At 49.3% G+C, this 70994-nt stretch overlaps 3 protein-coding genes across 7 annotated transcripts in view; 2 read left to right on the plus strand and 1 right to left on the minus strand.

Moving 5' to 3' along the window:
* The first annotated feature begins 2691 nt into the window (after positions 1–2691).
* LOC119973512 (small lysine-rich protein 1) lies at positions 2692–14440 on the plus strand. 3 transcript variants are annotated; one of them, XM_038811768.1, is made up of 4 exons: positions 2694–3515; positions 11224–11286; positions 13345–13409; positions 13846–14439. In XM_038811768.1, the coding sequence occupies exons 3-4, from the start codon at positions 13407–13409 to the stop codon at positions 14101–14103; spliced, it is 261 nt and encodes an 86-aa protein (XP_038667696.1). In that variant the 5' UTR covers positions 2694–3515; positions 11224–11286; positions 13345–13406; the 3' UTR covers positions 14104–14439. The 3 variants fall into 3 exon arrangements, with proteins under 3 accessions (XP_038667698.1, XP_038667696.1, XP_038667697.1); XM_038811770.1 differs by lacking the exon at positions 11224–11286 and having other exon boundaries at positions 2692–3515; positions 13846–14440; XM_038811769.1 differs by lacking the exon at positions 2694–3515 and having other exon boundaries at positions 10964–11286.
* Positions 14441–20892: 6452 nt separating this feature from the next.
* On the minus strand, positions 20893–52614 carry LOC119973680 (carboxypeptidase A1-like). The gene is made up of 11 exons (XM_038812062.1): positions 52531–52614; positions 35783–35864; positions 34433–34567; positions 33279–33377; positions 32617–32718; positions 31732–31833; positions 30693–30803; positions 28798–28888; positions 28067–28266; positions 23258–23342; positions 20893–21290 (listed from the first exon to the last, which is right to left on the minus strand). Exons 1-11 carry the CDS (start codon positions 52593–52595, stop codon positions 21106–21108), a joined length of 1257 nt encoding a protein of 418 aa, XP_038667990.1. The 5' UTR covers positions 52596–52614; the 3' UTR covers positions 20893–21105.
* A 5621-nt stretch (positions 52615–58235) lies between these two features.
* tmem209 (transmembrane protein 209) overlaps positions 58236–70994 on the plus strand; it is a 33889-nt gene continuing 21130 nt past the window's right edge. For 2 of the 3 annotated variants that reach the window (XR_005462336.1, XM_038811771.1), the window contains exons 1-5: positions 58236–58356; positions 59127–59271; positions 59484–59542; positions 67732–67863; positions 68740–68981. Coding sequence is in view for 1 of the 3 variants with exons in the window: in XM_038811771.1 (XP_038667699.1) it covers positions 58317–58356; positions 59127–59271; positions 59484–59542; positions 67732–67863; positions 68740–68981 (618 nt within the window). In the remaining 2 variants the exon portion in view is untranslated. Of the gene's footprint in view, positions 58357–59126; positions 59272–59483; positions 59543–60167; positions 60250–67731; positions 67864–68739; positions 68982–70994 lie in introns of those variants that run through there. The other variant, XR_005462337.1, reaches the window with a different exon arrangement.

Below are 70994 nucleotides of genomic sequence, written 5' to 3' on the forward strand. Positions count from 1 at the left end.
AATCCCCTTTTTAAGTTATTATTGAATCCGCTTCCACCACCCTATTTTTAAAAAAAAATAATTTAGGGGATGTGGACATCGCTGGTTAGGCCAGCATTTATTTCCCATCCCTAATTGCCCTACAGAGGGCAGTGGCGAGCTGCCTTCTTGAACCTCTGCAGTCCCTGAGCACAGGTTAAGAGCACAAGCTGATGTTAAATGCTGGGTATTCTAAATTGCAGAAGGGAACTTTGGAATGCTTGTATTTTGCAATTTACTATAATATGAGGACAGTTGTGAAGACCAGTGAAGGATATCCCAGACTGACTATTTTAAATAAAATAAATGCTTATTATATTAAAAATACAGTTACCTACATTAATGGCTATCTACAATATCTTTAAATTTATCGTTTTCAAACCCCTCTAATTTCCTAACCTTGGAGCTGAATCTCCCCAAGCAACATCCCATAGGTTTTAAAACCCGTTGCCTGATGCCAAAATCAGGAACGACGGCGGAATCGCGGCAGGTGCCGGATTGACACCGGGTCGTGATGCTCCGCCCCCTCCAAATGTGCATCATTGAGACGCGTGTCGCTCCCTGTCCCCATTGGAATGTCATTAGCGGGCACACCCGCGATGCTCTGCCTACGATGGGCCGGGTTCCTGACGGCGCGAGCCATGTGTGGTCTCAGCGATCGTGAGCTTGGCGTGGCGGCTGCGGAGAGAGAGTGAGGGCATGCGGACCGTGTCCAGCACCGACACACTCAGCCGAGATCCGTGCTGCTGGCCAGGTGACTTCTGCCAGGGCTGGGGGGGAGTAGTGGGCTGTGGGGTCGGGGTGGGCGGGTACACGGTCCGCACAGATGGCGCCATCTTTTTTGGCGGGATTGGTGCGTGTGTGGGGGATGAAGGCGTACGCGTGGCTGCAGCTCGTCAGCCCTGCGCAAGTGCAGCGTGGACCCGCCGATTCTCAAACCGTTTTCCGCGCGCTCCGTGGGTGTTTTACGTGGCACCGGTGCTAACCCCTCACCGGTAGCAGAATCGGTGGGGGTTTCACTCCCATTTTCCCGTTGTGAAACACCATGAATCCTCCGTTGGCATCTACACTTGCCCTCAAGAATGAAGAATCCAGCCCAGGTGCCGATATTGTTTGGGGTTGCTTCCGACTTAGAATAGAGATAATTGGCTTCTCAAAACAGGCCTTCTGCAGGCACAGCTTGCTGGGAGTGGACACAGTTCCTGCTGTGGGTGCTGCGGTCCCAAACCAGCTACCTTGCATAGGGCTGACTTGTGTCTGAAACACTCTTTTCCCATTTATTTGACCTTCCCTTATCTGAACTATCCTTCTGAGAAATCCCTCTTTATTACTTTTATTACATGACCTCATCTCGAGTGTAAATGTGATATTCGCCTCCATCTTCTCTTTTGAACTTTTACCATCTCCACAATAATGTTTGACGCTCCATCTCCCATTGTTACCAACTTGTCTTAGGTAAATACTTGTTCAGTGTTGCTAGGCTGTTGCTGGGCTAATCAGCATATCAAAACCCTAATTCCATCCACCCAGCTATTCACTTTCCATTTTAAAAATAGCTTATGTCTCCTTTAAGCATACAACCACCAGCAAAATTCCCTATTATTCTGTTGCTTATTTTTTTTTATTTTACCACAATGTCCTCACACTACCAGCACTGAAATCTAGATCACCCCATCCCACTGCTTTTTTTAAAAAAAAACCCTCCTACTAATGGCTTTTTAACATTTATCTTAAATCTATGGCTCTTTTTGCCCTCAAACTCATACTGATCCCCTCCCAATAAGTGGAAATAGTTTCTCATTATTGCTCTACACCCCTGTTAAATCTACCTTCTGTCTCTGCTCCAAGGAGAATCAATCCCAACTTCTCCACAGATGTTCTTCAGCCCTGCTCCCATTCTAGTAAATCTCTACATCCTCACCTTGACATCTTTCTGTTGTGTGGCAGCCAGGAATTGACACTATTCTCCTGCTGGAGCCTAACCGGTGTGTTGTAAAGGTTTACCACGAGTGAATTATTTTGGACCAGGCAGCACAGTGGCGCAGTGGTTAGCAATGCTGCCTCACGGCACTGAGGACCCGTGTTCGATCCCAGCCCGGGGTCACTGTCCAGGTGGACTTTGCACATTCTCCCCGTGTCTGTGTGGGCCTCACCCCCACAACCCAAAAGATGTGCAGGGTAGGTGGATTGGCCATGCTAAATTGCCCCTTAATTGGGGGAAAAAATTATTTAAAAAATTCTTTTGGACTACCACATGTAAGTAGTGGAGTTTATAGTTAGAAATGTATTGATAGGGCAGCACGGTGGCCTAGTGGTTAGCACAACCGCCTCACGGCGCTGAGGTCCCAGGTTCGATCCCGGCTCTGGGTCACTGTCCGTGTGGAGTTTGCACGTTCTCCCCGTGTCTGCGTGGGTTTCGCCCCCACAACCCAAAAATGTGCAAAGTAGGTGGATTGGCCACGCTAAATTGCCCCTTAATTGGAAAAAAATAATTGGCTAATCTAAATTTAAAAAAAAAAAGAAATGTATTGATGGGGAAGAAGGGTGGCACAATGGCACAGTGGTTAGCATTGCTGCCTCACAGCGCCACGGATTCTGGTTCGATTCCAACCTTGGGTGATTGTGTGGAGTTTGTACATTCTCCCCATGTTTCCTCCGGCTGCTGCAGTTTCCTCCCACAGTCCAAAGATGTGCGTGTTGGGTGGATTGGCCATGCTAAATTGTCCCTTAGGTGGGCTTGCTGGGGAGTGGACCTAAGTAGCATGCTCTTTCAGAGGGTTGGTGCAGAATGGCCTCCTTCTGCACTGTAGGGATTCTATTCTATGAAGATAACTTTCAAATAAATGATTTTATAACATGCTGTGTGTAAAGGCACTGTACAGTCTAAAGCATTCACCCATAATCCTTAATATTATGAAAGGAATAATATGCAGTTGTACTAATAGACTTTTAGCACAGTCGTAACAGTCCATTCTGCCCAACCATCCTTGCAATTGGTTACACTGCTGTATCAGTAAGTACTTTCTATTCCTTTTTTCAACAACTGCTATTCCAGCTTTCTCTTAAATGAATCTATACTGTTCTCAACCACTCCTTGTGTTGGAGAGTTTGACATTCTCACCACATTCTGGGTAAAGACATTTCTTCTGCGCTCCTGAATGAATTTAATGGATGTCTTCGACTTTTGGCTCCATGGTTTTGGACTTACTCCGTGAGCGATAGACCATGCAGAAAATGCTTTATATCAAACCCTTTTATAATAGTTCAGATCTTTTATCAGGACAGTTGTTCTGGAGCAGTCACTGTTCGCCTTTAGAAAGCCATGTCAGTTATATTGTGTAAACCTCCCTCTGCTGTGATGACACAGGCAGTCAATGCTGCCCACAATGCACTACCCTTATTCATGATGTCACAGCAGATGATGCATTAGGTGATGATGAATTTACCTCCAATGCCCTCCTAACCAGCAATTCTAAAGCCAAAAAGCTGGTCCAGTGGTAAGTGTACAGATTATGGAGATATACAGTAATGTAAGCACATGAAAATTAGTGAAGGGGAAAATGCACATCCACATTAACTAATGTGGGTGGGGGAAAGGGGGGGGGGGTGAGAAAAAAATATTTATTTGTTTACAATCTGCAGTCAGTTTGGTGTGGGAAACAGGAAAGACTTGGAAGCACAAACATTTTGGGATTCCCAGATGTCTAGCAATGTTAGAATCACAAGATAGAGAGCAGCACGGTGGCACAGTGGGTTGGCCCTGTTGCCTCACAGCACTGAGGTCCCAGGTTCAATCCTGGCTCTGGGTCACTGTCCGTGTGGAGTTTGCACATTCTCCCCGTGTTTGCGTGGGTTTCGCCCCCACAACCCAAAGATGTGCAGGCTAGTTGGATTGGCCACACTAAATTGCCCCTTAATTGGAAAAAATGAATTGGGTACTCTGAAGTATCCAATTCTTTAAAAAATGTTAGTATCACATGACCTGATAAAGTTTACTTTATGGAAGAAAATCATATGGCCCATTGTGTTTGTACTAAAACAATGCAACACCTCTTTCATCTCATTGCTGCTTTTCTCAACCTCCTGCAAATATTTAATTTCCCCTTAATAGAAGCAGTAACCTTTCCATGTGGAATAGCATTCCTCTGTGATTCCCTTGTTTTGCTACCTTAGAAAAAAATCTTTCCCTATTCACCGTCAAAACTTCTTCGTTTTAAGAAATGTAATAAAATCTTCTCTCCTCCAATGGAAATGATCCCAGGACCTCCTACATAGGATCCTGAGTCAGCTACTCCGTCGTTCCTGCCTGTTGCATTATTCAATCAAATCCTAATTGAGCTGCCACCTTGGCTCCCTGTCTCCTGACATCCTTACCACTTGATCCCAGCCTTGCATCGATGTCACGTGACTGAGATTGGCTTCCACCAACTATAACCATCTTTGCAAGAGATCGCAGCCATCGTAGGGTTTTCCCCTGGATCACACTGACTCCCAGCTTTGCTTCTCGGTCAAATGCTGCCTTTAATATTGAGGGCAGTTCATCTCTCTGCCCTTGTTGTCATGTCTCATTCAAGGCCTTGATGGGAGCCTGACTTTGAGTGTTTCTAGCTGAATCTACAGACCACTGCAGAGACTGGGTCATGTAATGGCACTATTGATAACTCCCTGCATTACTTCATTAATGAATTGGAGAAGATGGATGAGTAGGGCAGTAATTGACTGGTTTGGATGTATCCTGTAAAACATACCTAGGCAATCTTTCACATTCTTAGGAGTCTTTTGTCTTATTCAAGCCAGCCCAGTTAATCTGGGAGGGAAGCATTTTATTGTCCAAAGACGAGAAAGAACATCACCAACACATTGATCTATCTTTATATTTCTACTGTTCAATTTTGGCTGGCGATTTGCCACACATCTCCCTTTGTTCCACAGCATAGCTTCCATTCTTTTTCATCGTGTATTTTAACATCTTGAACTATATTTACCCCTAAAACTGCTCAATATAATCCCCCCCCCCCCCCCACACTGTTGCTCGTTCTGGGTGAGTGTGCGTTACACTCAATTTGGCTCTTTCGTTCCTTAGCTGTGGAATCGCCAGGTATCGTTAAGATACCGCCACAAGTTTCAAGTTCAGATCAATAAATCCATACACCAGTTAGTAAGTTCAAACAAGACACGTTTATTATAATACAGTAATCTACTAATCATGCATATAAAACTATAAGACTAGGCTAATCCTACCACTAATAGGCCAAATACCTATCTGGATAAGGGGACTGCCGGATCAGGGAACAACGGCCTCTAGCTTTGTCCTGGGTCCGCAGGCTTCCAGTAGTTATGGACTAAAAGGGGGTCAGGAGTGTCTACCCTCGTAGCGTGCATTGTATGACACTTGCGTGATGGTGGCTGCTGTCCAGACCTCTCCTCCTCAAGGTTCTTCTGCTGGGAGGGCTGGCTGGTCAAGGAGAGGCTGGCAGAGAGAGAGAGCTGGGGTCGGGGTCTCTGTCTTATACCTCTCTCAGGGTCTCGCGCCCACATGGGCGGACCCTCTATACACTCACAATCGATTGGGTCTCTTCCCAATCGATTGATTTGAATTCCCCAATAACGGGGCAGTCCCTCGATCACTGGGCGGTTCTTGGGACTTATTGTTTTGGACTTCTCTTGGCGCCGAGAAGTCTGGCCTTCCATTCAATGTATCGATTTGAGTTAACTTGTTTCCATTGTACCTGGGAATCGCCCGGTATCGCCTCATTAGTATGCTAACTTGTTTTCTTTCACAATGCTGTCTGGTTTCTGCAACAGTCAGAACTGGTTTCTGCAGCAGTCAGAATACACAAGCGCTTTTGCAAGCTGCTTGCTTTTGCAACATGTCCATTTTCCCTGCATTCCTTGTAATCTTCCATTTTGTGTTGGGCAGTGGCCACCCCAGGTGGATCTCGAGCTATATTTACCCCTAAAACTGCTCAGTATAATCCCCCCCCCCCCCCCGCACACTCTCTCACTCACACACACACACACACACACACACATACTTGTACAGCTCATTTCATTGCCTAGCTCTGATCATTTAAGCCATCAAACCATTGCACTTGGTGTTGACAACTTCTGCCTGACATTCATTCTTATTTCCAACTTGTGGCCAAGATACTTGGATGCTAACACTGACACCTTGTCACCTATACCCATCTCCAAGAGCTTCACAGTGTTTTGGAGTGTGGAGGCCAATATGTTTGCTATTTAGCATTAGCGGCACTCCATAAATTGCATTCTGCAAATGACTCTTCTCTCCTGCTTTAAGATTTGCTTTTTTTGACCAAGCTTGTCCTAATATCTCCCTGTAGCTCAGTGTCAAATGTTGTTTGTTAATCATTCCTGTAAAGCATGTTTGACTACCTCCGAGCACTATATAATTGCAAGTTGTTAAAAGGGGTTTTCTTTGGTGTCTATTGATTGAAGACTTTTGGCTCAGGCTCAAACCCTGTTCTGAAAACTGTGCCATGGTGCAGTTCAACTGGTCCTGGGCTCTAAATGCAGGATTCTGTGTTTCTTGGAGTCTGTGCAGATGCTGCGCCAGAATTTCATCCTTCCGTGGGAGACTATAGCAAGTGGCAATTGGCCTTTGATTTTGTTGATAAAGGAATAACCGATTGTTCTGACCCTGGTTGTATGGTGCGAATGGTCCCTCATGAGTGCTTTTGTAGCGGGTTTGGTATAGGGAGAGCAGGTTTGCCATCCACACCTTTCCTCCACTGTGCGTGTTGGGAATAAATCAAAAGGATGTGAAGGTACAGGATTACAAGCCAATTTGGTCTAAATGTCATCTGAGTTTGTGGATTATATTACAGTCTCTTTCATTCTCCAATACAAACTTTTCTTCTAAATAATGCTGGCACGATAGAATCAAATTATACTAATGGCCATTCATAATAGGAATCGCTGCAGGGTACTCCTCCATTAAGTATTCATTTGTTGAGTAACTACAGAATGTTCCTTAACTGTGTAATCACTTTGAAGTAATTTGTTATTGAAGGGGTAATATTTCAATAAAGTGATGGAAAATTTACCTGGTTTGGATTCCATCAGAATCACTCTGCTTCAGGTCTCCTTGGTCCACATGTGGGCTTAGCCACTGCATTCCAGAGGTGAGGCACAATTGACATCAAGGCAGCATTTGACCAAGTTTGGCATCAAGGAGCCCAAGTAAAGTTCAAGTAATTGGGAAGTGGGAGAAAAACTCTCAACTGGCTGGAGTGATATCAAGAACAAAGGATCATTGTGGTTGTTGGAGGCCAATCATCTTGGCTCAAGCACATGTTTGCAAGAGTAGTGTAGTGTCCTCAATGTAGTGTCCTCGGCCAACTATCTTCAGGTCAGAAGTAAGACGGTTTGTTGATGACTGTACACTGTTCAGTTCCATTCATTACTCCTAATTAAGCAGGACCTACTACATGCTCAGGATTTGTATAACATTCAGGCTCTGTCTTGTGGTAAGTAGCATTATGCCCAAACAAGTGCAAGGCAATGAATGATCCTCTGCAAGAAGTGAAAGTCCAGCCATCTCCCCATTAAATTCAATCACATTACCATCACGACAACTCCTTTTCCGGAGGAAAGGGGTTATCATCAGCCAGAAAGACAAATGAACCAGCCATATGAATCTTGTAGTGTTGAGCAGGTCAGAGGCTGGATATTCTACAGCAAATAGCTCACGTCCTGACTCCCAAAGCCTGTCCAGCATTGAGAAAAGACAAATTAGGAATGTGATGGGATACTCTATTATTTCCTGGGTGAATGCAGCTTCAATAACACTTCGAGCGCAATCATCCCGGAGGAAAGCAGCCCATTTTGTTAACACTCCATCCACCACCTTAAGCATTCACTCCTTCCGTCATCAGCACATGTACATGTTGCAAGATCTCCTGCTGCAACTCACCAAGGCTCCTTCCTCAGCATCTTCCAACCCCACAACCTGTACCGCCTAGAAAACAAGTCCCCCTTTAAGTTATAATAATCTATATTGTCACCAGTAGGCTTACATTAACACTGCAATGAAGTTACAGTGAAAATCCTCTAGTCGCCACACTCTGGCGCCTGTTCAGGTACACGGCGGGAGAATTCGGAATGTCCAAATTACCTAACAACATATCTTTCGGGATTTGTGGGAGGAAACTGGAGCACCCGGAGGAAACCCACGCAGACACGGGGTGAATGTGTAGACTCCGCACAGACAGTGACCCAAGCTGGGAACCGAACCTGGGACCCTGCAGCTGTGAAGCAACTGTGCTACCGTGCTGCCCACATCATCCCAATGTGGAAATACATTAGCCGTTCTTTCAGTGTCAATATCCTGTAACTCCCCAGCACTGTGGAAGTATCAACACCACGTGAACAGCAGCAGCTCATCACCACCTCGAGCAGAATTGGATGAGCAATAAATGCCGACTTTCCCTTGAATGAACAAAGAAATTAGTGTAAGAGGACTCCATTGATTTTTGGGGCGTGAGCTTTGCTGGCTAGGTCTACGTTTGTTGCCCTTTAATTACCTTTGAGAAGGTCGTGACGATTTACTACAGTACTGAGAGGAAGGGAGTTCCTTGTTTTTGACCTAGTGACAGTGAAGGAATGGTGATATAGTTCCAAATCAAGGTGATGTATATATTTTTTTGAAAATTATAATTATTTCACAGTGAAATAGTTTGTCCTGAAGGATTGCTGCAGTGATGTCCTGGGCTGAGATGATTGGCCTCCAACAACCACCACCATCTCCATTTGGACTTGACTGCAGAGAACGCATTCATTGATAAATCATCACAGCCCAGATCTTGTTTTTGTCACATCCAAAACGTTTTCACTCTCACACTCCGAAGGCTGTGTCCACAGAGATCAAACTGTACCTTCTATTGTCTTTCATTTTTCATGGGCTTAAAGGGAGATGAATCTATTATTGGACAAATTAGAACAAAGCAAAGATTCTCTAGGGAGTAGATTTATCCTGACCTGCATTCATGTGCAATTTAGAGCAACTCAAATGTTTCACACACTTTAGATTACAATAATATATTTTAGTGTTTTCTGCAGCCCTTAGGTGGCAATGAGGGAAAAGGTCAGGCTGAGGGTTTTCCAGGGAATCTCCCTGCGCTAACTTCCTAATGACACAGTAGAAAGTCTTACAACACCAGGTTAAAGTCCAACAGGTTTGTTTCAAGCACTAGCTTTCAGAGCGCAGCTCCTTCCTCAGGTGAACGAAGGAGCTGTGTTCCGAAGGCTAGTGATTCGAAACAAACCTGTTGGACTTTAACCTGGTGTTGTCACACTTCTTACTGTGCCCACCCAACTCCAGCCCCAGCATCTCCACATCATTCCTAATGACGAGAACAGATTAGGAGGAGGTAATTGGATTGGGTGAAGTATGAACACCAGAAAACAGTTGCTCTGTTTCTGTGCTGTGAGCTTGGCTCCAATTATGTCTAAATTGCTCAGCACCCTGAACTGGGTGGGGGGGGGTCTGAATCCCAGTCTTACTGCTCAGCACCCTGAACTTGGGGGGGGGGGGGGGGGATCTGAATCCCAGTCTTATTGCTCAGCACCCTGAACTGGGGGGGGGGGGGGGGGGGGATCTGAATCCCAGTCTTATTGCTCAGCACCCTGAACTGGGGGGCGGGGGGGATCTGAATCCCAGTCTTATTGCTCAGCACCCTGAACTGGGGGGGGGGGGGTATCTGAATCCCAGTCTTATTGCTCAGCACCCTGAACTGGGGGGGGGGGGGGGGGGGAGAGGGTCGGAATCCCAGTCTTGTTGCTCAGCACCCTGAACTGGGGGGGGCGGTCTGAATCCCAGTCTTATTGCTCAGCACCCTGAACTTGGGGGGGGGGGGGGGGGGTCTGAAATCCCAGTCTTGTTGCTCAGCACCCTGAACTGGGGGGGGCGGTCTGAATCCCAGTCTTATTGCTCAGCACCCTGAACTTGGGGGGGGGGGGGGGGCTGAAATCCCAGTCTTATTGCTCAGCACCCTGAACTGGGGGGGGGGGGGGGTCTGAATCCCAGTCTTATTGCTCAGCACCCTGAACTGGGGGGGGGGGGGGGGGGGATCTGAATCCCAGTCTTATTGCTCAGCACCCTAAGCTGGGGGGGGGGGGGGGAGGGTCGGAATCCCCGTCTTGTTGCTCAGCACCCTGAACTGGGGGGGGGGCGGTCGCTCAGCACCCTGAACTGGGGGGGGGGGGGTCTGAATCCCAATCTTATTGCTCAGCACCCTGAGCTGGGGGGGGGGGGGGGGTCGGAATCCCAGTCTTATTGCTCAGCACCCTGAACGGGGGGGGGGGGGGGGGGGTCTGAATCCCAGTCTTATTGCTCAGCACCCTGAACTGGGGGGGGGGGGGGGATCTGAATCCCAGTCTTATTGCTCAGCACCCTGAACTGGGGGGGGATCTGAATCCCAATCTTATTGCTCAGCACCCTGAACTGGGGGGGGGGGGGGGGGGGGGGGGGGGGGGGATCTGAATCCCAGTCTTATTGCTAAGCACCCTGAACTGGGGGGGGATCTGAATCTCCTGATTCAATTCCCCACATTGTCGGTGGCATCCTCTCTGTAGTCACGGGGCTAATTACCCCAGGGACAGGGACCCAGGGTATTAATAATTGTTTTAACTCTGGGATTATACTCGGCTGCTGCATTTCCAGAAATCCCGACGGGGTGCATCGTTGATCTCTCAGATGCAAACAAGTAGCATTTTTAATGGGGATTTTTCCCAGAATTGTTACGGCGCAGGAGTCCATTCGGCCCGTCTTACTGCCCCCCCCCCCCCCCCCCCCGCCCGCCCTCACCCCACAGAATTCCCTCCTCCGGGGGGGGGGGGGGGGGTAATGTCTTCAGCCAATTGCCAGGCAGAATGTGTGAATGTGGCTCCTTTTTGAAAGTGTTTCCTAGGGGACGGGCTATCAACAATTCATTTTGACCCGCGTTCTGGGGAGTTTGTCACCCTGGCTCTGATGCAGACTCCAGGCAGCTCAGTAAATTCCCCAGCCAGGGACAAGCTGCCAGCTCCTTGCAAACACCCCGGCTCCCGGAGCAAACACAACCAGAAGATACAGAGAAGTTTCTGAGACCGAGACAAAAGTGTTTGCAAACTTTGGAGAAAGAAGTTCTTCCTCAGTCGTGTTTATGCTGATCCCTCCTGTGACCTGAGCTACTTGTGCTGCAGGTCGAACGCAGTTCGGTGGAAGTGGGGACCCCGGATCCACCGCCGCCCCGTGGGGCACATCCAGTAAGTGTTCCTCCCCTGGACAATCCCCAATGATCAAGGCTGTAAATGTTGCTGGTTATAGGCAGGTCAGTGAGCAAGGCTGTAAATGTTGCTGGTTATAGGCAGGTCAATGAGCAAGGCTGTAAATATTGCTGGTTATAGACAGGTCAGTGAGCAAGGCTGTAAATATTGCTGGTTATAGGCAGGTCAGTGAGCAAGGCTGTAAATGTTGCTGGTTATAGGCAGGTCAGTGAGCAAGGCTGTAAATATTGCTGGTTATAGGCAGGTCAATGAGCAAGGCTGTAAATATTGCTGGTTATAGGTAGGTCAGTGAGCAAGGCTGTAAATATTGCTGGTTATAGGCAGGTCAGTGAGCAAGGCTGTAAATATTGCTGGTTATAGGCAGGTCAGTGGGCAAGGCTGTAAATGTTGCTGGTTATAGGTAGGTCAGTGAGCAAGGCTGTAAATGTTGCTGGTTATAGGCAGGTCAGTGAGCAAGGCTGTAAATGTTGCTGGTTATAGGTATGTCAGTGAGCAAGGCTGTCATTATATGTCCCTGATGATGAGAGTGAGATGTTTCCATTTTCCAGCGGGACTTTAGGCGGGCAGAAATCTCCAAAATCCAATAGGGAATTCAGGAGGAAACTCTTTACCCAGAGAGTGCTGGGAATGTGGAACTCCACACACCGATAGCCCAGTCCCTTGGAAGGAAAGCCAGAGAAAGACGTTGGGAAGAACAGACAGACATGTTGATGGGGTTCAGATTGGGAGGCTTGGGGGAAGCATTGACATGGATTTTTAAAATTCATTCATGAGATGTGGGTGTCACTGGCTAGGCCAGCATTTATTGCCCATCCCAAATCTCCCTTGAGAAGGTGGTGGCTTCTTGAACCTCTGCAGTCCACGTGGGGCTGAGTAGTACCCAGGGTGCAATTTAAAATAACTTTATCCCCCCCCACCCCCCGTAGCCTCATCCGAGGACCCGGATTCAATCCCGGCCCTGGGTCCCTGTCCATGTGGGGTCTGTATGTTCTCCTTGTGCCTGCGTGGGTCTCACTCCCACAACCCGAAAGATGTGCAGGGTAGGTGAATTGGGCACGCTAAATTGCCCCTTAATTGGAAAAAAAAAAGAATTGGGTACTCTAAATTTAAAAAATAAATAAATAAAGAGGGCGGCACCGTGGCGCAGTGGGTTAGCCCAGCTGCCTCACGGCGCCGAGGTACCAGGTTCGATCCCGACTCTGGGTCACTGTCCGTGTGGAGTTTGCACATTCTCCCCGTGTTTGCGTGGGTTTCACCCCCACAACCTAAAGATGTGCAGGGTAGGTGAATTGGCCACGCTAAATTGCCCCTTAATTGGAAAAAATGAATTGGGTACTCTAAATTTATAATAAATAAATAAATAAAATCAAAGGAAGTTTCATGGTTTAGACCCAGTGACAGTGAAGGGACGATTATATAGTTGCAAGTCAGGATGGTGAGTGACTTGGAGGGTAACGTGCAGATGGTATTCAGAAGAACCTGTTCCCCCTGTCCTTCTGAGTGGTAATGGTTGGGGTTGTGGAATGTGCACTCAAAAGGATCCTTGGTGATTGCTATAGTGCACCATGTAGATGGTGCACATGTTGCCACTGTGTCCTGATGGTGGAGGGAGTGAATTGGGAAGGCGCCCCCTCAAACCAATTGCTTTGTCCTGGGTGGTGTTGAGTCTTGGGTGTTGGTGCCCTCATCCAGGCAAATGGAGAGTATTCCATCACAATTTAAAATTTGAGGTTGTGGGAGATCAGCTGTAGACCAGTGAGGTCAGCATGAAGGGCAAACATGAATTTTTATGTGGAATAAGGTTTGATGATTAGCCTTTTGAATGAGCTGAAACGTATGGTGGGTGGGGATGTGATTACCACCCTGGAGACAACTGAAGTAATAGAGTCTAAAGTTGATAGAGAGGGGTGTTTCTGCACTAGATGGGCTGAGGTATAGAGGTGTGACTGGCAAAATACTGTTGTGATGATGCCACTGATGCATTTATTGGATTTTGGCTGTGTCAATGGTTACTGTCCAATTGCTCTTTTCCTCTAGGAAATGGTTGCCTTTGAACATCTTTAGGAAGGTTCGCCCCCTACGATCCGTTCAATTTCACAATGGTACAGTATTGATTCACCTTCTCTGTTTTAAGGGTGTTTACATATTGATAGGGGGAAGCTTTGCCCAGCAGTTCCCTATCATATCACTAGGTTCTGTGCCTCTGCTGGGATTAAAAGGGATGGCTCTTCCAATCTCTGCCACCTTTACTTTTTATTTGACCAGAGGGGGGGGGGGGGGGGGGGTCTATGACACTGATTAATTGAGAACCTCCTCCCCCATCTCTTTCTTCCAATTTCCAAGCAGCACAAAGCCACAGACTCCCAAGGCATCGCACACTGCCCACTCCTCAGTTGTGCAACAGGGTAGGAGGTTGGCAGAGTGCCCTCGGCCAGCAGTTTTGGTGGCGGGGGTGTTGGGACATTTGCCATTAGGCACCTTCCGCGGTGAGTGACCATTTGGTTGGAACAAAACTAAGTTTGTCTGCTTCTATTGCAGCCCGCTAAAAGCGGCAAGGCAAAGGGAAAGGCCAAAAGTGGTGGCAGTAAGAAGGGTGCGGGTGGCAAGAAAGGTGGAGGCGGCAAGAAGAAGAAGAAGGGCAAGAAGGAGAAAGGTTCCAAATCCGAAACTGAATTGGACATTATGAGCCCGGCAGCCATGTTCAACCTGTACTACATCTCGCACAATGTCGCCGACAGCTTAGCCTTTCGAGGCTTTCACTGGCCAGGCGCCCCAAAGAAGAAAGGGCGGAAGTGAATTGGTTAAAGAAATAAAGAAAGAAAAAAAAAGACGTATGCAGAGAAATAAATACTTAATATTTTAACACATCGCGACCGGGAGCAAAGATTTTCCCCTAGGTCTGGGCTGAATCTTGAGGGTTCATTTCACTCGGTAACGTACCATCAGGATGGGTGCCATCTGACATTTTGGCACTGGGCGGGTAAGGGTGTAAAAAAGAAAAATGGATTGTATTTTATCAGTAAACCAATGGGAGCAATGTATATCAGGGATGTGCTATACTGTAGCTGTAGTGTTAACCAGCTCACATCAAAATAGGACACAGACTGTCCATATAGCTGAAAGATAGCAGTGTCTTACTCCAGGCAACTACAGTAAATAATAATCTTTATTAGTGTCACAAGTAGGCTTACATTAACACTGCAATGAAGTTACTGTGAAAAGCCCCTAGTCGCCACACTCCGGTGCCTGTTCGGTACACAGAGGGAGAATTCAGAATGCCCAATTCACCTAACAAGCACGTCTTTCAGGACTTGTGGGAGGAAACCCACGCAGACACGGGGAGAACGTGCAGACTCGGCACAGACACTGACCCAAGCGGGAATCGAACCTGGGACCCTGGCGCTGTGAAGCAACAGTACCACCCACTGTGCTACCGTGCAACCCATAAAATAACCAGGTGGATATAAAGGAAACAAGGCACTAGTCAAAAAACGAAGGAATTCTCCTGATGTCCTGGCCAACATTCCTCCCTCAGCGCGCAGCACCAAGAAAGATTAGCAGTCATTTATCTAATTTGTTCATGATGTTTAGATTGTTTGCCAAATTTCCCTATGAAACAACAGTGACTACACTTCACTCGTCATTCAAAGCTTGTGGGGCAGTGTGATATTCCTGAGAATGCCCTCCCACAAATCCTGACACGGTTCTTCACAAGCACGGCTTCCATTTTTTTTTCTCTTTATTCTATTTTAAATGGTTGATGCGATGTTAGAAGCTGAGGGAGGAAATCTGGAACTTTCTCTCCCAACAGTCAAAAGATAATTTTCAAACCTTGATATCAGTAGATTTTTGTTCAGAAGGGGAGCAACAGAAGTGGATCAATGGCAGGTCAGTGGAGTTGAGATACAGATCAGTTATGGTCTAATCGAATTGCAGAAAAGACTCGAGGGGCTGAATGGCCTCCGATCCTCTTATGACGTTATACGGCCCTCATACTAAATGCGATGTACTGTATTTATACATGATGTTAACTGCTCAGTGCCTTTGACTGGGAACAAGTCATCGACTGCTCCTTTCACCAGAATGGCAGTGACTTAGAGAGAAACAAAGAGGAAAGTAACCAGGAAGCAATGAAAATCAACTCACAAGGTCTGGTAATTTCAGTAAAGGAATCCTAACGCTGTAATTAGGGCGTTCCCAGTCCCAAGCCCAGTGGTAGTTATTAGATATTCTTGGATCAAGTTGAAGATCCTGTGTTTCCGTAACATAATCTCTGATTCAGGAAATATTTTATTCTCCCTGCCTGCCCCCACAGCCAGCTTTTAATTGAATTCTGTCTTTCTTCCGTCATGGAGTTTTTGCGGAAGGAGGCCCTTTGGCCCATCCTGTCCACGCTGGCCATCGAGCACCTATCTATTCTAATCCGCTTTTTCCAGCACTTGGTCCGTAGCCTTGTATGCAATGGCACTTCAAGTCTAAATACCTCTCAAATGTTGTGAAGGTTCCCCCTTTATCCATTTTCAGACAGTGAGTTCCAGATTCCAACACCCTCTGGGTGAAAATGTTTCGCTCGCATCCCCTCTAAACCTCCTGATTCTTGCCGTAAATCTATGCCTCCGGTTATTAACCTCTCTACCACAAGAGGAAAGGTTCCTTCCTATCTATTCCTCTCATAATTTTATACCTCAATCAGGTCCCTCCTTAGCCTTCTCTGCTCTAAGGAAAACAATCTCAGCCGAACCAGCCTCTCTTCATAACAAAAACGATCCAGACCAGGCAACACCCTGGTGAATCTCCTCTGCACCCTCTCCAGTGCAATCACTTCCTTTCTATAGTGTGGTGACCAGATCTGCACACAGTACTCCAGCTGGGGCCTAACCAACATTTTATAGTCATGGCATTGATTCCCTCCTATGGACCTTCCACTGGCACCACTGATGATTCAACACCTCATGCAAGCTTTGCTCAGACATTGAACGTCCATGGGCTATTTTACTATGGTCTCATCACAGCTGTGCCCAAACCTTCCCTCCCCTAACGACTGTGCACATAAATTACTGAGAGTGGGGGTGGTGACCACTGAATAGTTATCAGAGCCAAGAATTCTGACCTGTCTTCTCAAGTCCATCTGCACCTAACTTCAACCCAACAGAGACCTCAGCATAGACCAGAGGCTGAAACTAACGCCTTGTTCCCATCTGTATGGCTCATTGTTTTCACAATTCTTTCATGGATATGGGCTTCGCTGGCTAGTCCAGCATTTATTGCCCATCCCCGATCGCAGTTGAGAATATAGTGGTGAGCTGCCTTCTTGAACCGCCACAGTCAATGTACTATAAGTACACCCACAGTGCTGCTAGGGAGGGAGTTCCAGGATTTTGACCCAACAACAGTGAAGGCATGGTGATATAGGGCGTGATTCTCCCAAAAGGGAACAAAAGCGTTTGCGGTGCTGAGAAACATATGGCTATTCACCCCTTCTCGTGTTGTATTAGGGGCCTGAATGGGGAATGCGCGGCCAAGGTTGTACATAACCCTCTTTTTGTACAATGGGGGAGCTCTGCTCGCCAGCACTCCCCAGTGCAGCAAGAGATTTAGGCTTCCCAAACTCCAAGGCTCCCGAAGCAATCCCCGCCCTTCTCTCTCTCGCTCTCGCTCTCTCTTCTCCTCCCCCCCCCCCCCCCCCCCCCAGCCCGAACACACACTAGGGAGGATCCCCAGCCCAATTACCCACATGTAGAAAATGCCAGCTTGGTACCTTGGCAGTGCCAGGTGGCACCAGCAGTGCGAGGGCACCACACTGCCCAAAGAGCATGCAGCTGGGGGCCTCCGATCCACTGGGAGACCCTCACACGTGCCGTTCCATCTGGTCCCCCTTTCTGGGGACCAGTGCTGAATGGATCTCGCCCGAGGTCTCCAAGGTGAAGAGGAGGAATCGCAAAGCCTCAGGTACCTCGGGAATCTGCATATTTGAGTGAGGCTTACTGCCTCACTCTTATATGTAGATTTGCTAAAATGTGATCCTGCCCACAATGGGCAGGATTTACATCACAACATGTCACAAGATCACATTGGATCTCATGAGGGGTTGCGAGCTGGGCAGATCCCAGGAGGGGGGCCTCCCGGCTTTTATCGGCCACGCTGTGCCATGGCGAGGGGCTTTTCTGGCGAGGCGTGGCCATTGGATCACGCCCATAGTTTCAAGTCAGTCTGGGAAGGGAACTTGCAGATAGTGGTGTTCCCATGTGTCTGCTGCCCTTGTCCTTCTAGATGTTAAAGTTTAAGGGTTTGGAAGGTACTAACAAAATATACCTGATGTAACAGAAGGGCAATCAATGTCTTGCCTAATTTAAGGACAATCATTTAGCCAAAATGTTGCAGTCTGCTACAATCAACAGCAACATCAACTTGCATTTAGATCATCCCTTTAATGTAGAAATATCTCAAGTCTCTACACAGGAGTGTAATCTGACCAATGTGAGGTTCGAGACAAAGAACGAGATTAGGAAAGGGATCAATAGCTTGGTGAAAGAGATGGATTTTAAGGAAGACCTTAAGGGACAAGAGGGAGTTTGAGAAACACAGAGGTTGAGATACATTTAGGCATCCATATTGATGTCGAGGAAGTGTAGTATTTTCAGAGCTTTCCAATTAAATGTTGAAGTGGCACCTTGACTCAGTGTTTGCCTCTGTGTTAAGACAAGGCTTTGTCCAGCTGTTTAGCTGAATGTAAAAGATCCCATTGCATTGTTTGAAGCACAGGGCAGCTCCCCCAGAGTCCTGACCAACATTCCTCCCACAAAACAATACCCAGGGGAACGCATTAACTGCCTTTTACCTCATGATAGCAGTCGGGCTTTGCTGTATTCAAACGCACACTTCATAAGAAAGAAATGACTTGCATTTATAGAGCGCCTTCCACAATCTCAGAATATCCCAAAGTATTTCATAGCCAATGAAGTACTCTGGAAATGTAATACCTGGTCTAATGTAGGAAAACACAGTTGCCAAGTTACAAATATCACGGAACAAATAACCTGTTTGGATGATGGTTGAGAGATAAATATTGACCAGGTCACCAGGAAAATTCAAATATTCTTCTCTGGATAGAGCTACTGGATCTTATACATCCACCTGAGAGGGCGGGCAAAGCTGTGGTTTTATCCTAATGATGGCACCTTAGACAGTCTGGGACTCCTTAAGTACTGCACTGGAATATCGGTCTGCTCTATACCCAGATCGCTGGACTGCAGTTTGCTCAGTTCTTCATTGGCCGTGTTTTTGCCTTGGGGTTGTCTGAGAGTGTGAGAGGTGCTACAAAAATGCACGTTAATTATTTTTTCAACAGTTGGAGGGGGGTTATCCGTGACCTGGGGGAGAGGCTTTAACAATTAGTTTACTGGTGATAAGGTTTACTATTAGAACATAGAACATCTGGCGGGCAGGGTGCAGTCCGTCAAGGTGACGGTGCTCCCGAGGTTTTTGTTCCTGTTCCAGTGCCTCCCCATCCTTATCCCGAAGGCCTTTTTTAGGATCGTCAATAGGAGTATTACGGGATTTGTATGGGCGCATGGGACTCCAAGGGTGAGAAGGGTGTTTTTGGAGCGGGGCAGGTATAGGGGGGTGCTGGCATTGCCCAACCTCTGTGGGTACTATTGGGCTGCCAATGCAGCGATGGTGCGTAAGTGGCTAATGGACGGGGCAGGGGCAGCATGGAAGAGGATGGAGATGGCGTCATGTGTGGGCACGAGCCTGGAGACGCTGGTAACGGCGCCGTTGCCGCTCCCTCCAACGAGGTATACCACGAGCCCGGTGGTGGCAGCTACCCTCAAATTTTGGGGGAAATGGAGACGGCATAGGGGGGAGGTGGGGGGCTCAGCGGAGTCCCCGATACGGGGGAACCACCGGTTTGTTCCAGGGAGCATCGATGGTGGGTTTGTTGGCTGGCATAGGGTAGGTATTAGGAGGTTGAGGGACCTGTTTGTGGAGGGGAGGTTTGTGAGCCTGGGCGAGTTAGAGGGGAAGTTTGGGCTCCCCCCCCGGGGAACATGTTTCGGTACATGCAGGTTAGGGCGTTTGCCAGGCGGCAGGAGGAGGGGTTCCCTCTGCTACCCCCACGGGGGCTACGGGAAAGGGTGCTCCCAGGGGTGTGGGTTGGAGGAGGGAGGATTTTGGAAATATACCGGGTAATGCAGGAGGTAGACGAGGCCTCGGTGGAGGAACTGAAGAGTAAATGGGAAGAGAAGCTGAGTGAGGAGATTGAGGAGGAGACGTGGGCGGATGCCCTGGAGAGAGTGAATTCCTCCTCTTCCTGTGCGAGGCTTAGCCTCATACAGTTCAAGGTGCTGCATAGGGCCCACATGACCGGGACGAGGATGAGCAGGTTTTTCGGGGGCAAAGACAGGTGTGCTAGGTGCTCGGGGAGCCCAGCGAACCACGGCCATATGTTCTGGGCATGCCCAGTGCTGGGGGAGTTCTGGAAGGGGGTAGCAAGGACGGTGTCGAGGGTGGTGGGATCCAGGGCCAAGCCAGGCTGGGGACTCGCAATTTTTGGGGTTGCAGTGGAGCCGGGAGTGCAGGAGGCGAAAGAGGCCGGTGTTCTGGCCTTTGTGTCCCTAGTAGCCCGGCGGAGGATTTTGCTTCAATGGAAGGATGCGGGGCCCCCAAGCGTGGAGGCCTGGATCAATGATATGGCGGGGTTTATCAAATTGGAAAGGGTGAAATTTGCCCTGAGGGGATCAGTACTGGGGTTCTTTAGGCGGTGGCAGCCTTTCCTGGACTTCCTGGCAGAACGGTAGGAAAATAGGCCGGCGCCAGCAGCAGCAACCGGGGGATAGTTACTGGGGGGGGGGGTTTGGTTTTGGGGGTTATTGTGTTTTTTCTTTTTGTTGTTAATACGGTTTTCTTGCTGTTATTTTATGTTTTTGATATGTTTTTGAAAATCTAAATAAAAATTATTTTAAAAAAAACATAGAACATATAGTGCAGAAGGAGGCCATTCGGCCCATCGAGTCCACACCGACCTACATTAAACCGTCGCTTCCACCCTATCCCCGTAACCCAATAACCCCATCTAACCTATTTGGACGATAAGGGCAATTTAGCATAGCCAATCCACCTAACCTGCAGGTCTTTGGATTGTGGGAGGAAACCGGAACACCCGGAGGAAACACACACAGACACGGGGAGAACGTGCAGACTCCGCACAGACAGTGACCCAACGGGGAATCGAACCCGGGACCCTGGCGCTGTGAAGCCACAGTGCTATCCACTTGTGCTACCTTGCTGCCCACAGGACCGGCGAGGAGCATTCATGAGTGACATGGGGGCGGTTTGCTAACAATCATTATTGGTGGGAAGGGTTCATTCGTGTTGCAGAATATTCATTGAGGGTGATATCCTATGATCCTCACAGTTTCTCTTTTCAAAAAAAAACTTCCTTACACAACTGCTGCCAATAATACGAGGTAAATGCAGCACCAGCTTCATCAGCCAATCAGGATAGTTTTACTTCTACTTGTCCCTGTTTCCAGTAAGAAACCCTTTAGCTGAATCTAAAAAGATTGAATTTCGGATATCAGCCAACATTGTCCCTTTCTGATCTTTATTTTTGTTTGAGGAAGGGGTGCAGAGTGGGGTGTTGCTCATTCATTTACATGACACCACATTGATAGAAATACAAGTAAAATAGAAGCAGCTCAGTGGGATTTGTCGCGTTACGTCTGACATAATGAATGATCATCAAAGGACAAGTTTAGCCATGACTCAGGCTCTGTGTAGCTCCAGTTGGTATTTGTTTCATGAGCGATTGCTAACGTGCTCCATGATTGTCTTCATTGCCAGCCAAGTCTCCTGAGCAGTGGGGAGAATCAGCCTGGTGGGTAGCATGAACCCATAACGACCAGTGTCGCGGAGTTCAAAGGCAAAGGAGTACTTGATGCCCTGGTTGTATGTCCAGTCAATGCTGCCTCCACTGGCCTGGTCTAAAATGGAAAAGGAGAGTGTAAGACAAACAATTCAACCGCAAGAGCGTTTTGTCATCGTAGCCTGTGCATTTCCTCACTTGAAAGATAGTTTTTCATTTACATAGCACCTTTCACAACCTCAGGACATCCCAAAGCATTTTACGACCAATTAAATGATTTTTTTTTTAATTGCCGGGGGGGCTGGACAGGGGCTTTGGGAGGTGGCAGCGGACAGGGTTCGAGAGATTTGGAGATCCTTTCATTGAGGATGGTTACCCGAGATTGGAGGAGCTAGAGGAGGAGTTTGAGCTGCCGGGGGGGAATGGGTTCCAGTACTTGCAGGTGCGGGATTTTGTTTAGAGGCAGGTCCCGGGCATCCCTCACCTCCCACTAAGGGGGCTAGAGGATAAGGTGATGTCAAAAACAAGGGTTGGGGAGGGGAGGGTCTCAGAAATATATAAGGAACTGATGGAGTGGGAAGGGATTCCAATAGGGGAGGTGAAGAGGAAGTGGGTTGGAAGAGTTGGGAGGGAGCAGGAAGTCGGGTTATGGGACGAGGCCCTGAGAAGAGTGAATGCGCCCTCGTCGTGTGCCAGGCTTAGCCTGATCCAGTTCAAGGTGGTCCACAGGGTTCGTATGACTGTGGCCCGGATGAGCAGGTTTTTGAGGAGGTGGAGGCCAGCTTGGGGGGGGGGGGGGGGTCCTGTGAACCGTGTACATAGGTTTTGGGCCTGTCCGAGGCTGAGGGGATTTTGGCAGGGATTTGAGGATGTCGTGTCAGAGGTTCTGCAAGGGAGGGTGACTCAGAGTCCAGAGGTGGCAATATTTGGAGTGTCAGAAGATCCGGGAGCCCATTTGGGGGGGGGGGGGGGGGGGGGGTGAGAGGCCGACGTTTTGGCCTTTGCCTCCCTGGTGGCCCGGAGACGGATTCTGTTGGGATGGAGGGACTCGGAGCCTGCGAAGTCGGGGGTTTGGGTCAGCAACATGGCAGGGTTTCTTAGGCTAGAGAAAATCAAGTTTGCTTTAAAGGGTTCACTACAGGGATTCGCTCGGAGGTGGCCGCCTTTCATCGACTTCTTCAAGGAAAACTGACCGTCAAAAGGGGGGGGGGGGGGGGAGCATGGAAGTGACGAATAAGGGTAGGAATTCTAATGAAGGGGAGAACCGTGAGCTGGAGTAGTTACATGGACCATGATCATTAGGGTTTATGCTTGGGGGAGATGGGGAGATGGGTATGTTATTGTGGGTCTTTTGTGTTTGTTGGATCTCTTAGTTTAAAATGTTTAAATTATAAATGCCTTAATAAAATATTTTCTAAAACCAAAATGTCACATTTAACGTGGCCAATCCTGCTATCCTGCGCATCTTTGTGTTGTGGGGGTGAGACCCACACAGACACGGGGAGAATGTGCAAACTCCACACGGACAGTAACCCGGGGCCGGGATCGAACCCAGGATTTCAGCGCCACAAGGCAGCAGTGCTAACCACTGTGCCACCGATTTCAGCGCCGTGAGGCAGCAGTGCTAACCACTGTGCCACCTAAATGAAGTGTTTTCCGAAGTGTAGTCACATTTGCAATGCAGGAAATGTATAGCTAATTAGTCCACAATCAGCTCCCACATATGGTAATGATCAATGTTGTTGGTTGAGGGATAAATATTGGATCAGGACAGCAGGGAGAATCCTCCTCCTCCCCCCCCCCCCCCCCCTACCCCCCTACCCCCCCCCCCAAAGGCTTCTTGAAAATAGTGCCATGAAATCTTTTCATGTCCACCCCGAGAGGGCATCATTTTCCAACACTGCAACGTTCCTTCAGTACTGCACTGGAGTGTCAGCCTGGACTGCTCAGTACCCTGGGACTTGAACCCATGACCTTCTGACTGAGGAGAAAGCGTGTTTGCAGTTTCAGCCAAGGATGACTCAGACAGAAAGAAAGCTTTGACCCGGTCTGTGTGCCTGTTGCTCGCACAGTTACTGTACTTACAGATTGCTTCACAGATAGACCCAATCTTATACCGTGTTCCGTACAGTGTGGTCAAAGAGCTGACAGCGGATTTAGCGAGCGCCTCCTGCGGGGAGAAAACAGAATCAGCACACTTCACCGATCATGTTACTTACTTCCCGTGGTCCAGTCTGCAGCACCAATCATAGAAAATAAGAGCAGAATTAGAAAAGGTCATGGATCTACCCAACCATTAATCTCTTCCCACGATCTACCCCTTGTGTATTGGGAAGTATTTTAAAATTATTAATTGTTCACAGGATGTGAAGGTCACCGGCAAGGCCAGCACTTATTGCCCATCCTTACTACAACTGAGCCTTACATTTCAGAATGTAATTAAGAGTTAACCATGTTGCTGTGTGCCTGAAGTCACATTTGGCCAATCGATTTCTTTTCCTCGAAGGGTGTTAGTGAGGCAGGTGGGTTTTTACAACAATCTGGTAGTTTTATGGCCACCATTACTGATACTAGCTTTTCTTTTGTTCCAGATGTAACCAGTTTGGTGATTGTGTATCAGTGTAGATGCAATACAACTGAGCGAGCACTAGAGGGAGCACGGGAGAGCTATAAATACACAGGGACAAGAAGTGAGGGCACACTTCACGGAAGGGAGAAGTGGTAGCAAGACACAGACACACAGGCAGGCAGGCAGCATTTGAGGTAGCCGTAAGTTAAGCTCTGAAGACAGAACAAATTCACAATAAAGCATCTTCTCCAACTTTGAGACTACGAGCTTTATTAAGACACAAGGAACAACACATGGTACCAGGTGTGGCTTCAGACGCTTACTACAAGACAACTCAGCTGCAGACACAGAAAGACCAAAATGGCAAGAAGAACTCCTATTGGACATTCGACTTGGGAAGACCTCGCTTATTCGAAGATGTGGGTTGGACGCCCACCTCAGCTGGACACAACCGGCAATGTAAGAAATGACTGGAAAATATTTAAACAAATGTTCGATTTTTATATCATAACTAATGATTTAGCAGCAGCCTCAGACAAAATTAAAATAGCAATGCTCATCGCAGGACATGAAGCTAGGAAAGTATATAATGGACTTAAATACTCAAAAGCTGAAGACAGCAACAACTTACAAATAATACTAAAAAAATTTGAAGAGTACTGTATGGAATTTGAACAGCACAGTATGCTCAGAGGCCAAACTGCACAGAGACTGAGTGATGCAAAACTCAAACAATCACTAAAAGAACAGAAAGGGTTCAGTCAAGAAATCGCGAGTGAAAAGTACAGATCAAAAAGAAGAATAAATTTTTCACAAAGCCAAAACGCTGAAATCCAGTCCAGATCGAAAGGAAAAGGTAACTTACAACTTTCAGAAAGAAAAAATGCTGAAATCCGCGATAAAATGGCGTCGGAGCACATTTTACAGTCTCTGGGAGACAAAGAACTAAAATCTGCGTCTACGAATGCGCAGGAAACAGAAGCCGCGCATGCGCATGTACAAGCACCCATTTTGTGTTGTTCTTGTTGCTGACCGTTATGCGCATGCGCAAACCACGCATGCGCAATGGACACAAAACCGCACAGTAAAGGAAGGCCGATTTGCGCATGCGCGATTGATTCCTATGCATGACATCATGAGCGTCATGACGTCTGAGGATCCGGACCACGCCTACTTAAAAGGGAAATGCCCGAAAATTGAAAGCAAGATATTTAAAGCTGTAAAAGGAAGTGAGGACACACTTCACGGAAGGGAGAACTGGTAGCAAGACACAGACACACAGAGAGCACAGAAAGACTCCACAGAAAGAGCGATGACAGGCTCCACAGTGAAAGTGATGAAAGACTCCAAAAGGGAAGCAAGCAAACACTCCCTGGCGAACACCATGCATGAACAAGACCATGAAGGTCAACCCGCCTTATCTGAGCAACCGCAAGCAGACTATGAAAGTCTACCAAGCTCACATAATCAAGAAGAAGGCAATGTACATCTACCCACTGCATGCGAAAACAGTGACAAGGTGATCACACTCGACATACAGGAGGTACAGGATCACAGCGAGACTGACAGTTCTCAGCTTGTCTGCACAGAAGCACAGAGTAGGGCCACCCAAGAGTCCAAAGAGATCACGCCAATAGAAACTATGCAGATTTTGACTCCAGAAGAGGAGCACCAAGAAAGCAAAGACGACGAATCAAATCCACCACAAATGACTGATGTCAACAGCATCAATGCAACATCAGATCATTCTCACCATTCTCGAGACGAAACATTCAATGTAACAGATTCCACAAAGGACACTCGCACCAATAACTGTGACAATTACTCAAATTATCCACACGGGACACTCATTGAGCATAACAAGAAAAACAAAAGCCACAAGAAGCACAGCAGAAATGAGAACAACAACAGCAAGAACAAAAGCAACATGAAGCGCGACAAGAACAACAAAACTCGCAAGAAGCACTGCAGAAACAAGAACAACAACAGCACCAACAAAAACTACAAGCACAATGACAAAAACTACAAGAAGAACAAAACCAACATGAAGCATAACAAAGATAGTGACAAAATCAAAGACAGTAACGACAAAAACAGCAACAAGAACGGCAATGAAAACAACAAAGACAGGAACAACAGAAACAACAGCAATGAAACAACGACTTGTACAAAATGGTACAACTCTGCACATGAAGGACAATGCCACAGCACACTGCAAAGCAATGACAAGACTACAAACATGCCATGGGATGACAACGAATCGCACAAACTCACATCTGCTCCAGAACAAGCAAGCACACCAGCTTTCAAGGCAGATGACATACTAAATCGATACCACAAGCACAGAAAAAAGTCAGTCAACATCAGTGGTTCGACCATGCAAACACCATGGGATGACGTATTGGTTATTTACAATAACAAGAACACTGACAACATTCACAACGGAGTTGCAATATCAATATCACCACGTCAACAACAACAAAAGAAAAAAACTCAGTGAACAAATTTATTAAGATTGGACTCATAAATATGAATTGGCTTTGTAAAATATGCAATAGCACCATCACTTGTATAGATACAAATATCATAAGTAACTGTTTTGTACAATTTTCTTTAACAATGTACAGAAAATATGTAAAGAAAAAAGGGGGGATGTGGTGATTGTGTATCAGTGTAGATGCAATACAACTGAGCAAGCACTAGAGGGAGCACGGGAGAGCTATAATTACACAGGGACAGGAAGTGAGGACACACTTCACGGAAGGGAGAACTGGTAGCAAGACACAGACACACAGGCAGGCAGCATTTGAGGTAGCCGTAAGTTAAGCTCTGAAGACAGAACGAATTCACAATAAAGCATCGTCACCAACTTTGAGACTACGAGCATTATTAAGACACAAGGAACAACACAACCAGTTCTGATATTAGTCCAATAACATCACCACCATGCTACCCAAATTCCTCCATGGCCCACATAAAGCCCACTGTATCATGGGATCCACCGAGCCATTGTGGGTGGGTTATGTATAAATAGACCCTGTTGCTAAAGTGTAAGGAAGGAATGTGAAATGAGAAACTAAAGAATTGAATTCATTTAGCACCTTTGATGATCCCAGGACATCCCAAAGCACTTTACAAACTCTGAAGCACATTTTGAAGGGCAGTCGCTCTTAAGTTGTAAAACCAAGAGACCTCCTCACTCTCCTTTAAAACGCCCCAGAGGATATTGCACATCCTCCTGAGAGAGAAGGCAGGATCTCAACATCCCGGATGAAGGATGACATCTCCAACAGTGTAGCTATCAGTCCAGATCGGACCTGAACCCACAGCCTTCTAACTCCGAGAGAGGAGAGCTACCAACTGAGCCATTGCTGATGCCTGGATTAGAGGGCCCAAGAAAAAGATCCTTCACAACACTTCAATAATCTGACAGATTAACAGAGTCTTTCCCTGCACTTAAGAGGATGCATTCAAACTCGACGAAACACATAGATAAAAGCAAAAAGCTGGAAATCTGAAATCATGAGAAAAAAGAGTCCTGTTTTGAGCTGAGCCATTTGTAAATGCTGCCCTGAACTCTCAACCTCCCTTGGACTCCCCACCGCAGGCCTCCAAAGCCTCCCCGCACCCCCCAATGCCCCTACTTATCTATTAGGGGGTCCTGGAGCCCCCCCCCCTTACCCCACCTCATTAGGACCCTGATCCCTGACTCGGGCAACCTGGCACCTTGGCACATCCAGCCTAGCATCTGGCATCCTGGCAGTGCCCCACCAGCCTGACTGCTGCCCACAGCACCATGGCAGTGCCAAGGTGCCTGGGCAGCAGCAGGAGTACCAGGGTACCACCCTGTCCAGAGCTTGACCCCCTGGGGAGTCCGATAGCCTGGGAGACACCCCCGAGTCCGTTTGGCCTGATACACGTTTGTGTGGACCAGTGCTGAACAACGCCATGGTGAGGTCTCCCAGTTCCATTTTTGGTCAGTGTTGAATGTCAAGTGGTCTCAACGGGGATTGAACCCGAGACATTCAACTCGGCGGCGGTGGCTCTGGACTGGGGAGGAAAATATCATCAGTGATTCCTCCCGACAGGCCAGGGAGCAGGACACCACTGGGTCTGCTGGGGATGGTGAATAGACTGAGGAATTAATGGAGAAGAACTCAGTTTCGGTGAAAGTGTCCCCTCACCCCATCGAGATGCCCAGCCTGTCCAGGAAATATTCACAGGAGATGGAGGAGGAGGAGGAGGGGCCGGGGGGGGGGGGGGGGGGGGGGGGGAAACGCTGTAAACAAATCGACAATAAAGAATGTAAAGAAGGTTTGACCTACCAGTTCCTGGTAATCAGCAGGGGGCACACACTTGTAACCAAAAGGAAACATGAGGAGCTGAGAGTAACTGTGGATGGTGATGAAGCTCTTGATGTTTCTGTGACTCTGCACAAAGTTCACAATGGCTGCGACCTCAGGTTCAGAGTTGGGGTAGGGCCCGCGGTATGTCTCCATGCACGGATTGTTACTGGTTCCAGGACCTGTCACATGGCAGCAGCAGTCATTAAACTTTACACAAAGCCCTGTGTTCCTCCCTATTGCTCTCAGCCCATCGTCCTCCTCTGGTGCTAATTCCCAGGCACCGGCCACCACCTTGTCCAAAATGGCAGCGACCAGCTGTTCAACCACAGTGGCATCGTAACCAAGTTTGACCCTGTGCATCCCTGAAGCCCGCACCCTCTTACTTCCAGCCGTGGTCCTGACTTGACATTTTGGAATTCTCTTGTCTTCAGTTAACCCAATCCTAGTCTCTGTATTCCTGGGAAGAGGAAGCTTCAGCCAGGATTCTGACACCTGGTGGCTTAGTCAGTGAAAACCACAACTCCCTCAGCCCACCTTCCCTACAACCTCTGTGTGAAGATGCCAGGTAGAGTAAGACTAGACACAGCGGCGATGCCTACAGTGGTCAAATAGCTCTCGGGAACTCATTACCTGATGCCCTTAGGCCCAGCCTTGAGGGTAATTATTCTCATGAAGCTAAAGGAAGAAGAAGAAAAGAAAATCTCACACACCTCCAAACCCAGCATCAAAGTTCCTGTTGGCATCGACCCCAACACATTTCTTTCCAGGGATCAGGGACCTAGTCTTCCGCCACATTCGGTTCTAGAAAAAGATCATGTGATCAGAACACCAGCTTTACACCAGATCCGACTACTCCGATACATTCCTGATGGTCCCCCACAGTCTATGCTCTGTAACCCTGAGGTCATCCAACACTCTGCTGCCCGTGTCATAATTCGCTGTGGTTCGCACTGCTGCCTCACAGCACCAGGGACCCGGGTTCGATGCCGACCTTGGGTAACTGTGGGGAGTTTGCACATTCTCTCCGTGTCTGTGTGGGTTTCCTCCGGGTGCTCCAGTTTCCTCCCACAGTCCAAAGATGTGCAGGGGTAGGTGAATTGACCATGATAAATTGCCCCTTAGTGTCCAAAGGTTACAGGGATAAGATGGGGATTGGGTCTGTGTGGGATCTTTGAATGGTTGGTGCAGACCCAATGGGCCGAATGGCCTCCTTCTGCACTGTAGGGATTCTATGATTCTATGAACTCGCAAAAAGTCCCATTTCCCCTCTCACCCCCTGTGCTCACTGATCAGCCACCCCCTGTGCTCACTGACCTGCCACCCCCTGTGCTCACTGACCTGCCACCCCCTGTGCTCACTGACCTGCCACCCCCTGTGCTCACTGACCTGCCACCCCCTCTGCTCACTGACCTGCCACCCCCTGTGCTCACTGACCTGCCACCCCCTGTGCTCACTGATCAGCCACCCCCTGTGCTCACTGACCTGCCACCCCCTGTGCTCACTGATCAGCCACCCCCTGTGCTCACTGACCTGCCACCCCCTGTGCTCACTGACCTGCCACCCCCTCTGCTCACTGACCTGCCACCCCCTGTGCTCACTGATCAGCCACCCCCTGTGCTCACTGACCTGCCACCCCCTGTGCTCACTGACCTGCCACCCCCTGTGCTCACTGACCTGCCACCCCCTGTGCTCACTGACCTGCCACCCCCTGTGCTCACTGACCTGCCACCCCCTGTGCTCACTGACCTGCCACCCCCTGTGCTCACTGATCAGCCACCCCCTGTGCTCACTGACCTGCCACCCCCTGTGCTCACTGACCTGCCACCCCCTGTGCTCACTGATCAGCGTTGTCTCCTGGTCAAAGCAGCAGCTTAATTTTCGAAATCTCATCCATGTTTTGAAATCCTTCCAGGACCCTTTCTCTGTAATCTTCTCCAGCCCGAGAACCCCGATATCTACGTTCCTCTAATTCTGGCCTCCTGAACATCCCTGACGGTAATCGCGTCCACCATGGATGGCCACACCTTCACCTGGCTACACCCAAAGCTCTGGAATACCCTCCCGAAATATCTCCACCTCGCTTCCTTTAAGACCCTTGACCAAACTTTTGGCCATGTGACATAATAGCTCCCTCAGTATCAATATCAATGTTGTTTTATGCTGCTCCCTATGAAGCGCTTTGGGACATTAAAACAGAAGCTGTTGCTAGTGTTCTCATTTGCTCAGAGCGCAAGGATTTGCAACATCCTCATGGGGGTCAGAGGAAAAAGAAGGAACTTGCATTTATATGGCGCCTTTCATGATCTCAGGACGTTTCCAAGTGTTTTCCAACCAATGAAGTACTTTCTTAAAATGCGGCTATGATGTAAAGGAAATGCACAGCAAGCTCCCACAAACGGCACTGTGATGAGTGACCAGACCACAGGCGTTTACTGAACTGTCAGTTTGTGCACATCACATAATGTATTGCTCAAGTCATAAGCAGGCTGTCTCCTTCACATTGGGGATCGAAGGAAGGTGTTTGTGGTGAATATTGACAGAGACTAATCCAAGTTTGGAGGTGTCGGATTTGCTCAATCAAGCTGGAAGCCCCTGGGGTACTGACCTTGGTGTGGGTGTAAACATAACCATCTGGGTTCACCAGAATCTCCATGTAAATGTCCATCTTCCTCAGCAGTGCGGTGATGAAGGGATCCCGGCCATAGTCACCGGTGATCTGGAAAATGAAAATGAAAATTGCTTATTGTCACAAGTAGGCTTCAATGAAGTTACTGTGAAAAGCCCCTAGTCGCCACATTCCGGCGCCTGTCCAGGGAGGCTGGGACGGGAATCGAACCGTGCTGCTGGCCTGCTTGGTCTGCTTTAAAAGCCAGCGATTTAGCCCAGTGAGCTAAACCAGCTCACAAGTTTGATCCCCGCTCTTTTCCTCAGTGTTGCTCAGGACTGGGTTCACGTTTGGCAGATTTGAGCAGCCGTGCATCATTCAGGGATCAAACCCGGCGAGTTCAGGTTGGCACATCTCAGTAACACCCCCCCAGGAACCTACACTGCCATCCAGCACAGTGCTCACAAACCCTGTTTGCCTCCTGATAGTGGATGAAACAAAAGAGAAATAAAAGCAAGTGAGAGAAGAGAAAAACAAAGTGAGAGAAACCAATAGAGAGAGGTAGACTGAGGGAGATAAAGAGTAGAGAGGGAGACGGGGAATGAGATAGAACAGGTCACACATAGCAAGATAGTGAACGAGCAAGCTGGATGAGAGAGCCAGAACAAGCCACAAATAAAGAGGTAGAATGAGTGAGACAGAGTAAAATGAAGAGAAAGAAAATTAAATGGGGGTAAAAACCGATAAAGAGAGTGAGACAGAATAGGAAACAGTTAAACCCAGGGGGTGGAATCAGCTACCCTGCCACCAAGGTCTGTCAATCGCTGAGGCTGACTCTACTGCCTCCCTGCTACCTCCCTTCCCCAGGGTCCTGAGGCCAACCGTCCCTCCCCGTCCACCTCATGACTCCTCCCACCTCCAAGTATTGAGGTCAGCGAACCGAGCACAGAGCAGGAATGGACTCCAGACCTGGCTCAGTTTGATCGAGGATTGGCTGTTAACCACGTCTAACACGTCCACTGAGTGTGTGTTTGTTTACCTTCTTCGCCATCCAGATCGCGCTGGCGGGGGAGACCCACTCACGGGCATGGATCCCGCTGTCAATCCAGATCGCTGGGCGCCCAGTTCCACCGGTGCTGAACTGTCAAAGTGAATGGGATATGGTTACGAGGAGGAACACGGCCCTGAACAAAAGGGCAGATTTCCCTCCTTGGAACTTAGGAGGCTTAAAGCTTCGTCTGGGCAAAGCAGAGAGGAAACTGAGAGCATAACTCCAACAGAATCTGCCTGATTTTCCATCAAAGGGACCAAATACCAGGGGGCCAGGCTCTGTGACTGGATCGAGTCAAATTTCCCCACCGTACCCAAGCAATAATTTCTACCACAAAAGCTAATGAGGAAAGTTAGTCCTCATGGAAACACATCCTTCAATCATAGTGCATTTACCAGCTGATTCCCAGTGTGCCACATATAATATTGGTGAAGGATTAACAAAAGTTGGTTTAACTGGACGAGGTGGTAAAATCTCCAGGAATTTGTCCAGCGTTGCCAACCCTACAGCCCGTGTCTGATCCACTCAAATTGTTTTGTCTGCTTTGGTGTTGAGTTAAATCCCACCAACGGGAGAAGATTCTTCTTCTTTCTGTGAGGACTGAACAAGCTTGTTTTGGGCTTTGGGGACTCTACTGACTAAGCCAGGACCTGGAACAAAGGCCCAGGTTTGGGCCTGGGATGACAACCAAGCCAGTGATGGCTCCACATGGCCAGCTGGGCCCAAGCCCCCTGGTGGGGTTAGAACTGCCCAATGATCCTCACAGCTCGGAGAAAGATTCAACTTTCAACCCCTCCTTTCCGACTGGCTGTAAAGAACTCAGTGGTAAGAGGCCTATGAATAATTAGTCCCTAATTACAATCTTTTCCATACCTTTAACACATAGAGTGGGCGGCCTTCAAACGATGTCCCAATCTGTTGCTTCTCTACCAGTCCTGGAAACTCAACAGCAAGACTGTCCATCCAACTGTAGATCTGGGGCAAAGGTTAAAGATAAATCAAAACATTGCAGGCGAACATTTCTGTGAAGAGGGACAGGAGGGGAACGGGTGCATGAAAGGAAGTTGGTGATTGTAAAAACTCCAGCAATGGTTATATACACTAACCACTCGAGCTAGCCCTGGTCATACTCACTAACAGTCCAACTAATAATTGACAATTCAGATCTGTCATAACAGCTAAGGTAAGTGGTTGGGCATGTCTAATGAGATTAAGGTTTGATGAGATGTCTCCACTCTGTGGAGGAGAGTGAGTGAAAGGTCTGTGGTGGGAGGGAGTCTGAGGGTCCACTGTTCTTTCCTTCTGCTTGTCCCTGTCCCACCCTCGCTTATACTTTCATCGACCGTACCTGGATGGCCTTCACACAGTGACCAAGAGCATCAAGAGCTGGTTGATGCCAGGTTTATATCCACCTGGATGTGTGACCCCCCCCCCCCCCCCCCCCCCCATCCCCACACACAAGCCCCCAACCTTACATCACAGTGTTGTCAGAACAAGTGGAGAAATGTGATGTAACACCTTCCCCGAGTGCATACCTCGTCTAGAGTGTGGTAGGTGCCGTAGTTGAAGGAGGAGGTGGTACGTTCCATCATGGTCACTTGCTCCATTTTGGCTTTCTCATCATCAACTAGCACCTAAAGGTAAGACGTGGCTTTGTAAAGAACTTATCGCTCTCTCGGCTCATCCCAAAGTGCTTCACATAGATATTTGTCAGCTGTTGTCACTTTTGTAATGCAGGGAAATACAACAGGCTGTTAGTGCTCAGCGAGATCCCATAACCAGCAAATAGGTAAATGACCAGTTAATCTGTTTTAGTGATGTTGGGTGGGAAGACTGGTATCGTTAATAGTCGTTTTTGTTTCCATTTATTTCTCCCTTCCCCTCCCCCCTCAGCAGGTTACCTAATGCTGCAGCCATCACAAACCAACTGTTCTTGTCTAATTTTGTTCTTATCTGGCACTTCCGACATCCTCTCAGGCACATCTACACACATACACCCCTCTAGTCACATAAATACATACCCCATATACCCCAAACAAATACCCCCCAATCATATATACTCACATACAACCCCAAGCACATCATACACACACACCCCTCCACTGATGTAATCAAGTATCCTAAATACCTCCAAACACACAACCCTACTCACATACACAACCAAACATGCATTCCATCCACACACAAATATGCCACCACGATGGATCCCTTTCATACTCACCCAAACAAACACAAATCTGCTCACATTTTTAAAAATGTTATTCCATTCTCAGCGTTACAAACCAACACGCAGAATGGACAGGACGCACCCCTACATACCTCCAACTGTCCACCCATTCACGTATGCATACGCCAACAAGCACACACAACCCCGTGCACTCTCCAGTTTGCATACCTTCATACACATGGTCATACTCACATATGGGTCGTAGGCATACCTTACGCTCTACACTCACACACGAGTGCAGACAGTCACACACACACCACCAACACATTCATAGGCCCTCACACACAGCCCATATCCACAGCCACTTGCACAGACTCCTACACATCCCATTCATTTACATGCCCAGCAAGGACTCCTAGAATAAAATTAAGAATGGGAAACCAGGCCAAATATCTCCCTCGCCGGTCCAAGAAACCGGGCCCAATTGTCGCCCCTCCAACTGGATTAGTTTGGTGTCTTTACCTGCAGGTCTTCGATCATCACTGAATACTGAATACCATTGTGCTCCAGAAACACTTTGAAAGACTGAAGACTGTTCTCTGGGACATGGACATCTATAATGAGGTCAGACTTGACTGGACGGCGCCATATATCAAGCTGGAGAGAGAGGGAGAGGAAAATTATGGTTAAATTTAACATATAGAATATATTCTGCACTACATTATATAATATAGGCTGCATTTCCAGGTAAAAACCTGCCGACTAGTGTACAGCATAATACAGCATCTGGTGTTCTCATTGGAAGCAGGATTTTTCCCAAAAACCAGATGTTCCCGCACAATGTTTCTGGTCACTGTGTGTAATATGTTGGCTCCCTCTCAATGGTAAGCTGCTGAATATACTGTGGGAGCCTTCACACTGTACGTTGTCTGAACCCAGTTTTATTTTACTTCAGATGGCAGGAAATATAACAGGAAGGAAAATCAATGAGTTACTGATCAAACCCATCACATACCTTGACAGGGTTTGCCAGCTCCTCCCCCGCACAGCATGTTTTGCGACAGTGGAGGCGCCGCAACAGTGGGATCTTCTGGCCCAGCTGCTACCAATGGTTTTCCCATTGTTCCCATCCTCCGCCCCCAGGGAATCCACAGCGAGGGGGGGGGGGGGGGGGGGGGGGGTGCCTTCGGCTGGACTGGAAGATCCCACCCGCGGGAACAGCTGGAAAATGAGTTTTCACATCCCTCCATGGTCCTGGCCGCCCTACCCGTGTAATCCCCTCTAACCCCACAGCCCTCTGCACTCCTCTCATTCTGGCCTCTTTTGCTCCACCAATGATGGCTGTGCCTTCAAGTTGCCTTGGTCCTAAGCTCTGGAATTTCCTTCCTACACCTCTCCGCCTCTCTCACTCGCTCCCCTCCTTTAAGACACTCCTTAAAATCTTCCTCTCTGACCAAGCCATTGGTCAGTTGACCTAATATCTCCTTGTTTGGCTTGGTGCTGTACTTTGTTTGATAATGCACCTGTGAAGGTTATTTCATCACGGTAAAGGCACTACAGGCAAACTAAATTTTTAAAAAAGGGGAGAAAGTCATTTATTGGCCCAGAGCCTGAGCTTTACAGGCGGTTAGATCTGCTCTGTGCTCCCGGCAGTCTGTTAGTAGCTACAAAACCTCATTGCTGTTGAGCCCAGTGTGAGTGGCAGTCTTAAAGGGACAGGACAAATTAACATGGCAACATTCCAATGATGATGCAGACTTTGGTCCATCTTTGAGCAATGCCATGGGCTCTCCACTGATAGAAGGGTTCCCATGTGTTTGGAGCTCCCTCTGTAGCCTATGGTGAGAGGTGCAATTTTACAATTTGACTCACCTGGAGATGCTCCTGATCCTCCAAGGACATCACTAGGCTCATCTGTTCTTCATCTCTGGGCGTAATCCGGAAGACCTGATCCCTGTAAGAAGACCAGTATTAGTACCGGTGTTATATTTTGGGGTTTTTGGTTAATTATTAAGAGAGAAAAAAACTTGCATATTTATAGCATCCTTTCCTGGCCTCGGGATGACCCACAGCAAGGTACTTTACGGTGTAGTCACTGTTGAAATGTAGCAAACTGCAGTCAATTTGCCAGCAAAGTTCCACAAACAGCAATGAGGTAAATGACCAGATAATCTGTTGCAATAATGTTGGCTGTGGGATAAAGCACCTATCTATTTTCATCCCATTTTCCAGACTTGGTCTGCAGCCTGTGGTGTCTCAAAGTCAGGCGTGAGATCTAACAGACATTACCAGTTCATGGGAAGAGATATGAAGCGGGAAGGGTATAGAGGCCGATAATCAGGTTGCCAGAGACCGCAGGCCATTAAATAAGTGACATTGTATCAGGCAATCGGTGCATTTTCAGGGAAAGGTTCAGACTATTTCCATCCATATTACGAAGATACCTATGAACATATGAATTAGGAGCAGGAGTAGCCACTCGGCCCCTCGAGACTGTTCAGCCATTCAGTAACATCATGGCTGATCTGATTGTAACTTCGACCCCACATTACTGCCTATGCCCAATAACCTTTCACCCTTTGTGAATCGAGAATCTATTCCTGCCTTAAAAAGATTCAAAGACTCTGGGCCCGATTCTCCGCTCCCATGCCGGGTGGGAGAATCGCGGGAGGGCTGCTCTGGCACCCCCCACGATTCTCCCACCCCCCCCAAAATGGCGTGTCGCAAAACGCGACACGCTGCTCGGAGAATCGCGGGCCGCCGTTTTTCATGGCGGCCCGCGATTCTCCGACCCGGATGGGCCGAGCGGCCTGCCGTTCCCAACTGGTTCACGCCGGCGGCAACCACACCTGGCCGCTGCCGGCGTGAACATGGCGCCGACAGCTGTTTTGTGGCTTGTGGGGGGCGGAGAGGGGAATGAGCACCACGACCGTGCTTGGGAGGGGACTGGCCCGCGATCGGTGCCCACCAATCGTCGGGCCGGCGTCTCAAAGGGACGCATTCTTTCCCCTCCGCCGCCCCACAAGATCAAGCCGCCATGTCTTGCGGGGCAGCGGAGGGGAAGACTGTTGGAACCAACAATTCTACGGACACGTGTTTGTAGGATTAGAAAAGCAGTTTTAATATACTCACAACAGAGCCAGCCTATTAGCCATTGAACGTTCGGTGAACTGGCTGGCTGACCATGTGGCACTGATCTTTATACAGCAGCTTCCGGGGGAGGAGTCCTGGGCAGAGCCAAGGGAGAAGCCCCATACAACTCGAGCATTCCCAGAGCTACTCCCCCTGGAGGACAGGTAGTGCAACTGCACTTACAATATAGACACATGTATATACAGATTATAATCCGGTGTGAATCACATTCACCATATTCACCCCCTGTGAAAAAAATCGAGTCCAGAGGGGATGGTGGCTCACAGAGTTAGTCTGTCCGGTGGATGAATTGTTCTTTTCGATCTGCGGAGCACCGGGGTTGCAGCCTCTTGCGGTGGCTGGGTGGGTGTTGAGAGCTGGGGTACGATGGCAGACTCCGGGGCGGGTCTCGTCCGAACTTTATACACCTCTGGTTCGACCGGAGACTGGGGGCGCTGGGGGCGGGCTGGTTCTGGCGCGTGGAACCGGTGGGGTGAGCTTGCGGAATCGGGGGCGCGAGGGGGCGGCAGCATAGGGAACGGGGTAAGGGGTTCCTCAGCGGGGGTAGGGGTGGGGCTGGATCCAGCGGGTGCCAGGTCCCGAAGGGATACTGTGTCCTGGCGACCGTCCGGGAACTCCACGAATGCGTACTGGGGGTTGGAATGGAGGAAGTGCACCTTTTCAACAAGTGGGTCATTTTTGTGCCCCCTGACGTGCTTCCTCAGGAGGACCGGGCCTGGTGTCCTCAGCCACGCCGGAAGTGAGACTCCCGTGGTAGTGCCCCTAGAAAAAATGAAGAGTCGCTCGTGAGGGGTTTGATTTGTAACTGTACAGAGGAGGGATCTGATTGCGTGGAACGCGTCTGGGAGGACTTCTTGCCATTGGGAGACTTGGAGTTTTCTAGACCGGAGGGTCAGTAGGATGGTCTTCCAGACCGTCGCGTTCTCCCTCTCCACCTGCCCGTTCCCCCTGGGGTTGTAGCTGGTAGTCCTGCTCGAGGCGATGCCTTTGTCAAGCAGGTACTGACGCAGCTCGTCGCTCATAAAGGACGAACCCCGGTCGCTGCGCACGTAGCTGGGGAAACCGAACAGGGTGAAGACATTATGCAGGGCCCTAATGACTGTGTGGGAGGTCATATCAGGGCATGGAATGGCAAAAGGGAATCGGGAGAACTCGTCGATGATGTTGAGGAAATAAATGTTCTTGTTAGTGGAGGGGAGTGGCCCTTTGAAATCGATCGCAAGGCATTCAAAGGGCCTAGAAGCCTTGACCAGGTGAGCCCTGTCTGGTCTATAGAAGTGCGGTTTGCACTCCGCACAGATCGGGCAGTCCCTGGTGACCGCTTTTACCTCCTCGTTGGAGAAAGGCAGGTTTCGGGCTCTGGTGTAGTGGGCAAGCCGGGTGACCCCTGGATGGCAGAGGTCCATGTGGATGGCTTTCAGACAGCTGATCTGTGCGCTGGCGCATGTCCCGCGGAATAGGGCATCCGAGGGCTCGTTGAGCTTCCCCGGTCGATATTTAATATCGTAACTATAGGTGGAGAGTTCGATCCTCCACCGAAGGATATTATCATTTTTTATTTTGCCCCTTTGTGAGTTGTCAAACATAAAGGCAACCGATCGTTGGTCGGTGATGAGGGTGAACCTCCTACCTGCGAGGTAGTGCCTCCAGTGACGAACAGCCTCCACGATGGCTTGTGCTTCCTTCTCGACTGAGGAGTGTCAGAGTTCTGAAGCGGATAGGGTACGGGAGAAAAATGCAACGGGCCTCCCTGCCTGATTTAAAGTGGCTGCTAGAACTACCTCTGAGGCGTCGCTCTCAACCTGAAAGGGAGTGGATTCATCCACCGCCCGCATGACTGCTTTGGCGATGTCCTCCTTGATGCAGCTGAAGGCCTGGCGCGCCTCAGCAGACAGGGGAAATCGTGTGGCCTTAAAGAGTGGGTGGGCTTTGTCCGCATATTGAGGGACCCACTGGGCGTAGTATGAGAAGAACCCCAAGCACCGTTTGAGGGCCTTGGGGCAATGAGGGAGGGGGAGTTCTAAGAGGGGGCATGCGGTCTGGGTCTGGGCCCAGGACTCCATTCTCCACGACGTAGCCGAGGATGGCCAGTCTATTTGTGCGGAAAACGCATTTCTCCTTGTTATAAGTGAGATTTAATTTCTTTTCTTTTTAATGGACAATTTTATTGAGGTAGTTTTTGGCTTTGTAAGCATTTACAGACACCAACAGAAAGAAAGCAAAAAAGGCAAAAATGTGCAAACATCCATGTACTTTCAATACTTCAATTGTAACATACTGCACAAGCCCACTCCTCTCCCACCGGTACTACCCGCCATACTTTCCCTCCTACTCTACTCTACTCTACCCCGCCCCCCCTACCCCCCACCCCCTGCTGACGCTCACTCTCCCGCAAAGATGTCAATAAATGGTTGCCACCTCCGGGCGAACCCCTGTACAGATCCCCTCAAGGCGAACTTAATTTTTTCCATACCCAGGAAACTCGACATGTCCGCAAGCCACAACTCAGTCTTCGGGGGCTTTGAGTCCCTCCACGCCAATAGTATTCGTCGCCGGGCTATCAGGGAAGCAAAGGCCAAAACATCGGCCTCTTTCTCCTCCTGGACTCCCGGGTCTTCCGAAACCCCAAAAATTGCCACCCCTGGACCCATCGCCACCCTTGTTTTTAGCACCCGGGACATGATCCCCGCAAATCCCTCCCAGTGCCCCCTAAGCTTAGGGCATGCCCAAAATATGTGAACGTGGTTCGCTGGTCCTCCCGCGCACCTAGCGCATTTGTCCTCTATCCCAAAGAATTTGCTCATCCGACCCACCGTCACATGGGCCCGGTGAATGACCTTAAATTGGATCAGCCCGAGCCTGGCACATGTCGCGGTCGAATTTACCCTACTCAGGGCCTCTGCCCACAGCCCGTCCTCCATTTCCCCGCCTAGCTCTTCCTCCCGTTTAAGTTTCAGTTCCTCCGTCTGGGACCCTTCCTCCCTCATGAGCACCTTATAAATACCCGAGACTCTACCCTCCCCTTCTTCCCCCCTAGAGACTATTCTGTCTAGGATCCCCATTGGCGGGAGGCGTGGGAAAGATGGGACCTGTCTACGAACAAAGTCCCGCAACTGTAGGTACCTAAAATCATTTCCCCTTACCAGCCCAAATTTCTCCTCCAAGCTCCTCAAACTCGCAAAGCTCCCTTCCAGGAACATATCGCCCACCCTTCCCACCCCCGCCCGCCGCCATGCTCGAAACCCCCCATCCATACTCCCGGGGGCAAACCGATGGTTGTCACAGATTGGCGCCCAAACCGACGCCCCCGTCTCCCCTACATGCCTCCTCCACTCGCCCAGACAAAGCTCATGATCATCCTGTTAACTCTTTTGAAGAAGGACTGTGGAACAAAGATCGGGAGGCACTGAAAAACAAACAGAAATCTAGGGAGGATTGTCATCTTTACAGTCTGCACCCTCCCTGCCAGCGACAGCGGGAGTGCATCCCATCTCCGAAACTCTCCCTTCATTTGCTCCACCACCCTGGCCAAATTTAACTTGTGCAGCCTGCCCCAGTCTCGTGCCACCTGGATTCCCAAATACCGGAAATTTTCCTCAACCAGCCTAAACGGTAGCCCTCTCAATCTGTTCTCCTGGCCCCTTGCCTGGACCACAAACATTTCACTCTTGGCCGTATTTAATTTGTATCCTGAAAACTGGCCGAACTTCCTCAGCATTCCCAGTATACTTCCCATCCCGGCCACTGGGTCCGACATGTACAGGAGCAGGTCGTCTGCGTAAAGAGAGACCCTATGTTCTACCCCTCACTATCCCCTTCCATCCCTCTGCGGCTCTCAGCGCAATCGCCAGCGGCTCTATGGCCAGCGCAAACAGCAGCAGGGAGAGCGGGCAGCCCTGTCTGGTCCCTCGGTACAATCTAAAGTACTCCGACACTTCTCTGTTAGTCCTGACGCTGGCCCTCGGGGCCTGATATCCTCTCCCTGAGTAAAACCTCCCCCGGGGACTCCGCGTGCTCTTCATCTATCTGACCCATTTCCCTGACCAATCTATCCATCTCTGTCCTGTCTGCCTTGGCTCTGTGGGCCCCAATTGAAATCAGATCCCCCCCACACTACTGCCTTTAGCGCCTCCCACAGGGTCGCCGCTGAGACCTCCCCCGTGTCATTCACCTGCAAGTAATTTTGCATACGCCTCCGAAGCCTCTCACAGATCCCCTCCTCCGACAGCAGTCCCACGTCTAGCCTCCATTGCGGGCGTTGGTAGCTCGCTCCCCCAATCTGCAGGTCTACCCAATGCGGGGCATGGTCTGAGATAGTAATTGCCGAATACTCCGTGTTCTTTACCTCCCCTATACAATCCCTGCTTAGTACGAAGAAATCTATCCTAGAATATACTTTATGGACGTGCGAGTAAAACGAGTAGCCTCTTCCTGTCGGCTGTCTATCTCTCCAGGGGTCCACTGCCCCCATTTGCTCCATAAACCCTTTCAGCTCCCTTGCCATTGCTGGGAGTCTACCCGTTCTGGGACACGACCGATCCAAAGTCGGGTCAAGGACCATGTTAAAGTCCTCCCCCCCCATTATTAGCCTGCGAGAGTCCGGGATCTTCCCCAGCACTCTTTTAATGAAGTCCACGTCATCCCAGTTCGGGGCATATATATTCACCAGCACCACTCTTCTCCCCTCCAGTCTGCCCCATACCATCAGGTATCTGCCCCCCCTGTCTGCGGATATGCCCTCCGCCTCAAATTGCACCCGCTTGTTGATCATGATTGCCACCCCCCTGGACTTCGAGTCCAAGTCCGAGTGGAAGACCTGGCTAGTCCAGCCCTTCCTTAGCCTGGTCTGGTCTGACACTTTCAGCTGTGTCTCCTGCAACATAATTATGTCCGCCCTCAGAGCCCGCAAGTGCGCGAGCACCCGCGCCCTCTTAACCGGCCCATTCAGTCCCTTGACATTCCAGGTGATCAGTCTGGTCGGGGGCACAACCCACCCCCCCCCACTACGCCGGTCAGCCGTAGCCTTTCTCGGGCCGGCCCCCGGCCCGTGCGTCGCGCCATTCCTGGCCCGCCCTATAGCTGCCTCCACCCTCAGCCTCCTTTCCAGTGCCTATTTCAAGTCCCTCCCACGTCAGCAGAACAACCCCCCCCCCTAACCACATCCCCTAATACCCCCACCCCTGCCATCCACTGGCTGTGATCTCCCCCCCCCACCTGACTCCCTTGACTAGCCAATCTGCTAGCCCGGTGACTCAACACTCGGGAGCGACACCCCATTGTTTCCCCGTCCTCCTCCCCACTCCCCGGCGCCCCATCCCCCTCTCCAACCCACTGGAGCAAACTCACTGGCACAGGAAGGCATGAACATCATCAAACCAAAAAAAAACCCCACCCCCCAACCCACGTCCTTGGCCCCCCCTTGCTGACCGGCCCCACTTCGTTACCGTGCCGGCTCCAGTGTCCTCCGCGAGCTGCACAAAAAGTACAAATCCTCCCAAAAAGGAAAAAACAGAAAAATGAGGAAAAAACAAAAACATGAGAAAAAAAAACCCCAAACCAATGTCCACAAACAAAGGAAAGAGTCCCAAATGTTCCGCTTGGCCCCTTTGACCCAGCAAACCGTTGAACAGCAGTCCAGGCCCATTCGGCGTACCTTCCCACGGTAATCCTCGGGCCCTAATTCGCGTCCGTGGGGCCTCTTTTCGGGACCGGCCCCTGATCCCTCGCAAAGTCCATCGCTTTTTCAGGCTCGGAGAAGTAATGGTGTTGACCCTGGTGCGTGACCCATAAACGAGCCGGGAACAGCAGACCAAACTTCACGTGCTTCTTGAACAGCACCTCCTTGACATTCTTAAAGGCTGCTCGCCGCCGAGCCACCTCCTGGCTTAGGTCCTGGTAAATGTGGAGAACACTGTTGTTCCACGTGCTGCTCCTGGCGCTCTTTGCCCACCGCAGCACCCGCTCCTTGTCCACGAACCTGTGGAACCTAATCACCATCGGGGGGGGGGGGGGGGGGGGGGGGGGCACCCGGCCGCCCCTGCCTCTCCTGCACTCTGTGTGCCCCCTCCAGCTCCGGCGGTCGTGGAAAGGCTTCGGCCCCCATCAGCTGCATCAATAGGTCTGCTACAAATGCTGCGGCATCAGCTCCCTCAGCCCCCTCCGGGAGGCCGACCATCCTCAGGTTGTTCCTGCGGACTCTATTCTCCAGCTCCTCCACTCTGTCCAGCAGTCTTCTCTGCCGCTCTTTCAGCCCGTCAACCTCTAGCGCCACAACCGTCTGCGCATCCGCCTGCTCCTCCACCCCCTCTCCCAGCTCCTTAACTTTAACATCTTGCGCATCCAGCCTCTGGTTCAGCTGATCCACCACTTTCTGGATTGGGTCCAAGTTGTCCCGCTTCAGCGCTTCAAAACTGGACTTCATTACCTGGAGCATGTTATCCAGCGCTTGCTGGATTGCTGAGTCCGGGGTCCGTGTGTCCGCCATCTTCAGTCCCAGGTAATTTTCTTCAGGTCCTTGCCTCTGTCCCTTTTTCTCTCTTTCCTTCTGCCTCCTGGACTCCCGCTGTTCCATGTGCCGCAGCCCGCTCCTCAGCACTTTCGCTGCCGCCTTCCTTCAGGTCCATGGTCCCACTATCGCTGGGAATCAGTCCCTAAACGCCCACCGGAGTGAGAGCCCGGCCGAATGTGCGGCTCACTCGGGCATCGCCACCACCGGAAGTCCCCATCCCGTCAACTTCTAGCGCCGCAATCATCTGCGCATCCGCCTGCTCCTCCACTGCCTCTCCCAGCTCCTTACCTTTTACATCTTGAGCATCCAGCCTCTGATTCAGCTGATCCACTGCCTTCTGAAGTGGGTCCAAGTTGTCCCGCTTCAGCGACTCAAAACTGTTTTTCATCTCCTGGAGCATGAAAGGTCCGTGTGTCCGCCATCTTAAGTTCCAGGTCTGCTTCCTCTGCTCCCTGCCTCTGTCCCTTTCTCTCTCTCTTCCTCTGCTTCCTGGACTCCCACGGTTCCATCGATTGCAGCCCGCTCTCCAGGACTTTCGCGGCCGCCTTTTTGCCGCTCCGTTGTCCCGCTATCGCGGGGAATCAGCCCTCAAGCCCCGCTGGAGTGAGAGCCCGCCGAATGTGCGGCTCACTCAAACATCGCCGCCACCGGAAGTCGTGAGATTTAATTTCTGTGCCGTTTGGAGAAAACGGTGGAGGTTGGCGTCGTGGTCCTGCTGGTCATAGCCGCAGATGGTAACATTGTCCAGATACGGAAACGTGGCCCGCAGCCCGTACTGGTCTACCATTCGGTCCATTGCTCGTTGGAACACCAAAACCCCGTTAGTGACGCCGAAGGGAACCCAGAGGAAATGGAAGAGGCGGCCATCGGCCTCGAATGCCGTGTAGTGGCGGTCCTCCGGGCGGATTGGGAGCTGGTGGCATGCAGACTTCAGATCCACCGTGGAAAATACCCGATATTGGGCGATCTGGTTTGCCATGTCTGCAATTCTGGGGAGGGGATATGCGTCTAGGAGCGTAAAGCGATTTATGGTCTGGTTATAGTCGACGACCATGCAAAATTTTTCCCCGGTCTTGACGACCACCACCTGAGCTCTCCAGGGACTATTACTGGCCTCTATGATCCCCTCACTGAGCAGCCGTCGGACCTCCGATCGGATAAAGACCCTATCCTGTAGGCTGTATCGCCTGCTGCGAGTAGCTACTGGCTTGCAATCTGGAGTGAGATTGGCGAAGAGAGGACGGGGGGAGATGCGCAGTGTGGTTAGGCTGCAGATAGTGAGTGGGGGCAGGGTCCGCCGAAGCTGAGGGTGAGGCTCTTGAGGTTGCACTGGAAATCCAGGCCTAATAAGAGTGGCGCGCAGAGGTCGGGCAGGACATAAAGTTTAAATTTAGAATAACTAGCGCCTCGAATTGTGAGCGTAGTGAGTGGGACTCACGTGAGTGGGACTCACGGACTGAGTGGGAGCCCGAAGCAAGGGCGATAGTTTGGCTCACCAGAAAAATAGAAAGCGAACAGCATCTTACCAGCTCTGGATGTATAAAGCTCTCGGTGCTCCCGGAGTCAAAGAGGCATGGCGTGCTGTACCCGTTGATCTGGACCTCTGCCATCGAACTTCGTAGGTGCTTGGGGCGGGATTGATCCAGGGTGACTGCGCTGAGTTGCGGGTAGTCGGTGGCTCGATCAGCTGTGCTGGAGTGGCCCCGTGATGACTGCCGTCTGAGTTCGTAGTCGTCGAGGTGAGTTTCAGAGTTTGAAGTTGATGGATCCCAAGATGGCCGCCCCCATGAGTCGCACATGGCCGGCCGCATGGAGGAGGATTGCCAAGATGGCCGCCCCCATGAGTCGCACATGTCGGGTGGGGGCGGAGTCGGCATACAGGCTGCAGCATTTCGGGGCCTGCAGGCCTGTGAATTCAGGGAATGTAGCGCTAACAATTATACTCAAAGCCAAGAGACTAGTACAATAGAGGCTTTATTGTTGTACGATGCTGTCCCTCCATCTGCAACTGTAGACTAAAGGTCTGAGTGGCTCACATGCATATTTATACACAAGCTCCCTGTGGGCGGAGCTATCCGGCAGGGGCTTACCGGAGGAACCTGTATTACAGGTACAGGCATACATCCCTCCTACTGCAAGTACACATATCTACAGTGGTTATATCACCACATTTACCCCCTGTAAAAAAAATGAGTCTGGCGGGGGTGACATGTAACTCTAATACAAAGGATGCTATTTACAAGAGGGTCCAAACAAGGAAAATCAAGAGTCCATCCGGTTAGCAGGTCACAGGTTGAGCCGAATCGGTGGTCGAACGTTCCGCTGTGATCGGCGTAGCTGTGGTGGTGACATCGGCACAGGCAGTGATGGCAACGATGGTGCAGGTGTTGGCGGTGTTGGTGCTGGCTGCTGGCGGGATGACTCCGAGAGCAAGCCGAAATCTTCCGTGTCTTCCAGGGTGGGCAGGGGGATGAGGGATGGACCTGGTGGGGACGAATAGGGGGGCGCCGGGGTTGGCGCGGGGGGAGAAAGGGGCGTGGGCATAGGCTCGGGACCTGAGGGAGCCAGGTCCCGGAGCGAGACTGTGTCCTGGCGGCCGTCGGGGAACTCCATGTAGGCATACTGAGGGTTGGCGTGGAGGAGGCGTACTTTGTCCATCAGGGGTTCCGCCTTGTGGTGCCGTACATGCCTACGGAGAAGGACTGGGCCCGGAGTCGTGAGCCACGTCGGGAGCGACACCCCGGATGTAGACTTCCGAGGGAAGGCAAAAACACGTTCATGGGGTGTACTGTTAGTTGTGGTGCACAGTAGCGACCGAATGGAATGGAGCGCATCAGGGAGGACCTACTGCCAGCGAGTGGCTGGGAGGTTCCTGGACCGTAGGGCCAGCTGGATGGCCCTCCATACCGTCCCGTTCTCCATCTCTACCTGCCCGTTTCCCCGGGGGTTGTAGCTGGTCGACCTGCTGGAGGCGATACCTCTGCTGAGCAGGAAATGACGCAGCTCATCGCTCATGAACGAGGATCCCCTGTCACTGTGGATGTAGTTGGGGAAACCGAACAGGGCGAAAATGGAATCCAGGGCCTTGATAACGGTGGCAAACTTCATCTCCGGGCATGGGATGGCGAATGGGAACCTAGTAAATTAATCGACCACACTAAGGATGTAGGTGTTGCGGTCGGTGGAGGGGAGGGGCCCATTGAAGTCCACGCTGAGGCGTTCAAAGGGGCGGGATACTTTCACCAGGCGTGCGCGATCTGGCCGGTAGAAGTACGGCTTGCACTCGGCACAGACCTGGCAGTCTCTGGTGACTGTCCGTACTTCCTCGACGGAGTAGGGCAGATTGCGGGCTTTGATCAGATGGTACAAGCGAGTGACCCCTGGATGGCAAAGGCTCTCGTGCAAGGCACGGAGCTGGTTCACTTGTGCACTGGCACATGTACCTCGGGAGAGGGCGTCTGGGGGCTCGTTGAGCTTGCCGGGGCGATACAAGATCTCGTAGTTAAAGGTGGAGAGTTCGATTCTCCACCGCAAGATTTTGTCATTCTTGATCTTGCCCCGCTGTGTGTTGTTGAACATGAAGGCTACCGACCGTTGGTCAGTGAGGAGAGTGAATCTCCTGCCAGCCAGGTAATGCCTCCAGTGCCGCACAGCTTCAACGATTGCCTGGGCCTCCTTTTCAACAGAGGAATGCTGAATTTCGGAGGCGTGGAGGGTGCGTGAAAAGAATGCCACGGGTCTGCCTGCCTGATTCAGCGTGGTGACAAGGGCGACATCTGAAGCGTCACTTTCTACTTGGAAAGGCAGAGTCTCGTCTACGGCGTGCATCCCCGCCCTGGCTATGTCAGATCGAATGCGGGCGAAGGCCTGTTGTGCCTCGGCCGAGAGGGGAAAATGTGTGGACTGGATAAGTGGGCGGGCCTTGGGGCAGTGGGGGAGGGGGAGCTCCATGAGGGGGCACATGCGGTCGGGGTCGGGCCCCAGTAGTCCGTTTTGGACTATGTAGCCGAGGATGGCTAAGCGGTCTGTGCGGTACACGCATTTCTCCTTGTTGTACGTGAGATTAAGGAGAGATGCGGTGTGGAGGAATTTATAAAGGTTGGCGTCATGGTCCTGCTGGTCATAACGCAGATGGTGACATTGTCGAGGTACAGGAAGGTGGCCTGCAGTCCATACCGGTCAACCATTCGGTCCATTTCTCGCAGAAATACCGAGACTCCATTCGTGACGCCGAAGGGAACCCTATGAAATTGGTACAGACGACCGTCCGCCTCAAAGGCAGTGTATGGACGGTCCGATTTACGGATGGGGAGCTGGTGGTAGGCGGATTTCAGGTCAATAGTAGAGTAGACCCGGTACTGTGCAATCTGAGTGACCATCTCAGAAATGCGTGGGAGGGGGTACGCGTCGAGCTGCGTGTACCAGTTGATGGTCTGGCTGTAGATCACGACCATCCTGTGCTTCTCCCCGGTCTTAACCACTACCACCTGGGCTCTCCAAGGGCTGTTGCTGGCCTCGATGATACCCTCCCGAAGCAGTCGCTGGACTTTGGACCTGATGAAGGCCTTGTCCTGGGTGCTGTACCGTCTGCTCCTGGTGGCGACGGGCTTGCAATCTGTTGTCAGATTGGCAAAGAGTGAGGGAGGCTCGACCTTGAGGGTCGCGAGGCCGCAAGCGGTGAAGGGAGGTAGGGGTCCGCCGAATTTGAAGATGAGGCTCTGGAGATTGCACTGGAAATCCAGGCCTAGTAAGAGTGACGCGTAGAGGTTGGGGAGAATGTACAGACGGAAACAGTCGAATTCCACGCCCTGTACAGTAAGTTTAACCAGGCAGAAACCCCGGATCGGGACAGAGTGGGACCCGGAGGCGAGAGAGATCTGCCGGTTGGCGGGATGGACCGCAAGGGAATAGCGCCTTATCGTGTCCGGGTTGACGAACTCTCGGTGCTCCCGGAGTCAATGAGTCAGGAGGTCACGTGGCCATTGACCAGCACCGATGTGGAAGAGGGTGCCAGGTTGCGAGGACAGGACTGGTCGAGCGTAACGGAGGCGAGCAGCGGTCGATCGGCGGTTGAGTCGGTTGAGTCCGACGAGGAGCGGTAGCGACCCGTGTCCCGTGGCCCCGTCCCGGGGAGAGGACAAAATGGCGACACCTGGAGACAAGATGGCGGCATCTGCAGTACCTGTGGGTAAAATGGCGGCGCCCATGGAGCGCACGTTGTGGGGTCGGAACATAATGGTGGCACCCATGGAACACACATGGCGGTGGTGGATGAAGATGGCGGCGCCCATGGAGCGCACGTGGCGGGGGCGGCGAAAGATGGCGGCGCCCACTGATCGCACGTGGGGTCGGGGGGAGCGGATGGCGGGGCCCATTGAGCGAGTGGCTGAGGCGAGGGGGCGCGATAGCAGCGACCGTCCGGGACTGACACACCGCTGCAAAGTGGCCTTTCTTGCCACAAGCTTTGCAGGTCGCGGTGTGGGCCGGGCAGCGTTGGCGGGGGTGCTTCTGCTAACCGCAGAAGTAACAGTGGGGACCCCCAGGGGGTGCGGTGCGGCGGGCAGCGCAGGCATAGTGCGCGGGGGCGGCTGCTGGGGTGGCCGTTTGCGGGGTCCACGAGGGGTAGGACAGGTGGGCCTGGGGGGCCGTTTGCGGGGTCCACGAGGGGTAGGATGGGTGGGCCGAGTGGCTAGTGGAGTAAATTCGCACACTACGGGAGGCGGCCGTCATGGAAAGCGCCAGGGCCTTTGCGGCTGCGAGGTCAGGGGAGGCCCCTTCCAGCAGTCGTTGCCGGATGGGGTCCGATGCAATGCCTGTAACAAAGGCATCGCGCATGAGTAAGTCAGAGTGTTCCGTGGCTGTGAGGGCCCGGCAGTCGCAGTCTCGTACCAGAGGTATAAGGGCCCTCCAGAAGTCCTCAATCGACTCACCCGGCTGCTGGACGCGAGTAGAGAGTTGATGCCTCGCAAACAGGGTGTTCGCCGATGGTGCATAGTTCTCCTTGAGCAGTTCCATAGCTGTGGTGTAGTCAGTCGCATCTCGAATTAGTGGAAAGACACTGGAGCTAAGTCTGGAGTACAGGAGTTGCTTTTTCTGAGCCTCCGTCGGGGGAGGGTCCGCTGAAGAGATGTAGGCCTCGAAGACTGCGAGCCAGTGAACAAAGTCTTTTCTGGCGTCAGGCGACTGCGGATCCAGCTGCAGACGGTCAGGCTTGATTCTGATGTCCGTGGTGAACGGAAAATCGCACAGCAATAAATTGTAGCGCTAACAATTATACTCAAAGCCGAGAGACTAGTACAATAGAGGCTTTATTGTTGTACGATGCTGTCCCTCCATCTGCAACTGTAGACTAGGGTCTGAGTGACTCACACGCATATTTATACACAAGCTCCCTGTGGGCGGAGCTAGCCGGCAGGGGCTTACCGGAGGAACCTGTATTACAGGTACAGCCATACATCCCCCTACTGCAAGTACGCATAACTACAGTGGTTATATCACCACAGGGAACGAGTGCTTTGAGCCGTGGGAGGGTTAGAGGCTGGGCCTTTCTTCGCCAGACACACTCTGGCATAGTGTCCTTTTCGCCCGCAGCTGCTGCAGGTCGCGTTCCGGGCCGGGCAGTGCTGCCGCGGGTGCTGGCTTTGGCCACAGAAATGGCAGGCTGGAGCAGCCGAGTAGCTGGCTGGGGCAGCAGAGTAACTGGCTGGGGCTGCAGAGTAACTGGCTTTGGCAGCGCGGTAGCTGGGGGGCCGTGCGGCACAGGCTTGGGGGGTCTGTTGGTCGGGGGTCCAGCAGCTTCCGGGGGAGGAGTCCTGGGCAGAGCCAAGGGAGAAGCCCCGTACAACTCGAGCGTTCCCAGAGCTACTCCCCCTGGAGGACAGGTAGTGCAACTGCACTTACAATATAGACACATGTATATACAGATTATAATCCGGTGTGAATCATATTCACCACAAAGACGTCATCCGTCGTGATGTCAGCCGCACATGCGCGGGTTGGAGCCGGCCAACCTGCGCATGCGCGGCTGACGTCATTAGGCGCGTCGGCCGCGTCATTCTCAGCGCACCGGGCCTTGACGCCAGCGACAAGGCCCAGCGGCCGAGAATCACGGCACGGCCTCCTAGCCCCCTGGCGGGGGGCGAATAGGGGGCCAGGAGCGGCCTCCAACGCCGTTGTGAACCTCTCCGGGTTTCACGGCGGCGTCATGCCTGGCAGAGAATTCCGCCCTCTGCTTCTACTGTTTTGTTTTAAATTTAGAGTACCCAATTCATTTTTTCCAATTAAGGGGCAATTTAGCGTGGTCGATCCACCTAGCCTGCACATTATTGGGTTGTGGGGGCAAAACCCACGCAAACACGGGGAGAATGTGCAAACTCCACGCGGACAGTGACCCAGAGCCGGGATCGAACTTGGGACCTCGGTGCCGTGAGGCAGCAGTGCTAACCACTGCGCCACTGTGCTGCCCTCTTTGACTGTCTTTTGAGGAAGAGGGTTCTCTGGCTGAAATTCAGAACTGTCCAATAGATGAAGCTGCTATCCCTGCTAATATTTCGGGGACCCCATGGAAGCAGCCAGCAGCACTCTCTTTGTTAGTCTTTGTTAGCTCAAGTCGATCTCTTCCTTCTGACCTTCCAACACTTTAATCCTTTGATTCCCCCAGCTTGATAGATTCAGATACAGAATGGGCAAATGATCACTATACAGCTCTCTCTACTCAGCCCCAGTCACGTCCCTCAGAACCATCCAGAACCACCCACATCAACTCCAAGATGACAATTCTCCCCTTTCCATGCTTTTCCTTGATTGCCAATTCAGTGCCAATTATGGACTGTTTTGCCTTATTGATCCTCACCCACGAGGAGTTGGAATAAAGAACTTCTCAATGTCATTTTGTAGACAACCCCTAGAGAAGAGCCACAGAAGCCACCTTCAGCCCATCAGTTTGGACAATGTTTGAAGCCAAAGTTGTAAGATCAATACTAATCACTACATCACTCGTTCCCCCATCTTTAGTCTCTATTAGGTTCCAAGTTAAGGTTCCATTTGCTAAGGATGTGTGATTTCAGTCACTAAGAGTGCTGCTCCTTAAACCTCAGCAACTAGATCACAGCTAACACTCTGGTGTTGAACAGAACACTTGATTGTTCTCACTATGTTTATCCCTGGAACCGATGGTGCAGCTACTTTGGCATCAACCCGGGGTTTGTTAGCACACGACAGGCTTCTGATTAACGTTTAAGAGTGCCTCCTTCCCATTTACATTCCAAGGTTAATCATAGAATGTACAGTGCAGAAGGAGGCCATTCGGCCCATTGAGTCTGCACCGGCTCCTGGAAAGAGCACCCTACCCAAGGTTAACACCTCCACCCTATCCCCATAACCCCACCCAACACTAAGGGCAATTTTGGACACTAAGGGCAATTTATCATGGCCAATCCACCTAACCTGCACATCTTTGGACTATGGGAGGAAACCAGAGCACCCGGAGGAAACCCACGCACACACGGGGAGGATGTGCAGACTCCGCACAGACAGTGACCCAAGCCGGAATTGAACCTGGGACCCTGGAGCTGTGAAGCGATTGTGCTAACCACAATGCTACCATGGTGCCCTGGTTCTGAGATGCCTGGATCATTGGAATACCTCAACATGATGTCCATGTGGGAATCTCGGCAGATAGTATTGGCCGCCTATTTTGGCAAGGGAGGCATCACAACCAAACCTCTTTGCACGCTGACACATCTTTTAGAAGGAGGTTCCCTAGATGAGTAACCTCTTCCCCAGCCCAACTTCCAGCTCAGGGAGTCTCACTCCCTCCACTTTGTATCAGCAAACTCGACAAATGACAAGGGTTGAATCTGGGAGCTTTGTAATTCAACACCAAGAGGTAAGGGCCGAACACCCATGTGCGTGATTGAGAAAATAACATTGAGGAACTAGGTCACAAACAGCAACTCACCCCTCGAACCCTCTCTGAGCATTAATGGCCACCAGCAGAGCCACGAAAACCAAAGGTGTTCTCATGGTGAAGCCTTGTGGAAAGATAGTGTGTCGGGTCATATATAAAGGGTGAGAGGTGCCAAGGCAGTGGCTTGGGCCAAAGATTAATGACCACCATTAATCTGTATAAAGGTGGAATAGTTCCCACGCGAATTGAAGCTGTTTATATCAAAACCTTGTTTGTTTTTCCAGTAAACTCTTGCTGCTTGTGAATAGAAATATGTGTCTCTTCATAACTCAACAATGAGAAAACAAATTCAGAATGGGAATGCTGGGCACTGGTGACTTCCAATTCAACCAAATCATTCAACTCTGTTTCTCCTTGTGATCTTTATACTTTTGTGGTTCACGGTGGGAGAAATTGCACAGGCTGTTTTGTAAGTTGGTATGTTACTGACCCCTTCACATCATAGAACATAGTGCAGAAGGAGGCCATTCGGCCCATCGAGTCTGCACCGACCCACTCAAGCCCTCACTTCCCCCCTATCCCCGTAATCCAATAACGGCTCCTAACCTTTTTGGTCACTAAGGGCAATTTATCATGGCCAATCCACCTAACCTGCACGTCCTCGGACCATGGGAGGAAACTGGAGCACCCGGAGGAAACCCACGCAGACACAGGGAGAACGTGCAGACTCTGTACAGACCTGCGACCCAGCGGGGAATTGAACCTGGGACCCCAGCGCTGCGACGCCACAGCACTACCCACTTGTGCTACCATGCTGCCCCAAGGGGGACACAGTTTCAAAGCTTCTTCCATATTGAGTTATCTAATCTAATCTCATCTGGAGCAGTTGTTGGGGAGTGGAGGAAAAAAGATTTTCAGTATCAGCTCCACCTCGATGAGATCACCCCACAAACTCCTATACTTTATAATGGACAAATCAAGTTTCTACTGTCCTTGAAATGTAACCCCTTTACAGCCCGATATCATTCGGGTGAATTTGCACTGCACTCCCTCCAACGCCAATCCATCCTTCCCGATGTGCGGTGCCCAAAACTGAATGCAGTTACTCCAGACGGTGGCTCTGTACAACTGATGCATCCCTTTCTCACTCTTGCATTCCAACCAATGGCAAGTTATGTAGATGGCAGCAAAAAGTTAGAAAAGGGCATGGACAGATTTATGCACAAAACTTCGGCAGGTGGAGTTCAAGAAGGACATTGTGGAGCCATTTGCTTTGGATCTAAGAAAGACAAATCACAAGATTTTCTTAATTTGAGACACTGTGGACGATCAGAGGTCAATGTAGGTGTCCATGGACATGAATCACTAGAATCTAATGAAGTTGAGGCACTGATGAGTTCTGACTGGATTGAAGAGCAGCACAAGCTGAAATGAATAACTCCCTCCTGTTCACAGTGTTCCTTTGGTTAACCCGAGATGATCGTGATCATCTCCCTATGTGGCATTTTTGACCCTTGAGGGTTCATCTCTTAAGCTCCATTGGCCTCATTTTTCTGAGGACTGTTTGATGTTGTCCATGGTCAAATCTCCCTCAGGTGGTTAATCTAATTTCTCCTCTATTGTTGGGTTCTTGCATCCGTCGCTGGATCAAGCCTGTGATGATGTCTGAGTTGAGAACAAAGGGCTGAAATCCAACAGATCCCCAAGCACCTGCTGGCCTACACAAGATTCTAACAAATATAGCTGCAGAGACAGTGGCTGCACTAGCTATGATTTTTCAAAGTTCCTGGGATTCTGGAATCATAGAGTCCCTACAGTGCAGAAGGAGACCATTCAGTCCATCAAGTCTGTACCAAATCTCTAAAAGAGCACCCTACCCTCGTCCACTCCCCGTCCACCCCACCCTATCCCCTAATTTGGACATTAAGAGGTAATATCATGGCCAATTCACCCAACCTGCACATCTTTGGACTGTGGGAAGAAACTGGAGCACCCGGAGGAAACCCACGCAGACACGAGGAGAATGTGCAGACTCTGCACAGACAGTGACCCAAGCCAGGAATTGAACCTGGGACTCTGGCACTGTGAAGCAACAGTGCTAACCACTGTGCTAGCGTGCCGCCCATATTTCATATTTCAAACATTCCGGTAGCACATAATACTCATTCATCCTTGAGGAGAGTGAGAGCCTTGTTCTCGATGTTCCATAACAACGTATTATCAGTGAAATGTGCAGCTGTAAGTTGTTGTTCAACTCATTCTCATGAAAGTCATTCTGCTGAGAAGCAATTTTTTTCAGACAGACAAGTCGGTTGACACCTTTACCATCATGCTTCAAGTTCAGTATTAGCCATTGTCCTCTTTTACCATCATGCCTCATGGGTTGGCAATTGTCCCACTCAGCAGGATGGAGGGGCAGTTAAGGTGAGATCCAGAAGCCCCTTTATCCTCTGGCTAACTATCCTTTGTATATCATTTAAAATTTATTTATAGGATGTGGTCATCGCTGGTTAGGCCAGCATTTATTGGCAATCCCTAGTTGACCTTCCGAAGGTGGTGGTGAGTTGCCTTCTTAAACCGCTGCAGTTCGTGAGGTGCAGTTAGGGAGGGAGTTTCAAGGTTTTGCCCCAGCGACAGTGAAGGAACGGCGATATATTTCCAAGTCAGGGTGGCGAGTGACTTGGAGGGGAACCTCCAGGTAGTGGAATTCCCAGGTATCTGCTGCATACGTGTATTCTGTAAATGCTGCATATGTATATGCTGTATGCTGTATATGTGTATGCTTTATGCTGTAAATGCTGTATATGTATATGCTTTATGCTGTAAATGCTGTATATGTATATGCTTTATGCTGTAAATGCTGTATATGTATATGCTTTATGCTGTAAATGTTGTATATGTATATGCTGTAAATGTTGAATATGTATATGCTGTATATGCACATGTTGTATAAGCTGCGTATGCTATATGCTGTAAATTGTATATGTACATGTTGTATACGCTGTATATGCTGTATGCTGTAAATGTGGTATATGTATATGCTATATATGTACATGTTGTATATGCTGTGTATGCTATGTGCTGTAAATTGTATATGTACATGTTGTATATGCTGTATATGCTGTATGCTGTAAATGTGGTATATGTAAATGTTATATAGGCTGTATGCAGTAAATGCTGTACATGTATATGCTGTATGCAGTAAATGCTGTATATGTATATGCTGTATGCAGCAAATGATGTATATGTATATGCTGTATATGATGCATGCAGTAAATGCTGTATATGTATATGCTGTAAATGCTGTATATGTATATGCTGTATATGATGTATGAAGTAAATGCTGTACATGTATATGCTGTATGCAGTAAATGATGTATATGTATATGCTGTATATGATGTATGCAGTAAATGCTGTATATGTATATGCTGTAAATGTTGTATATGTATATGCTGTATATGATGTATGCAGTAAATGCTGTACATGTATATGCTGTATGCAGTAAATGCTGTATATGTATATGCTGTTGCAGTAAATGATGTATATGTACATGCTGTATATGCTGTACATGTATATGCTGTATGCAGTAAATGCTGTATATGCTGTATGCAGTAAATGCTGTATATGTATATGCTGTATGCAGTAAATGTGGTATATGTAAATGTTATATAGGCTGTATGCAGTAAATGCTGTACATGTATATGCTGTGTATGCTATATGCTGTAAATTGTATATGTACATGTTGTATATGCTGTATATGCTATATGCTGTAAATGTGGTATATGTAAATGTTATATAGGCTGAATGCAGTAAATGCTGTACATGTATATGCTGCATGCAGTAAACGCTGTATATGTATATGCTGTATGAAGTAAATGCTGTATATGTATATGCTGTATGCATTAAATGATGTATATGCTGTATATGCTGTACATGTATATGCTGTGTGAAGTAAATGCTGTATATGTATATGCTGTATGCAGTAAATGATGTATATGCTGTACATGTATATGCTGTATGCAGTAAATGCTGTATATGTATATGCTGTATGCAGTAAATGCTGTATATGTATATGCTGTATGCAGTAAACGCTGTATATGTATATGCTGTATATGATGTATGCAGTAAATGCTGTATATGTATGTGCTGTAAATGCTGTATATGTATGTGCTGTATATGATGTATGCGGTAAATGCTGTATATGTATATGCTGTGAATGCTGCATATGCATATGCTGTATATGATGTATGCAGTAAATGCTGTATATGTATATGCTGTATATGCTGTATGCAGTATATGCTGTATATTTATATGATGTATGCAGTAAATGCTGTATATGCATATGCTGTATATGATGTATGCAGTAAATGCTGTATATGTATCTGCTGTGTGCTGTAAATGCTGTACATATGTGATGTATAGACTGAATGCAGTAAATGCTGTATATGTATATGCTGTATATGCTGTATGCTGTAAATGCTGTAAATGCTGTATATGTATATGCTGTAAATGCTGTATATGTATCTGCTGTATGCTGTATTTGTATATGCTGTATATGCTGAATGCAGTTAATACTGTATATGCTGTATATGTATATGCTGTAAATGCTGTATCTGTATATGCTGAATAGTTAATACTGTATACGTATATGCTGTATATGTATATGCTGTATACGCTGTGTATGTATATGCTGTAAATGCTGTGTGCTGTAAATGCTGTGTATGTTGTAAATGCTGTATGCAGTATATGTATATGCTGTATATGCTGTACATGTATATGCTGTATACGCTGTAAATGCTGTATATGTACATGCTGTATATGCTGTGTATGTATATGCTGTATGTGCTGCGTGCTGTAAATGCTGTGTATGTTGTAAATGCTGTATGCAGTAAATGCAGTATATGTATATGCTGTATACGCTGTAAATGCTGTATATGTATATGCTGTATGCAGTAAATGCTGCATATGTTCCTTGAAGTCAAACAAGGATCTGATAACTTTTTACTTTACCAATTTGTCAATGAAGGATGGTTGTTTTTTATTTTAATTTTAAATCTATAGCTGATTTGCTATTTATTATTAGCAAAAATGAAATATCATGGTATTTTATAAAACAGTTATTGGAGTTAAAATAATGATCTAATAATGGGGTGGATGTTGCCAGACTGGGATGTCCAGTCAGTGGGTGTTCTGACCACAGTCTGGCCATTGACGCAGGGTCAGGCTCCTGTGAACCGGGGCGTGACCCACACTTCCTGGGCGTGTCACGGGGACAACGGGCGTGTCCTGGGGACAATGGGCGTGTCACGGGGACAATGGGCGCGTCCAGTAGACAATGGGCGTGTCCTGGGGACAATGGTCGTGTCACGGGGACAATGGGCGCGTCCAGTAGACAATGGGCGTGTCCTAGGGACAATGGGCGTGTCACGGGGACAATGGGCGCGTCCAGTAGACAATGGGCGTGTCCCGGAGACAATGGACGTGTCTGGGCGCATCCAGGGGACAATGGGCGTGTCTAGTGGACAATGGGCGTTTCCCGGGGACAATGGGCGTGTCTAGTGGACAATAGGCGTGTCTAGTGGTCAATGGGCGTGTCCAGTGGACAATAGGCGTGTTTAGTGGACACTGGACGTGCCCCGGAGACAATGGGCGTGTCCCGGGGACAATGGGCGTGTCCGGAGGACAATGAGCGTCTCCAGGGGACAATGGGCGTCTCCCGGGGATAATGGGTGTGTCCCGGAAACAATGGTCATGTCCAGTGGCTCACGTGTCATATTTCCCGCGTCCGTTCAAAAGGTTTTGACTGACGTCAGATCTGACGTTACCGAGCGGAAAAATGTCATTCTACTTCCGGTGGCGCGGCTGCGGAGCGGGAGGTGAGTGAATGAGGGTGGGAGAAACGAGCGAAAGAGAGAGAGAGAGAGAGAGGGTGGGTGGGTGAATGGAGGGTGAGAATGAGGGGGACGAGGGTGAAAGGAGCTCCGAGAGAGTGGGGGCAGGAGAGCCTGTGGGGGGTGAGTGGAGAGCCATGGGGCTTGCAGATGGCGGTGTGCACAGCGGGGGCGCGGAAATCCTGGGGCATCGCCCAACTGTGCTGTCCATAGGGCAGCATGGTGGCCAAGTGGTTAGCACAACCGCCTCACGACGCTGAGGTCCCAGGTTCGATCCCGGCTCTGGGTCACTGTCCGTGTGGAGTTTGCACATTCTCCCCGTGTCTGCGTGGGTTTCGCCCCCACAACACAAAAATGTGCAGAGTAGGTGGATTGGCCACGCTAAATTGCCCCTTAATTGGAAAAAATAATTGGATAATCTAAATTTTAAAAGAGAAAAAAAAAACTGTGCTGTCCATGAGGAGTTTGCATATTCTCACCCCCACAACCCAAAAAATGTGCAGGGTAGGTGGACTGGTCACGCTAAATTGCCCTTTAATTGGGAAAAACAAATTGGGTACTGTAAATTCATTAAAAAAAAGAAACGTAAGCCTACTTGTGACATTAATAAAGATTATTATTATCCAGGGCACCTTTAATTCCCAAACACTACCATGTTTCTTTATGCTGCTTGTTAGAATATTGAAAGCTTCACTAAACCGGTTTATTGTTTACCAAAATTCGGTGACTCTGAATCTATTGATTTGTGTCCACAGAAATGAACCCAGTGGGGAATGGGGCCCCTGGCACTGCCCTCATTGACCGGACCATACAGATGAGGAAAGAAGCGCAAGCCAGGAAGGTTATGCTGGTCTGGGGCTTGCTCAACGTCGGACTCGCTGGGATGATCTATATGGAAATGTCAGTGGCTTTTCCTGGATTTCTATTTTGCTTTGTTGTCGAATAAAATTTTATACATTGCTGTAGGGAAAGAACTTGCATTTCCTATTTAGCTATGTTGAAGTCCCCCTGTCTGAATTCAGACATTTGATTTGTAGCTGATCATATAACTTTTTTTATTTTCAAGTGAAGATTTGTGCATTTTTCATTTTTTTTAAAATATCATCCTGCAGGACAGGCAAATTGCTGAGCAGATTCTACAACATCAGCTACTGGCCCCTGTGGTATATCGGTGAGTAAGTCTATTGTATCTGCCACTTGTATCCTTTCCCACAAGTTACTTGTAAGCGGGTGGCTGCTCTGGGATGACCACTATGGGGGAAAGAGAATAGCAGGTTATTTGGACAGAGCAGATGGGGTATTTTCTGCATGTGGCAGGTTGCTACCACTGCCACCTCTCTGGGATGCTTCGGACATCTGATGCCCCAGCTGCTTGTTGGTCCACTCTTCCACCTTCGGCCTAATCTCCGTGTATGTCTTTTGTTTCCGTATTGTAGAACTTGGTGAAGGAAAGAGGCGTTTGGTCCATTGTGTGTGCCATTTCTCTGAAATCGCTAACCACACAGTCTCATTCCTCACCCTTTAAGTATTTATTCTTCAAGTGTTTGTTTACTTCCCTTTAAAAGTTCCGCCCCACCATTTCTGCACAGACATTCAATGTATTAACCTTTGTCTCCAAAGTGGAAGGTGAGATAAAGAAACAAGAGCTAGCAGCAAATAGGGACATAGTACAAACAATAGTGTATAAAATGTTAAAAAGAATAGTCTACAGGCACTGTATCTGAATGCATGGAGCTTTCACAATAAGGTGGACGAATCAACAGCACAAATACATGTGAATGATATTGCGATTACAGGGTCAAAGCTGCATGGTGACCAAGGATTGGAACTGAATAGCCAAGAGTTTATGATATTTAGAAAGGACAATCAAAAAAGGAGGTGGGTGGTGTTAGATAAGGATGAAATCAGTGCAATAATGCTAGAGGATATTGGCTCAAAATCTAGGTGTAGAATCAGTCTGATGTGGAGATGCTGGCGTTGGACTGGGGTGAGCACAGTAAGAAGTCTTACAACACCAGGTTAAAGTCCAACATGTTTGTTTCAAACACTAGCTTTCGGAGCACTGCTCCTTCCTCAGGTGAATCAGTCTGGGTGGAGTTAAGAAGCAACAAGGGGCAGGGCAGCACGGTGGCTCAGTGGGTTAGCACTGCAGTCTCACGGCGCTGAGGTCCCAGGTTCGATCCCGGCTCTGGGTCACTGTCCGTGTGGAGTTTGCACATTCTCCCCGTGTTTGCGTGGGTTTCGCCCCCACAACCCAAAGATGTGCAGGCTAGGTGGATTGAACACGCTAAATTGCCCCTTAATTGGTAAAAATTGATTGGGTACTCTAAATTTAAAAAAAAAAGAAACAACAAGGGGCAGAAGACTGGGAGTTATTTAAGGCCCCCAAACAGTTGTGGTAAGGTAGGGGATGGCATTAACCAGAAAATTTGCGATGCAAGTAACAAGGTTGCTACAATAATCATGGATGACTTTAATCTACTTTTAAACTGTGCAAATCAAAGTGGCAATGAATTCCTGGAGGGTGTACAAGCTTTTCTTTTTAGACCAGTATATTTAGGAACCAACTAGAGAACATGCTATCCTAGATTTGGCATTATGCAATGTGAAGGGAGTATTGGATGATCTTATGCAGGGTCTTTTAGGGATCAGTGACCATAAACATGATAATTAGGTTGGAAAGTGAAGAAGTCCAATCTGAAACTAGTGTCTTCCATCTAAACAAAGGAAACTACCAAGGTATGAGGTGCGAATTGGCCAAGATAGATTGGGGAGCTTCAATAAAAGGCATGATGGTGGCTACGTAATGGCTAATATTTAAGGAACGAATGTATGCATTGTGACAGTTAAACATTCTTTTCTGGTGCAAACACAAAACAAGAAAATCAGCCCAAATATGGCTTACAAAAGAAATTAAGGATAATGTTAGATTCAAAGAGGAGTCCTATAATGTTGGTTGAAAAAGTAGCAAGCCTGAGGTTTGAGAGTACAGCATTAAGCAAAGGAGGCCAAAGAGATTGAGAGGGGAAAATAGAGTATGAGAGTAAACTTGCAATTAACGTAAAAGCTTCTATAAGTATATTTTTTCAAAAAAATTAGTGAAGATAAATGTAGGTGTCTTGCAGTCCAAAACAGAGTTTCTAAGGGACAAGGAAATAGCAGAGAAATTAAACAACTACTTTCTTATTCATGGAGGGAAAACATGAATAACTTTCCAGAAATGCTAAGGAATCAAGGATCTAGAGAGAAGGAGGAATTGAAGGAAATTAGTATTGTTAAAGGAATAGCGTTGGAGAAATTAATGGGGTTGAAAGTGGGTAAATCCCCATGGCCTGACAACCTATATCCCAGAATACTAAAGGAGCTGGCCATGGAAATAGTGGATACAATGGTTGTCATCTTCCAAAGTTCTGTACATTGTGGAATAGCTCCAGGAGATTGGAGGGTGGCAAAACCCACTATTTAAAAAAGGAGGGAGGGAGATAGCGGGAAACTACAACCTAACATCAGGCGTAGGAAAAATAGAATCTTACAGTGCAGAAGGAGGCCGTTCGGCCAATCGAGTCTGCACTGACCCTTTGAAAGATCACCCTACCTGGGCCCAATCCCCCGACCTATTTCTGCAACCCCACCTTAAGGGACAATTTAGTGGTTAGCACAACCGCCTCACGGCGCTGAGGTCCCAGGTTCGATCCCGGCTCTGGGTCACTGTCCGTGTGGAGTTTGCACGTTCTCCCCGTGTCTGCGTGGGTTTCGCCTCCACAACCCAAAAATGTGCAGAGTAGGTGGATTGGCCACGCTAAATTGCCCCTTAATTGGAAAAAATAATTGGCTAATCTAAATTTATTTTTAAAAAGGGACAATTTAGCGTGGCCAATCCACCTAACCTGCACATCTTCAAACTGTGGGAGGAAACTGGGGCACCCGGAGGAAACCCACGCAGACACGGGGAGAAGTGCAAACTCCACACAGTCACCCGAGGCTAGAATTGAACTCGGTGCTGTGAGGCAGCAGTGCTAACCATTGTGCCACCGTGCTGCCCCTGATGCCAGAGTCTGTTGGAAAGGATGCAACAGAAGTACACTTAGAAAATATCGACTGGATTAGTCAAAGTAAACATGGATTTATGGAAGAGAAATCCTGTTTGACAAACCACCTGGAGTTTTCTGAGGATGTACAGTAGAATAGATAAGAGTGAACCAGTAGATGTGCTGTATTTGGATTTTCAGAAAGCTTTTGATAAAGTCCCACATAGGAGGTTAGTGTGAAAAATTAAAGGCATGGAATTGGGGGTAATATATTGGCCTGGATTGAAAATTGGTTAGCAGCCAGGAAATGAGCAGGAATAAATGGATCTTTTTCGAAGTGGCAGGCAGTGTGTAATTGAGCCCTGCAGGGATCAGTGCTTGGGGTCCCATCTATTCACAAAATACATCAATGATTTGAATAAAGGAACCAAAAATATTATCTCAAACTTTGCTGATGACATGAAGCTTGGTGGGAAGGTGTGTGATGAGAAGGATGTTAAGAGGCTTCAAGGTGATTCTGATAAGTTGACTGAGTGGGCAAATACATGGCCGATACAGTATGATGATGATAAATGTGAAGTTATCCAGTGCAGGTGGAAAAACAGAATGGCAGAGAAGTATTGAAATGGTGATGGATTGGGAAATGTTGATGTACAAAAGGGACCTGGGTGTCCCAGCACACCAGTCACTGAACGCAAGCCTGCAGGTACAGCAAGCAGCTAGGAAGGCAAATGGTATGTTGGCTTTCATTGCATGGGGACTGCAGTTTTCATCTCCTTATCTCAGAATAGAGATATTGCCATTTAGGGAGTGCTAATTCATGAGATGGCAGGATTGTTTGATGAGAAGAGATTGGGTCAACTGGTTTTACATTCAGAGGAATGAGAGGGGATGGAATTAAAACTTATAAAATTTTGACTGAACTGGGCCGACTGGATGCAGTGATGTTGTTTCTTCTGGCTGGGGTGGGTCTAGAACAAAGGGTCACAGTTTCAGGAGACACTGTAGGCCATAGAGGACTGAGATGAGAAATGTATTCACTCAGAGGGTGGCAAACCTGTAGAATTCTCTACCACAGGCTGTGGTGGTCAATCACTGAATATATTTAAGAAGGAAATGGATAAGCTGGGGGCCCCGATTAGAGTAGAGGAGGTATTGGGGGGCCTAAAGGCCATGCAGTCGGGGAAGTCCCCGGGGCCGGATGGATACCCAGTAGAGTTTTATAGGAAGTTCTCGGAGCTGGTGGGCCCGGTCTTGGCGAGGGTTTTCAATGAGGCAAGGGACAGAGGGACCCTGCCGCCGACGATGTCTCAAGCCACCATATCTCTGATATTAAAGCGGGGTAAAGACCCGGAGGTGTGCGGGTCCTACAGGCCAATCTCCCTGATTAATGTAGATGCCAAGCTCCTGGCAAAGGTACTGGCGGGTAGAATGGAGGACTGTATTCCGGAGGTGATTGGGGAGGATCAAACGGGGTTCGTGAAAGGTAGGCAGCTGGCGGCCAATCTGAGGAGATTGCTCAATGTGATAATGATGCCCCCGGCGGGTAGAGAGGTGGAGGTAGTGGTGGCTATGGACGCCGAGAAGGCCTTTGACCGGGTGGAGTGGGAATATCTATGGGAGGTGCTCGGACGGTTTGGGTTCGGGGAGGGATTGGTGGATTGGATCAAATTATTATATCAGGCCCTGAAGGCCAGCGTCAGGACCAACAGAGAAGTGTCGGAGTACTTTAGGTTGTACCGAGGGACCAGGCAGGGCTGCCCCCTCTCCCCGCTGCTGTTTGCGCTGGCCATAGAGCCGCTGGCGATTGCGCTGAGAGCCGCAGAGGGTTGGAAGGGGATGGTGAGGGGCGGGGTTGAACATAGGGTTTCTCTTTATGCAGACGACCTGCTCCTGTACGTGTCGGACCCAGTGGCCGGGATGGGAACTATACTGGGAATGCTGAGGGAGTTCGGCCAGTTCTCAGGATACAAATTAAATACGGTCAAGAGTGAAATGTTTGTGGTACAGGCAAGGGGCCAGGAGAACAGATTGAGAGGGCTACCGTTTAGGTTAGTTGAGGAAAATTTCCGGTATTTGGGAATCCAGGTGGCACGAGACTGGGGCAGGCTGCATAAGTTAAATTTGGCCAGGGTGGTGGAGCAAATGAAGGGAGAGTTTCGGAGATGGGATGCACTCCCGCTGTCGCTGGCAGGGAGGGTGCAGACTGTAAAGATGACAATCCTCCCTCGATTTTTGTTTATTTTTCAGTGCCTCCCGATCTTTATCCCACAGTCCTTCTTCAAAAGAGTTAACGGGCTGATCATGAGCTTTGTCTGGGCGGGAAAGTCTCCGCGGGTGAAGAAGGCAATGTTGGAGAGGAACCGTAGCGAGGGGGGGCTGGCGTTGCCGAGTCTGGTCAATTATTACTGGGCGGCCAACATCGCTATGATAAGGAAGTGGATGGTGGGTACGGGGTCTATTTGGGAGCGGGTGGAGGCGGCTTCGTGCAGGGGCTCCAGTTTGGAAGCCCTGGTCACGGCTCCTCTACCGCTGCCGCCGGCCAAGTACACCACCAGCCCGGTAGTGGTGGCGACCCTGCGGATATGGGGCCAGTGGAGGAGGCATGTGGGGGAGATGGGGGCGTCTGTCTGGGCGCCAATCTGCGACAACCATCGGTTTGCCCCCGGCAGTATGGATGGGGGGTTCCGAGTATGGCGGCGAGCAGGGGCGGGAAGGGTGGGTGATATGTTCCTGGAAGGGAGCTTCGCGAGTTTGAGGAGCTTGGAGGAGAAATTTGGGTTGGTAAGGGGAAATGATTTTAGATACCTACAGCTGCGGGACTTTGTTCGTAGACAGGTCCCATCTTTCCCGCGTCTCCCGCCAATGGGGATCCTAGACAGAATAGTCTCTGGGAGGGACGAAGGGGAGGGTAGAGTCTCGGGTATTTATAAGGTGCTCATGAGGGAGGAAGGGTCCCAGACAGAGGAACTGAAACTTAAATGGGAGGAGGAGCTAGGCGGGGAAATGGAGGAAGGGCTGTGGGCAGAGGCCCTGAGTAGGGTAAACTCGACCGCGACATGTGCAAGGCTCGGGCTGATCCAATTTAAGGTCGTTCACCGGGCCCATATGACGGTGGCTCGGATGAGCAAATTTTTCGGGATAGAGGACAAATGCGCTAGGTGCGCGGGAGGACCAGCGAACCATGTGCACATGTTTTGGGCATGCCCCGAGCTGAGGGGGTACTGGGAGGGATTTGCGGGGGTCATGTCCCAGGTGCTAAAAACAAGGGTGGTGATGAGTCCAGGGGTGGCAATTTTTGGGGTTTCGGAAGACCCGGGCGTCCAGGGGGAGAAAGCGGCCGATGTGCTGGCCTTTGCTTCCCTGATAGCCCGGCGACGAATATTATTGGCGTGGAGGGACTCAAAGCCCCGAAGACTGAGTGGTGGCTTGCGGACATGTCAAGTTTCCTGGGGATGGAAAAAATTAAGTTCGCCTTGAGGGGATCTGTGCAGGGGTTCACCCGGAGGTGGCAACCATTTATTGACTTCTTTGCGGGAGAGTGAGCGTCAGCAGGGGGGTGGGGGGAGGGGGGGTAGAGTAGAGTAGGAGGGAAAATATGGCGGGTAGTACGGGTGGGAGGGGAGCGGGCTTGTGCAATACGGTACGATGGAAGTATTGAAAGTACGTGGATGTTTGCACATTTTTGCCTTTTTTTGCTTCCTTTCTGATGATGTCTGTAACTGTTTATAAAGCCAAAAACGACCTCAATAAAATTGTTTATTAAAAAAAAAAGAAGGAAATGGATAGATTTCTAGACTCTGAAGGTGTTTAGGGGCATAGGGGGAGCACAGGAGCACGTTGTTGCAATAGAGGATTGGCCATGATCATGTTGAATGTTGGAGCAGATTCAAAGGGCCGAATGGCCTCTGTTGTGCTTTCTTTTACTTTGTCTTTTCTGTGGCTCTGTTCCAATTATGGCAATCAGTGAGTTTGCCCTTCTTTCTGGGTTATCTATGTCCTAATGCTTAGAGTCGCCAGGTATCGAATGATACCACCACATGTTTCAACCGGCTATCGATCAAAGAGCCAAACACCAGTTAGTTAGTTCAAGGTCAAGGGTACTTTATTTACACACAATTAGTCATGCAACATAAACACTACTAGTTAAGTAAGAAGTCTTACAATAGGTTAAAGTCCAACATGTTTCAAACACTAGCTTTCGGAGCACTGCTCCTTCCTCTAGAACAAGTGCTCCGAAAGCTAGTGTTTGAAACAAACATGTTGGACTTTAACCTGGTGTTGTAAGACTTCTTGCTGTGCTCACCCCAGTCCAATGCCGGCAACTCCACATCATGACGACTAGTTAACTACACCTATCGACTAAGACAACCTGTACTTTACTTCGGGCACCCGGCTTAGGTCAGAAAACAGTGGCCGCTGTTCGATTCTGGATCTATCGGGTTTGAAGGAGTAACTGCTGCTCAGCTGGGCTCATCCGTCTGGTAGTGGACGTTGAACTTGTACTTGCTTTTGGTGTTGCTACACTTGGAGATGGCCGTGACCAGGGTACCAGGACCAAGAGAGAGCGAACATATGGCAAACTCTTCTTATACTTGGGGTTTTCACGCTCTTTTGGATGGTACTTTGATTTGGGCCTTACTAATTGGGTGATCCCTGATCACTCTGTTCGATTCTTTAGCCAATAAGTGGGTGGGGATCTGGATGGCTGGGTGTGTCCCAAGCGGTCACTGATCCCGTTATTTGCGTTTCCCTTGAACAGGGAGTGGCGCCGAAATGTCTGGGACTGTCCCGGTTGCTTGAGCACCAGCCCTTTGTTTTGGTGAAGATGGGCCATCAAATGCTAATCGGCCCCATTAAAATGCTAATTGGACGGAGTTTCGATACCGTCTGGACTTCTTGCTTACGAATATGCATTTCAGGCTCTGAGCCTGCCTGAGCCTTGGCTTGTCCATTTTACCCGCCAGGCTTTGGGAGTTTTCCTGTATCTAGTTGGAAGTGGCCATCCCAGTTGGCTACACCTCCTATTTTCTAACTTTCTATGTCCCCTTGCTAACAGATGGCCTCTGGTTGCAGACTTACTGAATGGAAATACCACCTATCTCCCTGAAACTGCTGTCAGCTTTCCACTGAGGCCAGACGCTGCTGAGAGCAGCCAACGCTACATTGAACAGGGAGTTAAATCCTCCTGTTTTGTGTATTTCAGCTTAAGAAACTGAATAGCTAAGGAGCCAACAGTGTAACAGGAATCCTGTGCAAACGCTGCCTGGATTTAGTTTGGTCTCTTCCATTGCACGTCTTGTAATTTTCCTGTTTCTTCATTCTGTTCCAGAGCTTGTGCTGATCACCTTGTTTTGCCTGAATGCTTTATTTGATTTCTGGTGTTACTTCAGGAGCGCCGTGGTCCCAGCCAACTTAGTGATGACCCCGCAGCAGCAAAGCCTGCTGGGAATGATGAATTCAGGTAGGTTGGGATATAGCAGCAACGCAGTTTAGGGAGGAAAAGGGCTTGTGTTCATGCGGTGACCATGGGGGGATCCCAAAATGCTTCACTGTTAAAGTAAGGCATCTGTCAAAGGTGGGATCTGTGAACAGTCGTGCAGCGAATATCCTGCTTGTTCAGTGGGTGAAGAGCTGCAAAGCTGACCACCGGGCGGGGGAGAGGGTGACCGTCGCTCTCCACCTGCTTCCCAACTTTCCTATGTATTTAAACTAATTTTTCTTTAACCCAGTGGAAAGGAGCAAGCAGTAATTACTCCAAAAATAATAATCTCAAACATCTATCAGCTCAGCCCTCAAACATGACCTATTTGGAACAAAGTCCTTACTTCTCAAGTCTCTTGGTATGTGCAATCTCATCCCTGATATCCTATTGAATCTACACTGCACAATCTCCCTATATGCTTTTGTATCCGTTTTATAATGAGCTGGTCAAAACTGTACACAACGCTCTCGGTACAACCTCCGAGGTCTTGTACCAGCCTAAAATGTGTCTCCTTTTATATTCTCTGTTCCAGACACTGAAACCAAGGTGAAAAGGAAGACTAATGAGGTGGGGGTTTGGGGCGTGAGTGTGTTAAAGGCCAGCAAGTATAGATCAGGACGTTGGAGAAGTGAGAGGCTACGGAAGGATTTGTAAACAGTATGAGACTTTTAAGACCGTGGCATTGCCAGACTGGGAGCCATCGTAGATCAGTGAGCACAGGGTGATGGGTGGATGGGGTTAGGCCATAGGCAGCAGAGTTTTGGATGAACTCGGGTTTACGGAGAGTTGAAAACGGGAGCCTAGCCGGGCCTGATGCTTGAGTAAATTAACCTGTCAAAGCTCTTCTCTCCTCAGCGATACTGACGACTCCACAGCAAAAGCCGGACACCACGTCCACCCCCAACAGCTCCTCACCGGGTATCGCACAGGGACAGAGCGTCTTGTCTTACAGCCCTCAACGCCCGCTTGGCTCCTGCCCCAAGTTCAGCCCCAGCTGTATAACAGGATTTAGCCCAACCATGCAGACACCTTCCCCACCGGGGAGCGGATCCTTCCCATCCCCTGTGATGTACTCTCCTGGCAGCAGCTTCAATACGGTACATGGGATAGGGATTTTGAATCTAACCATTGGCAGCAGTATTAAACCGTAACTAGTTTCTCTTATGTCGCTATTATCTGATTGTAACTGTGAGGAAACATGGCAGCCAAATAATGCAAAGCAAGCTCCCAAATTACCCATGTGATCTATTTTTCTGTTAAATATTGAGCAGGATACTGGGGTATCTCCCCGTCTCTTCAAATAGTACCAATGCATCTTTTTGAACCACCCAAGGGACATCAGTCAGGGCTAAAGTTTAACATCTCATATAAAAGGCAGGACCTCTAACAGTGCGGCAATCCCTCACTACTGCATTGAATTATCAGTCTTGATTTATGTCCCAGAGTGGGACTTGGCACCACAATCATCTGACTCCTCGGCAAGAGTGCTACCCACGGAGTTGTGATTGGCACTGAGGAAGCCTTGTCGCTCTGTCACCCCGCTTAATCCTGCTCCGTTTCATGTTAGTTGACGTGGGAGCTGCCCCTCCCACCTGAGAGAGAAATAGAAATGAAGCTTCTCTTTAAATCCCAGGTGTTTGGCAGTGAATCAACAGGAGATTGTAACCTAAAGCGATTATAAAAGTTTTTTCCATTCTCTGGTCAGGCATGCTGGGTTTTGGCAGCAGATGAATATGATGACACATTTACCCTGACCTTCGCTGACATATGTTCCCTTTAGTTATTTGCCCACCATTCCCATTTTTCTTGGCATTCCAATTCCATTAATAACACCGCCATCTGCTGCAAAGTTCCGGGTTCCCAGCATTTTCTTTTTCTTAATATAAATTTAAATTATCCAATTATTTTTTCCAATTAAGGGGGCAATTTAGTGTGGCCAATCCACCTACTCTGCACATTTTTGGGTTGTGAGGGCAAAACCCACGCAGACACGGGGAGAATGTGCAAACTCCACACGGACAGTGACCCAGAGCCGGGATCGAACCTGGGACCTCAGCGCCGTGAGTGCATCAATCTTGGAGTCAGTGCAAACTAGCATTGAGCTTATGTCCACACAGAATGAGAGGGCCCTAGGTTGCACTCCTGGTCTGTACTGAATCTCCAATCTCATTCCAGTGGGGGGGTTCGCATTGTTCTGATCAGTGTGAGAATCATGGGTTAGTCAAGTGGCCAAGACCCCTGCTTCTGCTCACAATCTATTGGCCCTTGTTTAAAGCCTGCAGACAGTGAAATAGGATAATGGAGCTGCAGATCGTCCAATTTGGAAAACCCTTTGACGCACATTAGAGCACAAACTGATTACAACTGTGGAAGTATCAGGTGTTAGGGTGGTGGTTAACACTGCTGCCTCCCCATGTCTGTGTGGGTTTCACCCCCACAACCCAAAGATGTGCAGGTTAGGTGGATTGGCCGCGCTAAATCGCCCCTTGGAGAAAAAAATAATTGGATACTCTAAATTTATAAAAAGGAAAAAAAAACACTGCTGCCTCACAGTTCCAGGGACCCGGGTTCGATTTCCACCTTGGGTGACTGTGTGGAGTTGGCCCATTCTCCCCGTGTCTGCGTGGGTTTCCTCCAGGTGCTCTGGTTTCCCCCACAGTCCAAAAATGTGCAGATTAGGTGGATTGGAGAAGCTAAATTGCCCCTTTGGGGGGAGTTGGGGCGTAGGTCGGGTGGTCTTTCTAAGGGCGAGTACAGACTTGATGGGGGCGAATGGCCTCTTTTTGTACTGTAGAGATTCTATGATACCCCGCTCCCTTTAATCACCCCGACCCAAACCACTTTACATTTCACATCTGTTTCAAATCGATTAGTAGCAAGAACCATGGAATCAACCAGATGTGTTTGAACTCTTCACACTGGCCCTGTATATCCCTCTTTACTAAATTGTTATTTGTGTCTCAGTCACAGAACTACATATTTGCAGTAACCAAACTGATATGAAACTGTCATTTTTAAAACAAATTAAAACTGAAAAGAAAACCCTAAAGTTTCCTGGTCAGACCAGCAGAGGAATATGTAATAGTGGGGTATTGTTTTTTTTTTAACGA

The sequence above is a fragment of the Scyliorhinus canicula genome, chromosome 11, assembly GCF_902713615.1.
Source record: "Scyliorhinus canicula chromosome 11, sScyCan1.1, whole genome shotgun sequence".
Classification (NCBI taxonomy): Eukaryota; Metazoa; Chordata; class Chondrichthyes; order Carcharhiniformes; family Scyliorhinidae; genus Scyliorhinus; species Scyliorhinus canicula.

Bases quoted from the DNA above. Each gene is read 5' to 3' on its own strand.
- LOC119973680 (XM_038812062.1), bottom strand. From the start codon at position 52,595: ATGAGAACACCTTTGGTTTTCGTGGCTCTGCTGGTGGCCATTAATGCT. The intron at 32,719-33,278 runs GTATGCACTCGG...CCTTTGCCCCAG, and splicing joins CCTACCACACTCTAGACGAG to ATCTACAGTTGGATGGACAG. The intron at 21,291-23,257 runs GTAAGTACAGTA...TTTCCATTTTAG, and splicing joins GTCTATCTGTGAAGCAATCT to ACCAGGCCAGTGGAGGCAGC.